At 44.9% G+C, this 72,089-nt stretch overlaps 1 protein-coding gene across 1 annotated transcript; it reads right to left on the minus strand.

Annotated features, from left to right (window-relative positions):
- Nucleotides 1-19,544: 19,544 nt before the first annotated feature.
- On the minus strand, nt 19,545-33,420 carry LOC137331161 (alpha-1,4-N-acetylglucosaminyltransferase-like). Its single transcript, XM_067994763.1, has 2 exons — nt 33,001-33,420; nt 19,545-20,198 (listed from the first exon to the last, which is right to left on the minus strand). Exons 1-2 carry the CDS (start codon nt 33,418-33,420, stop codon nt 19,545-19,547), a joined length of 1,074 nt encoding a protein of 357 aa, XP_067850864.1.
- Nucleotides 33,421-72,089: the final 38,669 nt, after the last annotated feature.

Here is a 72,089-nt window from a genome sequence, read left to right on the forward strand (position 1 = left end):
AAGAACGGGCTGGATGGGCTGGAGTGATGACCTTCTCTCATTGCATGCTCTTGACGATCCGGATTCTTTCCCCTCAGTCTGGTTCAGTAATAACTGAAGTCGAATACATTTTAAAGTTCAACACATCTTTAATAGCAGGGTTCTTAGTCTGCAGCATTGATTTGGACTCCTGATAGAGTCCCTCTATGCTGGCAGAGCAAGAACAAGAAACATACAGAAATCCACACGTTTTTATACAAATCAATAGGGTTGGAACATACTTAACGAGGGTCAACACCAATCATAAGCCGGGCACAGGTTGCCATGCGAGGTTACATTATTTCCGGCCAATCATAAATCGTCCATGTGCTGATCATGCTGCTGTTAGACATCAAAGGGGATAACTTCCTCACTTTCCAACTTGGAATGTTCTTCCCTGTTCCTTCTGTTCCTTATCTCCCAACCTGGAATGTCTTTCAACTTTGGCTAAGCTCGTTCCCTATATTGATCTGCCATAAACATGGAGACATTCAGACCAGTCCTTGACTCACATCAAAGACCTATCATTGATAAGACAATGCAGGCCTGCTGACTAAGCAAACATATGGCCCAGCAGGAGGGCCAGGCCACTTGTATCAATCTCAGTTACTAACTAATTAACCCTTTCTAACCATTTTGCATTCTGCTTCTTTGCCACGTAGGCATTTTAATATTTTACTAAAAACTGACCACGTAGGGATTCTCACTCTCATATAAAATCCAGTCTGTAAGTTGAACCTGTGGACAGGTACTTACAACCTGCAAACCTAGGGATACAACTCAATTACTATTGCAAAGAATCCTTCATTGCTCAATTAATGGCTAATAAATGTATTGACCTTGTTTTACTTAAACTTATTCATGATCTATTCACATTTATTCACATACTTATTCACACATAGAAAGCTCAGAGGGAAAATGAAAGAGGAAAGAAGAGGGGCAAAGAGAGGTTATGTGAATTGACTGGCAACGAACGTAAAAGGGAACCCAAAAGTCTTCTACAGGCATATAAATAATAAACGGGTAGCAAAAGGAGGGGTGGGGCCAATTAAGAACTAATGGAGGCAGAGGTATTAAATGAGTACTTTGCATCTGTCTTTACCAAGGAAGGAGATGCTGCCAAAGTCACAGTAAAAGAGGAGGTAGTTGAGATACTGGATGGGCTCAAAATTAATAAAGAGGAGGCACTAGAAAGGCTAGCTGTAGTTAACTTCGATATGTCACCAGGTCCGGCTGGGATGCATCGTAGGTTGCTGAAGGAAGTACGGGTAGAAATTGCGCAGGTACTGGCCATAATCTTCCAATCATCCTTAGATACAGGGGTGTTGCCAGAGGTGTAAGGATAAACCCAACTACAGACCAATCAGTTTAACCTCAGTGGTGGAAAAGCTTTTAGAAACAGTAATCCGGGACAAAATTAACAGTCACTTGTGGATTAATTAAGGAAAGCCAGCATGGATTTGTTAAAGGCAAATCATGTTTAACTAACCTGGTTGAGTTTTTTGATGAGGTAACAGAGACGTTTGATGAGGTCAATGCGGTTGATGTGGTGTATACGGGCTTCCAAAAGGCATTTGATCAAGTGCCACAAAATAGGCTTGTCAGAAAAATTGAAGCCCATGGAATAAAAGGGCCAATGGCAGCAAGGATACAAAATTGGCCAAGTGACAGGAAACGGAGAGTAGTGGTGAACAGTTGTTTTTCGGACTAGAGGAAGGTATAAAGTGGTGTTCCCCAAGGGTCAGTACTAGGACTTCTGCTTTTCTTGATACATATTAATGACATGGAGTTGGGCACAATTTCAAAATGTGCAGATGACGCAAAACCTGGAAGTGTAGAGAACAATGAGGAGAATAGTGATAGACTTCAAGAGGACATCTTCTTCCTTGGTAAAGACAGATGCAAAGTACACATTTAGTACCTCAGCCATGCCCTCTGCCTCCATGTGCAGATCTCCTTTTTGGCGCCTAATCGGCCCCACCCCTCCTCTTACTACCCGTTTACTATTTATATGTCTGTAAAAGACTTTTGACTTCCCTTTTATGTTAGCCGCCTGTCTATTCTCTATGCTCCTCTTATTTCCTTTTTCACTTCTCTTCTAAACTAGATAAACTAATTCGTTAATAAAACTAAAAATATTGAATGAATAAAAGCTTTAAGTAATGAAATATATAAAACAAGGTTGGATAGGGATGGCAGGGCAGGTGGTGTGTTGTAACTGCAGCATGTGGGAGTTGGTGGATGGTGAAATCGCGAGCAACCACATCTGCAGTAAGTGTCTGCAATTTAGGGAACTTCAGCTCAGATTTGTTGAGCTGGACTCGGAGCTGCAGACATTGCGATGCATCAGGTAGGGGGAGAGTTATCGGGACACTTTGATCCAGGAGGTAGTGAAACCCCTTAGATGAGGTAGTAGTTTAAATTTGGTCAGTGGTCAGGGACAGGAGGATGTGACTGCAAGTCAGGCAGGTATGAGGACCCAGGATGCAGTCATGGAAGAGCCTCTGCATTTGACCTTGTCCAACAGGTATGAGGTACTTACTGCCTTTGTCGATGAGAACAAAGACTGCAGGGTTGATGGGTAACTTGACACGGCAGCATGGTACAGGAGCCCATTCAAGTGGGGGGAATAAAAAGGAATGTGCTGGTGGTAGGGGATAGTATAGTCAGAAGGATAGATACTGTTCTCTGCAGACGCGACTGGGAGTCCCAAAGGTTGTGTTGCCTGCCCGGTGCCAGAGTTAAGGATATCTCCTCGCCACTGTAGAAGAACTTGGAGCGTGAGCGGGAGGATCCAGATGTGGTGGTCCACATAGGAACCAATGACATAGGTAGAACTAGGAATGAGGTTCTGCTGAGGGAGTTTGAGGAGCTAGGGTCCAAAATAATAAGCAGAACCTCAAAGGTAATAATCTCTGGACTACGGCCTGAGCCACGCCCAAATTGGCATAGAGACAATCAGATTAGAGAGATAAATGCATGGCTCAAAGAGTGGTGTGGGAGACAGGGGTTTTGATTCATGGGGCACTGGCACCAGTACTGGGAAAAGAGGGAGCTGTTCCGTTGGGATGGGCTCCGCTTAATCCGAGCTGGGACCAGTTTCCAGGCGAATCGAAAGACTGGGGCGGTTGATAAATCTTCAAATAAAAAGGCAGGGGGAGGGTTCAGGCAGGGAAAGGGTAAATTTATAAATCTAAACAGTAAAGTTAAGGCCAGAGAGCAGTGTAGCGATTTGGGTAAAGATAAGCAGAGTGTGTCAGGAAGGAATAGATAGTTTAATGGGAAAAGTACATCCGTGAAAAGGGTCAAATCAGGGAAAAATAGTAAAAAGTTAAAATTAAAAGTGCTTTATCTGAATGCACAAAGCATTCATAACAAGATCGATGAATTAATGGCACAAATAGCAATTACTGAGACGTGGTTGCAAGGTGACCAAGATTGGGGACTAAATATTCCAGGTTAATGACTTTTCGAAAAGACAGAAAAATGAAAAAGGAGCTGGGGTGGGGGGAGGGGTAACGCTGACAATAAAGGATGACATAAAGAGAGTAATGAGAAAGGATCTCGGCTCGGAAGATCAGAAAGTAAAATCAGTACGGGTGGAGATAAGAAATAACAAGAGGCAGAAAACACTGGTGGGAGTAGTTTCTCGGCCACCCGACAGTAGTTATACTGTTGGACAGAGTATTATTCAAGATATAAGAGGAGCTTGTGTCAAAGTTAATGCAATAATCGTGGGGGCACTTTAATCTTCATACAGACTGCGCAAATCAAAATTGGCAAAAGTAGTTTGGAGGACGAGTTCATGGAATGCATTCAAGACAGTTTCCTAGAACAATACTTTGTGGAACCAACCAGGGAACAGGCTATTTTAGATCTAGTCTTGTGTAATGAGACAGGATTAATTAGTAATCTTATCGTAAAGGATCCTCTGGGATACAGTGATCATAATATGATAGAATTTCATGTTGAGTTTGAGAGTGATGCCGCTAAGTCCAATACTCGGGTCTTAAATTTAAACAAAGCCAATTACATAGGTATGATGGGCGATTTGGCTGAGTTAGATTAGGAATTTAGATTAAAAGATATGACCGTAAATAAGCAATGGCGAACATTTAAAGAAATATTTCATAATTCTCAACGAATATACATTCCATTGTGGAACACAATCTCCACGGAAAAAGTGATCCATCTAACTAAAGGCTAACGAAAGAAGATAAGGATAGTATTCGATTAAAAGAAGAGGCTTATAATGTTGCCAAGAAGAGTAGGAAGCCTGAGGATTGGGAGAGTTTTAGAAACCAGCAAAGGATGACCAAAAAATTGATGAAGAGGAGAAAATAGAATATGAGAGTAAATGAGCAAGAAATGTAAAAACAGATTGTAAGAGCTTCTACAAGTATGTAAAAACAGATTGTAAGAGCTTCTACATGTTTGCAAAATAGAAGAGAGTAGCAAAAGTAAACAGGGGTCCCTCAGAGGCTGAGACAGGATAAATTATAATGGGGAATAAGGAAATGGCAGAGACCTTAAACAAATATTTTGGCCCCAATATTAGCGGGGAGGCGGGATGGTAGTGGGGAGGGGGGGTTTGTGATTAGGCGGGTGGGTAACCCGCCCATTAAAAATTGTCCGTTTTCCATGCGATCATGAGTCAATTGGAGCCACTTAACGTGGCTTCCGGGTTTGCCGTCCGAAAGCTGCGCAGCGGGCAAACTGCACACTCACATCACAGGCTGTCAGCTGGAGGAGCTCTATTTAAAGGGGCAGTCGTCCAATGGCTGCTCCTGGAGCACACACCCACACACCACAATGGAGCAGCCCAGGGGAAAGGCTGCACCAAGATTCAGCGATGCCTCACTCCAGGTGCTACTAGATGGGGTGAGGAGGAGGAGGGATGTGTTCTACCTGGCGAATGGGAGGAAGTGCCCTGCCTCTGCCACCAAGAAGGCCTGGCTCGAGGTGGCAGAGGAGAACACCAGCGGAAGCAACATCTCCCACACCTGGTCCAGTGCAGGAAACGCTTCAATGACCTAACTAGGTCAGCCAAAGTGAGTACACTTACTCATTCTCCTACATTCCATCTTCCACATCACCGTCCCCACCCCCCAACTCATTCTGCACTGCCAACACTACTCTATCACATCACTCCTCACACCCACTCAAAGCTCACCCTCAACTTACCTGCAGTTCCTCAGCACTTCCTCACCTCCCCATTAGTCATCCTATCTCTACCACTCAACTCAATCCTCATACAATATCATGGCTCTGTCTCATACTCACCCTCTGTTGCATCTCTTTCATGGTCAGCCACACCCAAATCAATGCATTCATCTGTTAGCCACGTCACCATCACTCATTCATATGTCTGTACTTTCTCCCCTCATAGGAGACGAGAGGCCAGAATGCATGGAAGAGGGCGAGGACCGGAGGGCAGCCGCAATAAATCGTCGTCCTTACAGACGCGGAGCAGGAGATGCAGGAGCTCAGCAGAACCATCGAGTGCCTGTCTGTCTGGGACGCCGAGACTGGCACCAGACAAACAGCTGGTGACAGAACTTTAGCATTCAACACACACAATATGAATTGATGTTAACATGCCTTACTATCTTCAGCACCTCAGTATGCTCATTGCAACATTACACGTCTGTGATGACGCTTAATAGCGACCACTGTGACGGCAGAGTTTGTTTCCTCAGAGGACCTGCCGGCCTCTCAGGGTGCACCATCACTTCTGAGCGAGCCATCCATCAGCGCAGATATACACACTCGGTGGGTCCTGGTCCTCAGTTAGTTGGGTTCACACCTGGTGAGTTACCACACACATGTGAGCACGAGCAGACACTGGTGGCAGGGGCAGCTGTGGAGAGTTTACATAGGTGGGAGCACTCCTCTCCAGGCTCTGCTCAGCTGGACACGGATGCTGAACCCTGGGGGCCATCCTTTAAAAGGAGAATGATCGAGGGGCAGTAACACATTGCAAGGTGCTGGAACAGGTGCCCCGCACACTGTCCACAATAAAGCAAAGGATGGAGGAATCCAACTCATGCATGAGCGGAATGGTGGCACAGGTACGGGAGGGAATCTCTGAGATACTGTCACAGGGACATGAGGACATCTCTGAGATAGTGTCACAGGTATGTGAGGGCATCTCTGAGATACTGTCACGGGTAAGCGTGGGATTGTCTGCGATGGAGAGAAGGCTAGCCTCCATTGAGATTCAAGCACGGCTCACAAATGAGTCCATTCAGGCCCTGACAATGGCTGTTCGGACTCACAGTGAACAGCATTCTGCCACCATAAACAGGCAGGCAGATACACTAGCAATGGCTTTACAAGGCTTCACACATGTCCTCCAAACTGTTGTCCAGCAGAGTTGTAGGAGTGGTATGGGCCTGGCAAAAGGGGACATAGAAGTGGGGATGCCATGCAAAGCATTCTCATGTCTCACCCGTTGCCTCCCTCTCAACCAGTACCCGCAATGCTGCCTCCTCTCCAGATGGCCGAGTCTGCCCCTGCACAGGTGCAGGTGGAACAGTCTTTGAAGGGGTCCTTGAGCACCAAAACCCAGAGGGTGTAGGCCCAAAGCATCTAATCATTCAGGGCATGAACAAGAGCAACCTGCCACTACCTCTGCTGCAGCCACAGGGGATGCACCACGTAGAAGTAGTCGGAAGAGAAAGGCGAAGGTTTTGTAAGCACGGAAGGTATGCACAAGGGTGTTGGACGGTTGGTCATGTTTTTCAATTATATTTGCTTTTTGTTAAACTCACATTAAATATTATTATTGTCACCACCAATGCCACATCTTGCCCATTCTTAACTGGCTTCCATAATAGTGCCCTTTCATGAGGTTCACCATGACCGGCAACATTTGATGCCACCCATTGGTCACTCAACAGTGGGTATATATGTGTTTGCAGGCCTGTTTTGTCCAGGGAGGGGTGGAGGGGGTGGGGGTGCTAGTTGGGCGCTGCTCTATCCGGTGGTGTGAGGACTGGACTCTTCACACTGTCTGATGTTCAGAGAAACATTCACATATCAGTGACTCCCTGGCCTCACGAGCAACCAGGTGAGCTGCTGCTCTACCCATGGGTTGCTGCTCCTCCTCCTCCTCCTCCGCCACCTCCTCCTCCTCAATGTGGGTGGCAGATGTGGATGGGGCCTCCTCAAGCGGCACCCCTCTCTTTTGTGCCATGTTGTGCAGGACACAACACAGGATTATAATGCATCCCACTCTGTCTGTTGTGTATTGAAGCACTTCCCCAGAAAAATCAAGGCACCTAAATTGCATCTTGAGCATGCTCGATTGTACACCTGGTGGCGATGGGGCTGTCGTTGTATTGATGCTGTTGCTCTGTGATGGGGTTCCTCAGAGGTGTCATGAACCATGTGTGCAGGGGGTATCCCTTGTCCCCAAGGAGCCAGACCTTAAGGTTGTTCGGTGCGGGGAAGAGGGGCGGGATGTTGGAGTCCCGGAGGATGAAGGAATCGTGGCAGCTGCCAGGGAAACGGGCGCACACGTAAAGGAATCTTTTGCGGTGGTCACAAACGAGATGAGTGTTGATGGAGTGATATCCCTTCCTGTTGATGAACAGTCCTGGCTCGTATGGAGGTGCTCTGATTGATATATGTGTGCAAACGATTGCACCCTGCACCCATGGGAAGCCAGCCACAGACTGGAATCCCACTGCCCTCTCCGTCTGGCTGAGGTTGTCAATGGGGAAGTTGACGTAGTGTGAGGCCCTGTGAAACAAGCTGTCAGTGACCTGTCTTATGCACTTGTGTGCAGACAACTGAGAGACCCCAGCAATGTCCCCGGTGGCACCCTGGAATGATCGAGACGCGAAGAAGTTGAGTGCAATGGTGACTTTGACAGCGACAGGTAAGGAGATGCTGTTCAGCCCAGCCGGGAGCAGCTCGGCGTGGAGGAGGCTGCAGATGTCTGCGACTACCTGGCGACTTTTTTTTATTCGTTCATGGAATGTAGGTGTCGCTGGCAAGGCCAGCATTTATTGCCCATACCTAATTGCCCTTGAGAAGGTGGTGGTGAGCCGCCTTCTTGAACCGCTGCAGTCTGTGTGGTGAAGGTTCTCCCACAGTGCTGTTAGGAAGGGAGTTCCAGGATTTTGACCCAGCGACAATAGGAACGGCGATATATTTCCAAGTCAGGATAGTGTGTGACTTGGAGGGGAACGTGCAGGTGGTGTTGTTCACATGTCCCTGATGCCCTTGTTCTTCTAGGTGGTAGAGGTCGCGGGTTTGGGAGGTACTGTCGAAGAAATCTTGGCGAGTTGCTGCAGTGCATCCTGTGGATGGTACACACTGCAGCCACGATGCGCTGGTGGTGAAGGGAATGAATGTTTAGGGTGGTGGAAGGGGTGCCAATCAAGCGGGCTGCTTTGTCCTGGATTGTTTTGAGATTCTTGAGTGTTGTTGGAGCTGCACTCATCCAAGCAAGTGGGGAGTATTCCATCACACTCCTGACTTGTGCCTTATAGATGGAGGAAAGGCTTTGGGGAGACAGGAGGTGGATCACTCGCCGCAAAATACCCAGCCTCTGACCTGCCCTCATAGCCGCGGTATTTATGTGGCTGGTCCAGTTAAGTTTCTAGTCAATGGTGACCCCCAGGATGTTGATGGTGGGGGATTCGGCGACGATAATGCCGTTGAATGTCAAGGGGAGGTGGTTCGACTCTCTCTTGTTGGAGATGGTGATTGCCTGGCACTTGTCTGGCATGAATGTTACTTGCCACTTGTCAGCCCAAGCCTGAATGTTATTCAGGTCTTGCTGCATGCGGGCACGGACTGCCTCATTATCTGAGGGGTTGCGAATGGAACTGAACACTGTGCAATCGTCAGTGAACATCCCCATTTCTGACCTTATGATGGAGGGAAGTTCATTGATGAAGCAGTTGAAGATGGTTGGGCCCAGGACACTGCCCTGAGGATCTGACTCTAAGCCTCCGTATGCACTGCTCCTCAGAGAGGTACAGAAAGCTGAGCCTCGATCTATAGACCCTGTGGCGAGTGTAGTGTCTCCTGCGACGTTGCTCTCTCTGTTGTTACGCTCTCTGCTTTTGTGCAGGTGCCTGTGGCGCAGCACTCTGTTGTGTAGCTCCAAGTGGCGCAGGTGGACGCCGTGCCTGGCAAGGCTGGTGGTGTTGCTCGTTCTCGGATGTAGTGGTGAATGCAGCCATGATGCCCCCCATCCTGACGATGTGAATTTGAGGGGGTCTGCAATGTAATTAAACATGTTTGAACATCAGAATTTTGTGTGGAAAGTAAGAATTTTCAGTGCAAGTACAAAGATCTTGCAGCCAAAACTTTGTCTGAAAGAACTGAGTGCCCTGCTGCAGTAAGTGACCTTTTCTCCCCATCTGTCAATTAAGGATTTGAATCTCCCACTGGCTGCTGGCTGAAACACGTCTGTTGCAACATGGAGTGTTTCCCACAGCACGGGAAACGCACTGGGGATGCTTCAAAATGGCACCCCTGCCAAGATCTTGAGAAAATTAAGTACCTCAAGTACTTAAACTACCTGAACAACTATGTAAAGTATCATCCCGACGGTTTTCATTGCAGGTGGGACTTCCGCATTCGGAATGCACGCACGGACCCAAACGCGTCAATGGGGAGCCTGGAAGTCGGCGGCTTGGAGCCGGGCTCTGAACCCGAATGGGATTTCTCCGATTTTTGGAGCCCCCCAGCTCCCAACACACCCGCAATTTCCCCGTAAAATTGAGCCCTTTGCATCTGTCTTCACAGTCGAAGACACAAAAAACAAACCAGAAATAATGGGGAACCTAGGGTCTAATGAGAGTGAGGAACTTAAAGTAATTAATATTAATAAAGAAAAAGTACTGGAGAAATTAATGGGACTAAAAACCGACAAATCCCCTGGACCTGATGGCCTACATCCAAAGGTTCTAAAAGAAGTGGCTGCAGAGACAGTGGATGCATTGATTGTGATCTTCCAAAATTCCCTAGAGTCTATAACGGCCCCAGTGGATTGAAAGGTAGCAAATGTAACACCGCTATTCAAGGAAGGATGGAGAGAGAAAACAGGAAACTACAGGCCAGTTAGCCTGACATGTGCAGTAGGGAAAATGCTGGAATCCATTGTTAAGGATGTGGTAATGGGTCATTTAGAAAATCATAATGTGATTAGACAGAGTCAACATGGTTTTATGAAAGAGAAATCGTGTTTGACAAATCTATTAGAGTTTATTGAGGGTGTAACTAGCAGGGAAGAAAAAGGGGAAACAGTGGATGTAGTATATTTGGATTTTCAAAAGGCATTCGATAAGGTGCCCCGTAAAAGGTTGTTACACAAGATAAGGGCTCATGGGGTTGGGGGTAATGTATTAGCATGGATAGAGAATTGGTTAACGGACCAAAAACAGAGTAGGAATAAACGGGTCATTTTCAGGTTGGCAGGCTGTAACTAGTGGGGTGCCACAAGGATCAGTGCTTGGGCCTCAGCTATTTACAATCTATATTAATGACCTAGATGAAGGGACCGAGTGTAATGTATCCAAGTTTGCTGACAATACAAAGCTAGGTGGGAAAGTAAGCTGTGAGGAGGACATAAAGAGTCTGCAAAGGGATATAGACAGGTTAAGTGAGTGGGCAAGAAGGCAGATAGAATATAATGTGGGGAAATGTGAAGTTATTCACTTTGATAGGAAGAATAGAAAAACAGAATGTTTTTTAAATGGTGAGAAACTATTAAATGTTGGTATTCAGGGGGATTTGGATGTCTTTGTGCACGAATCACAGAAAGTTAACATGCAGGTACAGCAAGCATTAGGAAGACAAATTGTATGTTGAACTTTATTGCAAGGGGGTTGGAGCACAAGAGGAAAGAAGCCTTGCTGCAATTGTACAGGGCTTTGATGAGATCACACCTGGAGTACTATGTACAGAGTTGGTCTCCTTACCTAAGGAAGGATATACTTGGCTTAGAGGCGGTGCAACACAAGTTCACTAGATTGATTCCTGGGATGAGAGGGTTGTCCTAAAAGGAGAGATTGAGTAGAATGTGCCTATACTTTCTGGAGTTTAGAAGAATGAGAGGTGATCTCATTGAAACATATAAGATTCTGAGAGGGCTTGACTGGGTAGATGCTGAGAGGCGGTTTCTTCTGGCTGGAGAGTCTAGAACTAAGGGGCATATTCTCAGGATAAGGTGTCGGACATTTAGGACTGAGATGTGCTGAAATTTCTTCACTCAAAGTGTTGTGAATCTTTGGAATTCTCTACCACAGAGGGTTGTGGATGCTCAGTCGTTGAGTATATTCAAGGCTGAGATGAATAGATTTTTGGACTCTAAGAGAATCAAGGGATATAGGGATCAAGCGGGAAAGTAGAGTTGAGGTCGAAGATCAGCTATGACCTTATTGAATGGTGAAACAGCCTCGAGGGGTCATATGGCCTACTCCTGCTCCAATTTCTTATGTTTTTGTGTCCTTATGTTCTCTGTACTTTCCATATTCAGCCTGGTTCTCACTTGTATTATCCACCTGACATCTGTCATACGCCCTCTTTTTCTGCTTCATCTTACTCTCTATCTCTTTCATCATCCGGGGAGCTCTGGCTTTTGTTGCCCTGCCTTTCCCCCTCGTGGGTATGTGCCTCGACTGTAGCCGAACCATCTCCACTTCAGAGGCTGCCCGTTGTTCGAATACAGTTTTGCCTGTCAATCTTCGATTCCAATTTACCCAGGCCAGATCCATTCTCAACATAATGAAATTGGCCATGCTCCAATTTTTTAATTTTTAAAATTCATTCATGGGATGTGAGCTTCGCAGGCAAGGCCTGCATTTATTGTCCATCCCTAATTGCCCTTGAGAAGGTGGTGGTGAGCCGCCTTCTTGAACCGCTGCAGTCCATGTGGTGAAGGTTCTCCCACAGTGCTGTTAGGTCGGGAGTTCCAGGTTTTTGACCCAGCGACGAAGAAGGAATGGCAATATATTTCCAAGTGAGGATGTTGTGGGACTTGGATGGGAACGTGCAAGTGGTGGTATTCCCATGCGCCTGCAGCCCTTGTCTTTCTAGGTGATAGAGGTCACGCGTTTGGGAGATGCTATCGACAAAGCCTTGGCGAGTTGCTGCAGTGCATCTTGTAGATGGTATACACTGCAGTCATGATGCACCGGTGGTGAAGGGAGTGAATGCTTAAGGTGGCGGATGGGGTGCCATTCAAGCAGGCTGCTTTGTCCTGGATTGTGTCGAGCGTCTTGAGTGTTGTTGGAGCCACACGCATCCAGGCAACTGGAGAGTATACCATCACACTCCTGACTTGTGCCTGATAGATGGAGGAAAGGCTTTGGGGAGTCAGGAAGTGAGTCTCTCGCTACAGAATACCCAGCCTCTGACCTGCCCTTGTAGCCACAGTATTTATGTGGCTGGTCCAGTTAAGTTTCTGGTCAGTAATGACCACCAGGATATCTTTACTCTAGATTGCTTGTGTCCTTTTCCATAACTAATCTAAACCTTATGATACTATGATCACTGTTGCCTAAATGTTCCCCCACTGACACTTGATCCACTTGATCCACTTCATTCCCCTTCATTAGATTCAGCAATGCCTTCTTTCTCGTTGGGCCGGAAACATACTGATCAAGAAAGTTCTCCTGAACACACTTCAGAAATTTCCCCCCCCCCACTTTGCCCTTTACACTATTACTATCCCAGTTTAAATTAGGATAGTTGAAGTCCCAAGTTATCACTGCCCCATAATTCTTGCATCCCTCAGCATATTTCCCAGCAAATTTGCACCTCTACATCCTTCCCACTAGTTGGTGGCCTATAGAATACACCCAGTAGTGTAATGGTGCCTCTATTGTTTCTTAACTCTAACCAAATAGATTCTGTGCTTCTGTGTTCTCTTTTTAAATAACACCAGTTGTGTTCCCTTTGTAGATAGGCCAAGTTGTGTTCCCTTTGTAGATGGGTCCAATTGTCTTCCCTTAGTAGATAGACCCAGTTCTGCTCCCTTTGTAGATAGGCCCAGTTGTGCTCCCTTTGGTGTGTTGATTGCATGCTACCCATATCCTAACTCACACCAAGTCCCATTCACCCGTCATCTCTGTGCTCACTGACCTACATTAGCTTCCAGTCTGACAACGCCTCGATTTTAAATCCTCAACCTTGTTTTCAAATCCCCCCATGGCCTCGCCCCTCCATATCTCTGAAACCTTCTCCAGCACAACAACCCTCCGAAATCTCTGTGCTCCTCCAATTCAGGCCTCTTTCGCATCCTTGATTTTAATCACTCCATCATTGGCCACCGTGCTTTAAGCTGCCTCTGCCCAAGCTCTGGAATCCCTTCCCATACCTCTCCTCCTCCTTGCTCTCTCTTCTCCTTTAATACGCTCCTTAAAACCTACCTCTTTTAACAAGCTTTTGGTCACCTGTTCTAATATCTCCTTAAGTGGCTCCGTGTCAAATATTGTTTGCTAACACTCCAATGAAGCGCCTTGGGAAGTTTTACTGCTTTAAAGGTGCTATATCAATGCAAGTTGTTGTTTTATTGTTGTTTTTGAAATAGCCCCAGTTTTGTTCTCTTTTTGAAATAGCCCCAGTTGTGATCCCTTTTTTCTCCAAAGTCCCACTTCTTCTACTTTAATCCCCCAATTGTTTTGTTCAACCTACCGTTTATCTTCTGTTCTGCTAACTTTATTTTTAAAAATACCCCTAGTTCTACTCCCCTTTTAAAAAACAATCCTCATGAACAAACATGGAGTTTGATTTGTATGTTAAAAATGTACTTAAGCCTTAAAAATAGTTCAGAAGAGAAATTTTTAACTGAATTTGTAACAGCAATTAACAGCAACCCATCATAGATAAAAAAAACTCTTTGCTCTCTCTGCTAATAATCAAAAAAGAAACTACAATCACACGAGCTTCTGTTCACATGCTCCTTTTTACAGATGTACCTGTTATTAATAAATTTAAATATATTACAATCTCATCCCAAAATAAAAGCTTTGATAATTCAATCTTCCATTTCTTTCAAACCCTTTAGGGAGGGAGGGAGGGAAGGAAGCAGGTAGGGCCAATAAAAAGTATTGAAAGAACGATTTAGCCCAGATCTTCGAGGTTCCACACTGCGTTCCTCACATGGATCTCTCAGTGTGGTTCACTTGCACCCTTCTGGAAACCAGTATGCCTCATTTCACCAAGTGTACTGGCATCCAATTTTTCACCAGCCCTCTGACAGGCTGGGTCCAAGGAAAATCCTGTCCTGGGAATCCCTGTCCCTAGTCCTGCCCCCTTGGCATCAAAGGCGTGTTAGTTGTGGGGACTCCCAGCATAGAATGGGATCTGACCTATTCAGGTCCCAACTAATTTCTGGGCCCTTTCACACAACTTCCACTGCAGTTGCAGATAGAGTGTGCAAGAAAGGCTGAGCAAATTTGGCTCCACTGTCTGTTATAAAGAGGTCAATTGAAATGCTATTCATAAGAATTAAATTCCTCGCCAACTTGGGGTGTGTAGGGGGTGGTGGTGTGTGTCAGCTTCACCTCTGACTTCTGAGTGGTTCGAATCGCTCCCTCTCCCTTGGTTCTAGACCTTGGACTTATTTGGGGGTTGTGACAATAGTGCAGCAGACAACTGGTTTTGGTGCAAGAAACTTTGATCTTTATTCAAGAGAGGAAATACAACACAACAATCTTAACACGCTAATAAAATGGGGAACACTTCGATACACATGAGGGAAATTACAGTAGAAAGATACCTCACCCCTCCCAATCCCACTTTACTAGCTAAGTTGGGCTCTCAGGACCAGGGATAATGCTCACCAAACGAATCCTTGATAGTTGAGCTGGTTCGCGATTTCGGGGTTTGCTGTATGTGTTGGTTGGTGTCTGCTATAGCCCGGACGCGATCGAGGTCTTCAACTGAGTAGCTGGTCAGTCTTCGCGAGTCCGCTGATACGGTAGGGTGCGTATTGGATCTATCGGGTGAGTACCCACTTTTCTTCGTAAAGGGATAGGATTTAGAGTCTTTTGAGTAGAAAACTTACCCAGGGGTAAGTCAGGAATAGATTGTAGAGTGGAAACTTTGTGGATCTTTGGTTTTCTCCCGAGTTGGTTTTCTTTGGTCGCGGTGGCCCAATATTACCCGGTTGGTTGCTGGTAATATTTGGTTGGTTGTTTCGTAAGGCCATTGTTGCCGCGAGGTGTCTGATGGTCACTGGGGCTGTTGCTCTGGTTTCTTCTTGTGTGTCGGCCTGCTTCTAGAGCTGCTGACCTTCACTGTTGAACTTCTTTCTGTTGCCCCCTCGCCTTGTTGAACTGTCTTCCAAGCTGTCGAACTCCTGGCTGAACTGAACTTCTTGAGAAAACGGGCCTTCAATTATACTAATTGAAGCCTCCTTATCTGCGCCCCAAATCTGACCCAGTTTATTGTAAGATTTTGGCAGGCTAATTAGGAGTAACTTGTTTATGAATGTGTGAAGTGGTTTCAGGATGGTTTCATGAGTTGTTAAGCTCTTGCTTGATTGTAGTCGTTGTGCTCAGGTTTCGAGTTTCCTGACTGGGCCTGAGATTTCTATGGAGTGCGGTGATTGGATTTGTTTTATACATGTTTTGGATGGGTCCTGTAATTTGGGTGGGGACTGCTCTTCAGTGGGTCTATTGTCTGAATGTAGAGTGAGGTCACACAGTTCCCCAGACAGTTTGATTAACACCAATACTCTAGCCGTCTATTACAGACATCGATCCCAACTCCTGTTGCAGCCTTTTCCTTTACAAGCCTAAACATGCCTTTTTTTTAAAAACCAAATCTTGGTTTTTGACCTTGAATCACCCTCTGTTAGGCCCAATACATTTCATCACCCTGAAATGGTTAGAAAAGAGTCCAAAGTCCTTTACTTCAGGGTTTTTCTCTGAGTTTTGGGGGATCTGTGAATTTTGAGAATCTTACAGGTGACGTCATGAGTAACAAATCTAATGGAGTTTTTTTTTGAAGATTCACCATCATTGGTGGCTGTTGTATGTTATGTTTTAATTTTCAGTGGACATTTGATAAAATACAGAACAAAAGATTTGCAGCTAAACTGAAAGCTCTCCAGATCAAATAGAAAGTGGGATAATCACTTGGATAAATAATGGAATTGTAATTCTAATTAAGGATTCCATTTTAGAAGCTGAGATCAGTGGATAAATCTGGGATTATTCCGAGGAATTCTGCAACTATTAATAGTTACACTGGATCTGGGTAAAGGTAGTAAACAACAACATTTAAATTTGCAAATTATGCATCAAACGCAGAATGATCAGAATGAAAGGGATAACATTCAAGGAGATCGATAAAGATTCAACAAATGGCAGATAAATTATAAATATTATTTAATAGACATGTGGAAAATATTATCTGAAATATCCTACATTAAGACAACAATTTTGTCAGAAATATATATCAGGATTTACTGTTTTATGCAGATACGTTATTTACCATGGTTCAAATTGCTCAATATGAACAAATTTAATTTACGTTAATTAAGACACCATTCTTCATGACTAAAGTGCAGCATTTGTGTAGCACCATTTAACGCTTGGCTAATAAGAGATATTAAGAAATGATGACGACTGACAAATTTATCAATAAAGATTATTTTATTTGTTACTTCTGCACAGTTCAAGAAGGAATGGAGTAGACTTTAAACTTTTTGACTTCATTGGGAGGGAAAGTCGGGCTGGGTGTATAATGGTCGGCTCATCCACTCCTGGTCGTATTCTGCCCAGCGATGAAAGTTAAAATCTACCCCAATATTTCTTAAAGTAATCATCACAAACTTGTTCCTTCAAAAGTTACAAAAAAGCAACAAATCAATGGCTGAGCCCATTTCAAAATTTCTTCAAAATCATAAAGTAACACCCATTTCCCATTGTGCCATAACATCATTGATATAATTTACTATAGGCTTCACTAATTTTTTGAGAATTTGCCTTATCTGCTGACATCTCCTATCATGATACCAGTCATAGCTCAGTGGTAGCACTGTTGTCTCTGAGTCATCACACCGTTGGCTCAAGCCCCACTCCAGAGACTTGAGCACAAGATCTAGGCTGACACTTCAGTGCAGTACTGAGGGAGTGCTGTACTGTCGGAGGTGCTGTCTTTTGGATGAGAAGTTAAAACGAGACACCGTCTGCCTCTCAGGTCAACATTAAAGATCCCACGGCACTATTTCGAAGAAGAGCAGGGGAGATCACCCTGGTATCCTACCCAATATTTATCCTCAACTACCATTGCTTAAACAGCTTACCCGGTGATTATTTCATTGCTGTTTGTGGGAGTTTGCTGTGCGCAAATTGGCTGCCTCGTTTCCAACGTTACAACAGTGATTACACTTCAAAATTACTTAATTGGTTGTAAAGCATTTTGGGACATCCTGAGAAGTCTTTCTTTCTATTCGATCAGTTGCTCCCTTGTCAGGGTTTCTAATTTCCCCAGAATGAATCAAGGTTTTGTTCATCACATCCTTTAAACATTCACGCTTTATTATGGTTTTATCTATGCCTGGGAAGCTCATAAATAGCACTTGTTCACTCTTTCAAGGGTATTGTACATCTTTCCGATCTTCAGAATTGCATCAGTTTGATTTGTTTTTCAGTTTTAATTATCAATTACTCATTATAGGGTCGAAGGTCCTGCCTGTGTGTAATTCTGTCGGGAATGCTGAGTTGGTGATTTCCTTTTCTCCAATAAGTTGACTGTGGAGCAAGTTGCCAGCTGCTACACTAATCAACCCACTGTCAAGATACACTCCACTCACCAGCAATACTCGGTATTGGACAACAAGTGAAGTGGTGTTTATCCTGATTGTAAGAGCAGTTGTTTATGAGACCAGGTATTGTAGTGAATGGCTTATAGATTACCATTGTGCTTAATTGCCTTGTACTCAAATAAGGTTGTATTTATTTCCTATGTAATATTGTTTATAATTTTATTTGTTTTCAAGAAATTTTTCGTTAATATAAGGAAATTGGTGTCTGTGATTAAAACATGTTTCCACTTTTGGTTCTCAGAATTAGATCAGCATCAAGCATTCCCAGATAAGATAGATAATGTACAAACTAACACTACCATAAGAGAACCCCAATAACATGCCTTAAAAACCCAACTCCAGAAGATAATGTACATTGTGAGGAGGACAGTAGCAGACTTCAGGAGGACATAGTTAGGCTGGTAAAATGGGCAGACAGATGGCAGATGCAATTTAATACAGATAAGTGCAAAGTGATGCACTTTGGGAGGAACAACATGGAGAGGCAGTCTAATCTAAATGGTACTATTTTGAAGGTGGTGCCAGAGCAGAGGGACCTTGGGTATGTATTCACAAATCTTTGAAGATGGCAGAGCAAGTAGGTAAGGAGGTTAAGAAAGCATATGCGATGCTTGGCTTTGAAGATAGGGGCATTGAATACAATAACAAGGAAGTCATGATAAACCTTCACAAATCACTGCTTAGGTCTCAGCTGGCATATGGTATACAATTCTGGGCACCACACTTTAGGAAGGCGTGGCGAGGCCTTGTAGAGGGAACAGAGGAGGTTTACCAGGATGATACCAGGGATTCAGTTATGTGGTGAGGTTGAAGATGCTGGGATTGCTCTCCTTAGAGCAGAGAAGGTGGAGGGGAGACCGAATAGAAGTATTCAAAATTATGAGGGGTTTTCATAGAACAAGTAGGGAGAAATTGTTTCCTCTGGCAAGTGGGCCAGTAACCAGAGATCGTAGATTTAAAATAATTGGCAAACGAACTAAAGGGGAAAAGGGGAGAATTTTTTTCAATTGAACATGTACTGAAGAGGACTAATTTGCAAGGTTATGGGGAATAAGCTGGGGGATGGGATTAAATTTGGAGAGCTCTTTCAAAGAGCCGGCACAGGCACAATGGACCGAATGACCTCCTTCTCTGCTATAAGATTCTATGATAAGGAACAGAACCCCAACAACATGCCTTAAAAGCCCAGTTCCAGAATAATGGTTGCTCCAAACTGCAGTAAAGTAACAATTTTATTCCCACACCAGAGTTTCTTGGTTTTCATTTCAAACCAAGGTGACTTGGTGCCAAATTACTATTTATAGTTTAATTTGGAGTAATTCCATCAATTTTCTTTTTATTTGAGACACAATTTCAAGTCCTGAGAGAAAATATTCTGATCAGAGCCTGAAATTCCTGGTGTCCATTTCGAGTAATGGAAGTGGGGGCAGATTGGGCCTGGCATCCTCCTGTGACTAATGACTCAGGCACAGACCCAAATCATTGTGTCACACTCATTGCAATAATTGGCACAGGTGACCCACATCTGTACAGATATGTTAGAGGTGCCAGTCCAGACAGCTGGAAGGAAAATCAAATATCCCGTCCCGCTTTGATGGCAGGGACAGAGGCCCAGCAAGGGCAGAAGAGAAAATGTTGTAGAGATTTTGAAAAACTCCTCAGGGAGCAATTGGCCATTTTAGTTCTGTCTTGGAGCCTTTATTAGGTTCACACTGGAACTCAGTTAAGCTCCATTTAATGCCCTCCCCAATCCCCAAAATTTCAGGCCCAAGTCAAGTGACTCTGGATTATTCCTAGATTGAATTAAATTTCTGTATGTAGTTGGACAATACGCCTGAAAAAGATATTCCATTAATGATCCACTTCCAGGAATTACTTTCCTTTTCTTATTAGAATTCTTATAGTTCCAGACATGTGCTCCGTATGTATCTGAGAAGAAGCTCTCTATATGCTCCTTCTTCCAGGGAACATAGTAATTTTCCCAGCTTGGATATGGGATTGGATAGAACCGCCTTGTGATCCATAAAGAGATGCCATTGCATTCTTTTCCAGTGAAGTCGGCCAGGTTATTAGACAGGCACCATCGCTTCAGAACACGGGTTATCAGTGCAGGACCTTGTTGACCCCAAATGTGTCCAATATAATGGGCCACAAAATCTTCCATGCAGTTCCAAATAAAAGGATGGCTTTCATGAAATCCCATTGCTCCATTACTGGTATAGTCTACTTGTTCTCCACAGGTAAAATTGGCAAATGGCAAAGGCTTCATTGATATAATGTCGGTATCCAGGTAGATGCCACCGTATTTCCATAGCAGTGCTAACCTGCAGCCATCAGCAAGCACATGGATCCAAAATCTTTCCAAATCTGGATTTACCTGTGATAAAATAAACACAGTAAAATGTAATCTATAATGTTCATTTTCACCACATTTAAATTTATTTCTTCTCTAGATTTTGTTGCTCCTTCTTAAGATAAAGACATTCCTCAGCCAAGAAACACAGTTTGCTGGGGCTCCAGGTAGCTCCCAAGGCCACTCTATAACCAGGGTTATAAGAGTGTGTGAATTGATTTGTTTACCAGTGGTCTCCCCCTGCAGAATTATGGGTATGAATCTGTACCTTTCCTGTACATGGCACAACAGGTGATAACTAAAGTGTTTAGAAGGAATGACAAACCAATGAAGAAAACCAGAAACATTCAAAGCATAAGGTTTTTTTATTCTTCAAAGATAGTGCAATTTCTGCAATATGGAAAAGATAGCACTGGGATTTGTTCTGATCAATTGGCCTCTTCCCAATTCTTTAAACTGGTTTCGCACCAAAAGGGAGATTTGAGCAAATCAAGTCTCATGTAAAGCGAAACTTTGTGCATGCCATAAATGGAATAGCAAGCTACAAGACTAACAACTTCTCTTTCATTACAATATAAAACACTCAGAGGCCACATCGGACACCCACTGTGCTCATCTGTTTATTGTGAAAGGTGGTAAATCACACAATGTCACATCATTACTTTCAGGCTAAAGTTATTAAAGTTTGCTGGCTGTGCCTTTTCAGATCTCCTATCCCTTCACCTTCCCAGTACTCCATCTCCTTCTTATCAGCCCCTCATTCCCATCAGTACAAATACTTCATCCCCTACGAACTACCTAGTCCGCCCCTGTATCCTCACCTCCCACTTGATTTGATGTTATTCACTTCACCCTTAATCCTCCATTCACTCCCACCCCATTGCTACTCACCCCCACCAAGGGTAGGTGTGAGAGGGTCCCTCATCCTCAACCTGTTTACTTTCTCTCTTTCACTCCTTGTAACCTACTTTTCCATCTGTTTCAAGCACTAAGCAGCTGGGATGGCCTTTCCACTAGGCATATTCCTGTTCTGAATAATAATTGTAAACAATTTTACAACACCAAGTTATAGTCCAACAAATTTATTTTAAATTCCACAAGCTTTCGGAGGCTTCCTCCTTCCTCAGGTGAACGGTGTGGAAATGAAATTTTCAAATCCTTCGCATTTGAAAATCACAGAACAATGCCTGGTGATTACTGCCCGTTGCCAAGGCAATCACAGTGAGCAGACAGAAAGGTGTCACCTAAAAGGCCACCGAATATACAAACCCCCCAAAAAAAAGAGAGAGAGAGAGAAGGAAGACAGTCAGTGACCTGTTATATTAAAAACAGATAACATTTGTTCGCTGGTGGGGTTACGTGTAGTGTGACATGAACCCAAGATCCCGGTTGAGGCCGTCCTCATGGGTGCGGAACTTGGCTATCAATTTCTGCTCGACGATTTTGCGTTGTCGTGTGTCTCGAAGGCCGCCTTGGAGTATGCTTACCCGAAGGTCGGTGGCTGAATGTCCATGACTGCTGAAGTGTTCCCCGACAGGGAGAGAACCCTCCTGTTTGGCGATTGTTGCGCGGTGTCCGTTCATCCGTTGTCGCAGCGTCTGCATGGTCTCGCCAATGTACCATGCTCTGGGGCATCCTTTCCTGCAACGTATGAGGTAGACAACGTTGGCCGAGTCACAGGAGTATGATCCGTGCACCTGGTGGGTGGTGTCTTCTCGTGTGATGGTGGTATCTGTGTCGATGATCTGGCATGTCTTGCAGAGGTTACCGTGGCAGGGTTGTGTGGTGTCGTGGACGCTGTTCTCATGAAAGCTGCTAATTTGCTGCAAACGATGGTTTGTTTGAGGTTGGGTGGCTGTTTAAAGGCGAGTAGTGGAGGTGTGGGGATGGCCATAGTGAGGTGTTCGTCATCATTGATGACATGTTGAAGGCTGCGGAGAACATGGCGTAGTTTCTCCGCTCCGGGGAAGTACTGGACGACGAAGGGTACTCTGTTGGTTGCGTCCCGTGTTAGTCTTCTGAGGAGGTCTACGCGATTTTTCGCTGTGGCCCGTCGGAACTGTCGATCGATGAGTCGAGCATCATATCCCGTTCTTACTAGGGCGTCTTTCAGCGTCTGTAGGTGTCCATCGCGTTCCTTCTCGTCTGAGCAGACCCTGTGTATTCGCAGGGCCTGTCCATAGGGGATGGCCTCTTTGATGTGGTTAGGGTGGAAGCTGGAAAAGTGGAGCATCGTGAGGTTGTCCGTGGGCTTGCGGTAGAGTGAAGTGCTGAGGTGCCCGTCTTTGATGGAGATTCGTGTGTCCAAGAAAGAAACTGATTCTGAGGAGTAGTCCATGGTGAGCTTGATGGTGGGATGGAACTTGTTGATGTTATCGTGTAGTCTCTTTAGTGATTCCTCACCGTGGGTCCATAGAAAGAAAATGTCGTCGATGTATCTGGTGTACAATGTTGTTTGGAGGTCTTGTGCAGTGAAGAAGTCCTGCTCGAACTTGTGCATGAAAATGTTGGCGTATTGGGGTGCGAATTTGGTCCCCATGGCTGTTCCGTGTGTTTGGGTAAAGAACTGGTTATTGAAGGTGAAGACATTGTGATCCAGGATGAAGCGGATGAGTTGTAGGATGGCGTCTGGAGATTGGCTGTTGTTGGTGTTGAGTATTGATGCTGTCGCAGCGATGCCGTCATCGTGGGGGATACTGGTGTAGAGTGCCGAGACGTCCATCGTGGTGAGAAGTGTTCCTGGTTCAACAGGTCCGTGGGTACTGAGTTTTTGTAGAAAGTCTGTAGTGTCGCGACAGAAGCTGGGGGTTCCCTGCACGATGGGTTTCAGGATGCCCTCGATGTATCCAGAGAGGTTCTCACACAGGGTTCCGTTGCCTGATACGATAGGACGTCCGGGTGTGTTGGCTTTGTGTATCTTTGGGAGGCAGTAGAAGTCTCCCACGTCGGGAGTACGTGGGATGAGAGTGCGTAGGATGTTTTGAAGGTCTGGATCGAAGGTCTTCATCAGTTTGTTGAGCTGATGGGTGTGTTCTTTGGTCGGGTCTGTGGGTAACCGTCTGTAGTGTTCCTGGTTGTCCAGTTGTCGGTATGCTTCTTTGCAATAGTCCGTTCTGTTCTGTATGACGATGGCTCCTCCTTTGTCCGCTGGTTTGATGACGATGTTGCGGTTGGTCTTGAGAGCTTTGATGGCGTTGCGTTGTGCTCGGGTGACATTCTCGACTGTCTTCCGAGTGCAGCTGATGAATCTGGCATAGACGCATTTCCTGACAGCTTGAGCATACATGTCAAGCTGAGGACAGCGACCCTCTGGAGGAGTCCAGTGAGACTCTTTCCTCTTTGGTTGCTGTACCGCGGATCCCTCTGTCTGCTGTTCCGGATCGTCGATTGTCTCATTGGGTTCGCTGCTGAAATCTTGGGGTTTGTGGTAGAATTCCCAGAGCCTCATTCTCCTGATGAATTCCTCTGTGTCCGCCGCGAGACTAGTGGGGTCCATTTTGGTAGTGGGGCAGAAATTGAGCCCTCGGCTGAGAACTTCGATTTCGTCTGGTTGAAGGGTGTGGTCGGACAGATTGACGATAGACTTCCCTGTGGTTGCAACCGTGGTACCAGGGGAAGCTTGGTCGATGCTGGTGGTGATGCCGAGTTTCTCAAGCTTCCTGCTCTTGGTTTTCATGTAGGCAGCGTAGTTCCATTGCCTCGCCTGTTTGGCGGTGTCTCGTAGCTGGTCTGCTGTGTCCTGAGTACAGGTTGAGAGTATGGACTCTATCTTAGTTTCGAGGTTGCGGCGTCTGCTATAGAGTTGGTGTACGAGATGGTTGCGGAGTGTGCGAGAGGTACGACGGCAGAGTCTCTCAGCGTAATCCGAGTTGTATGTGGACTTGAGTGGGTACGTGATCTGTAGTCCTTTCGGGATCTTGTCTGCTTTCTTGCAGCTCTGTAAAAACTTGATGTCTGTGTCTAAATGCGCAATCTTCTTGGATATCCTTTCCACTGTGAGCCGGCAGTTTGTGGTGTCGATGGTAGCCATGATGTGGAGATGCCGGTGATGGACTGGGGTTGACAATTGTAAACAATTTTACAACACCAGTGTGATTTGCTCACTGTGATTGCCTTGGCAACGGGCAGTAATCACCAGGCATTGTTCTGTGATTTCCACACCGTTCACCTGAGGAAGGAGGAAGCCTCCGAAAGCTTGTGGAATTTAAAATAAATTTGTTGGACTATAACTTGGTGTTGTAAAATTGTTTACAATTGTCAACCCCAGTCCATCACCGGCATCTCCACATCCTGAATAATAATGGTAGAGGAAGAGGAGAAGCAGAGGCAAGAAGGTCCGAGACTGAGGCGCCACGTCAGAAGACAGCAGGCCACTCACTATTACCGCTATTGGTGGCAATGCATTTGCACTTGTTTTACACATTTTTGGGTTCTGTGGCAGGAAATTTCGGCATAAGATCCTGTCAACAAGATCAGCGTTAATTTCTGCTCAAGTGCAGTCCAGAAAATTCCAGGACTGTGTTTCTGCCTCTCTCTTTATCTTTCTCTATCCTTCACTCCAGGTATTAATAGTTGGAATCTCTGTCTCACAGGTGTAAGCCATTAGCAATTACCTTTTCTGTCAACAAAACATAGGTGAGATAATTGGTTGGCTTCAAAATTCAGCTTTTCTTATTGAAAATGATCTATGAACATAAAGACACGTCGTAGAAATTTAATTACACTGCACAGGTAAAGAATGAACAATCTGAATTCAGCTCACAGCATCGCAGTATTGTTTAAAACCTTATTTTGTCGAGTAAAGCTTTTAAAAAATTTATTGTCGGGATGTGGGCATCGCTGGTAAGGCCGGAATTTGTTGCCTATCCCTAGTTGCCCTTGAGGAGGTGATGTTGGGCCTTCTCCTAGAACCACAGCAGTCTGTGTGGTGAGGCCGATCCCACAATGCTATCATTGAAGAAGTTCCAGGATTTTGATCCAGCGACAATGAAGGAACAGCGAAACATGTCCATCAAGAGACTATTCGCAAAAATGAGAATGCATGGAAATGGAGGCAATCTATTGACATGGGTAGCGAATTGGTTAGGAGGTAGACAGAGAGTATGGATAATGGATATGTTCTCCAATTGACAGGATGTGACTAGTGGTGTCCCCCAGGGATCTGTAATGCGGCCTCAGTTTTTCACTATATTTATCAATGACCCAGATGAAGAAATAAAATATCCAAGTACCCCGTATATCCAAGTTTGCTGATGACACCATGTTCGCTGGCACACTAAGTAGTGTAAATGGGAGAAGAACATTGCATAGGGACATTGATAGATTAAGTGAGTGCGCAAAACTGTGGCAGATGGAGTTCAATGTGGGGAAGTGTGAGGTCATCCAGTTTGGACCTAAGAAAGATTGATCAAATTATCTTATAAATGATAAGAAGCAAGGATCTGTGGAGGAGCAGAGAGATGTTGGAATCCATGTACAGAAATTACTAAAATCTAGTGGACAAGTACAAAAAATAATCAGAAAGGCTAATGGAATATTAGCCTTTATCTCAAGGGGGCTGGAATAGAAACAGGTGGAAGTTATACTACAGTTGTCTCGAGCTCTGGTTAGACCACATATGGAGTACTGTGTTCAGTCCTGGGCACTGCGGCTCAGGAAGGATATATTGGCCTTGGAGAGGGTGCAGCGCAGATTCATCAGAATGATACTGGGGCTAAAAGGGTTAAAGTATAAGGACACGTTGCATAGACTAGGCTTGTATTCCCTTGAGTATAAAAGATTAAGGGGTGATCTAATTGAGTTGTTTAAGACGATTAAAGGATTTGATAGGGAAGATAGAGAATCTATTTATGCTGGTGGGAGACTCCAGAAGGAGGGGGCAAAACCTTAAAATTAGAGCTAGGCCATTCAGGGGTGAAGTCAGGAAGCACTTCTTCACAGAATGGGTAGTAGAATTCTGGAACTCTCTCCCAACAAAAGCTGTTGAGGCTCGGCCAATTGAACATGTCAAAACTGAGATTGATAGATTTTTGTTAGGTAAGAGTATCAAAGGGTATGGAACCAAAGCGGGTAAATGGAGTTAAGATACAGATCGGCCCTGATCTAACTGAATGGTGGAACAGGATTGATGGACAGAATGGTCTACTCCTGTTCCACTGTTCCTGTGTTGCTATGTCCAAGTCAGGATGGTGTGTGACTTTGAGGGGAAAGTGGAGGTGATCGTATTCCCATGCACCCGCTGCCCTTGTGCTTATAGGTGGTAAAGGTTGTGTGTTTGGGCTGCTGAAGAAGCCTTGTGTATCCAAGGTACACCAAATGTGGAGGGTTTGAATGTTTAAGCGAGTGCTTGGGGTGCCAATAAAGCAGATTGCTTTGTCCTGGATAGTGCTGAGCTTCTTGAGTGGTTTTGGAGGTGCACTTATTCAGACAAGTGGAGAGTATTGCTTCACATTCCTGAATTATGCCTTGTTGATGGTAGAGAATGACCACAAACAACTTCCTTTGTGCCAAGTATGACTCCAGCCACTGGAAAGTTTTCCCCCTGATCTCGATTGGTTTAACCTTTACCAGGGCTCATTGGTGCCACACTTGGTCAAATGCTGCCTTGATGTCAAGGACAGTCACTCTCAACTCATCTCTGGAATTCATCTCTTGTGCCCATGTTTGCAACAAGGCTGTAATGAAGTCTGGAGCCAAGTGATTCTGGACAAACCCCAACTGAGCATCAGTAAGCAGGTTATTGGTGAGTAAGTGTCACTCAATAGCACTGTTGACTACTTCGTCCATCAATTTGCTGATGATTGGGAGTTGGCTGATGTGGTGATAATTGGCCAGGTTGGATTTATCCTACATTTTGTAGACAGGACATACCTGGGCAATTTTCCACATAGTCGGGTAGATGCCAGTATTGTTGCTATACTAGAAGAGCTTAGCTATTTCTGGAGGATAGGTTTTCTGCAGCACAGCCAGGATATTGTCTGGGCCCATAGCCTTTACTGGTCTGGTGCACTCAGCCATTTCTTGATGTCAGGTGGAGTGAAACGAATTAGCTAAAGACTGGCATCCGTGAGGGTGGGAACCACAGGAGGAGATCGAGAAGGATCAGCCACTCAGCACTTCTGGCTGAAGATGGTTGTGAACACGCCCAATCTTCCAATATGGCCCCTTTCCTGGGCCTACTCTGCACAGGATTCTTCAGCGGCCACCAACATTTACATATGTAAGAGGCATAATGCCTGTTTCAGGTGGCCGTCAGGGATACCTGAAGAACAGCCTGACCCAACATTCAGTTGGACATTTTTCAGGTATCCTTGGGACAGAGAACATTCGTCCCTGAAATTGGCCCTCGCAAACATTCCTGGGAACGATGTGAGGACCAGTCTTCTCAGGGTCTATGTCAGCTGAGAGGCAAATGTCATTCTGTACCGTCTGCTGTATGGACACCTGCAGTTACTATGCAGCAGAGCACTTGCAAATCTGCCGGGTCATTAACAGGCAGCTGTTGCCAGACACTTGGCTGCACTTCCTTGCAGTCATGAGCAATATGGTGCTATGGAATGGCATGGGGCAACCTTCCACACAACATCACCTCGACTTCAGCAGGTATCAACAGGGAGATGGGAATTGGGCCACTTTGTCACTTCTCTGCAAACTCATGATGACACCGAAAGTTCCCTTCCCCTTCACTTTGATCAGTTACCTTAATTTCCTGCCCTTTCAGCCTTCCTGGGAGAGGCTGGTAGCATTATAGTCCGAGAGGAATCTCAGCCATATTCATTAACAGAAAGGGATTCCACTCCCTTAATGTGCGGCCACAATCAGTGCATCATGCAGGTCAATGCCCGCCATCCTGGCAGCAGTCATGATTCCTTCATCCTGCGGCAGTCCTCTGTGTCACCTATATTTCAACCAGCACAGCAAGTCAAAGGCTGGCTAATGGGTGACAAGGGTTATCCCTCATTAAATGGCTCATGACTCTGTTCTGGAATGCATGCACACGTGCTCAGCACGCCTAAAACAAGAGCAATGCTGCCACACGGAACATCATTGAGCAGATCATAGGCATCCTCAAGCAACACTTCCTCTGACTGGACCGCTCTGGAGGAGCCCTGCAGTACTCAGCTGAGCGGGTATCAAGATTTGTCGTTGTATGCTGCATGCTGCACAACCTCGCCATTATGAGGGAACAGCCCTTGCCACCAGTTAACCAGAGAGAACCTGAGCAAGAGGTAGAGGAAGAGGAGGTGGAGGAGGAGGAGGAAGAGGAGGAAGAGGCAGGAAGGCTACTGGTAAACAGGCCCTGTCTGCGAGGGCACTGTTTGATCAGATTATTAATGAGCAACACCAGTAACCTCAACGACACCTCCCCATTCACCAACAGTCCCACACTCCTTACCTTTCCTCTCTCACATGACCATTACATCGTCCTCCTTATGATTACACATTGCTGCACACAGTATCTTCTGGCTGAAGATATTTGCAAACACTTCAGCAAAAGACAAGGCTGAAGCGTTTGCAACCATCTTCAGCCAGAAGTGCCGAGTGGATGATCCATCTCGGCCACCCCCCGATATCCCCATCATCACAGAAGCCAGTCTTCAGCCAATTTGATTCACTCCACATGATATCAAGAAACAGCTGAATGCACTGGATACAGCAAAGGCTATGGGTCCCGACAACATCCCGGCTGTCGTGCTGAAGACTTGTGCTACAGAACTAGCTGAGCCTCTAGCCAAGCTGTTCCAGTACAGCTACAACACTGGCATCTACCCGACAATGTGGAAAATTGCCCAGGTATGTCCTGTCCACAAAAAGTAGGACAAATCCAATCCGGCCAATCACCACCCCATCAGTCTACTCTCAATCATCAGCAGAGTGATGGAAGGTGTCGTCGACAGTGCTATCAAGCGGCACTTACTCACAAATAACCTGCTCACCGATGCTCAGTTTGGGTTCTGCCAGGACCACTCGGCTCCAGACCTCATTGCAGCCTTGGTCCAAACATGGACAAAAGAGCTGAATTCCAGAGGTGAGGTGAGAGTGACTGCCCTTGACATCAAGGCAGCATTTGACCGAGTGTGGCACCAAGGAGCCCTAGTAAAATTGAAGTCAGTGGGAAACAGGGGGAAAACTCTCAGTAGCTGGAGTCATACCTAGCACAAAGGAAGATGGTAGTGGTTGTTGGAGGCCAATCATCTCAGCCCCAGGACATTGCTGCAGGAGTTCCTCAAGGCAGTGTCCTAGGCCCAACCATCTTCACCTGCTTCATCAATGAACTTCCTTCCATCATAAGGTCAGAAATGGGGATGTTCCCTGATGATTGCACAGTGTTCAGTTCCATTCACAACCCCTCAGAGAATGAAGCAGTCAGAGCCCGCATGCAGCAAGACCTGGACAACATCCAGGCTTGGGCTAAGTGGCAAGTAACATTTATGCCAGAAAAGTGCCAGGAAATGATCATCTCCGTTAAGAGAGAGTCTAACCACCTACCTTTGACATTCAACGGCATTACCATCGCCGAATCCCCCACTATCAACATCCTGGGAGTCACCATTGACCAGAAACTTAACTGGACCAGCCACATAAATACTGTGGCTACAAGAGCAGGCCAGAGGCTGGGTGTTCTGCGGCGAGTGACTCACCTCCTGACTCCCCAAAGCCTTTCCACTATCTACAAAGCACAAATCAGGAGTGCAATGGAGTACTCTCCACTTGCTTGGATGAGTGCAGCTCCAACAACACTCAAGAAGCTCGACACCATCCAGGACAAAGCAGCCCACTTGATTGGCACCCCATCCACCACCCTAAACATTCACTCCCTTCACCATCAGCGCACAGTGGCTGCAGTGTGTACCATCCACAGGATGCACTGCAGCAACTCGCCAAGGCTTCTTCGACAGCACCTCCCAAACCCGTGACTTCTACCACCTAGAAGGACAAGAGCAGCAGGTACATGGGAAGAACACCACCTGCATGTTCCCCTCCAAGTCACACACCATCCTGACTTGGAAATATATCGCCGTTCCTTCATCGTCGCTGGGTCAAAATCCTGGAACTCCCTTCCTAACAGCACTGTGGGAGAACCTTCACCACACGGACTGCAGCAGTTCAAGAAGGCGGCTCACCCTCACCTTCTCGAGGGCAAATAGGGATGGGAAATAAATGCCGGCCTCGCCAGCGACACCCGCATCCCATGAATGAATTAAAAAAAAGCTCATCGCAGAAATACAAACCATCACCAAATGCAAATTAAAATCCACACTTATAAATTAACACATGAAATGATTCAAATAAAATGAGACTATTCATTCATGTGCTTTCCTTTTAGCATCTGCCGCTCGTGTGCCTTTACCGTTCCTAATGTTCCTATGAAGTGCATCCCCAATGGCTGGAGCATGGGTGGTGGAAGGCTTCTGACTTTCAATTCAGGAGACTGGACTGCAGATGGCCTTGGAAGATGACCTCGAGCAGCTCTGGGCCTCGACGGTCGGGCATCACACAGTACCATCACGGCCTGGGCTACAGCGGTGTGGGCTCCCTGGCTGACAGGCAACAGCGAGGGCACTAGCGGAGTGGCCAGGGATGGGAGCAGGAATACTGTCATCCTGAGAGAGGACAGAAGGTTCATCTTCCGTGGCGCCACTGCCACTCTCCTGAGGTGGCGCCCCAGCAATCCTGGTGATTTGCTGGAGAACAGATTGCTGGACTGCTGTGACACCCTGGAAGCCCCTTTCAAACAGTGGTACCCAGAGCCACGATAGCAGCAGTCTGAGCTTGTAAGCAGCAGTCTGAGTTTCCAAGACAGCAGTCTGAGCTCCAAATGCAGCTGTCAGACCTTTGACGGCAGATGTTTGTGCTGCAATGGAAGCTGTGACATCGGTCATCAGACACTGTATCGTGGTGGGTTCCACAGGTGTGCTGATGGAGGTGACCACCCGTTCAACGTGGGAAAGGATGGGCTCCAAGCTCTGCGCAAAGCCCTGTGCCAAATTGGAGCTGGACTCCCCCATACCCCATGACATTGTGTGAAGGCTTTCTTGCAGGCTTTCCAGTGCGCCAAGCATTTGGTTGTGTATGGCCATCAGCCTTCTTCTGTAACCTGATGCATCAAAGTCATCATCTGACTCCTCGGCAGGAGAAGTAGTGTGCGACCTCACCTTCCGGCAAGCTGGCACCTGCGGTTGCCATACCTCCTGCCCCGGCTCCTGCACATTTGTGCCCGGTATCTCACCACGTGCAGATTCCTGCTCTATTCTAGCCTCTAAACTACGCACAGTGTCAGTCTCTGAGCTGTTGGCTTCAAGCGTAAGATCAAGTGACGGTGTGTCTTCATCATCACTGTCGTCTTCTTCTGCCTCCTCTGTCTGGACAGGTTTCCAGTTCTGGGGTATCTGAAATGACGAAAGGACACGGGTTGAGTTGTGGTGAAGGGAGTGGAGAAAGTAAGACGTGCGTGAATCTGCAGCACATGAGATCGAAAAGATTGTAGGATGAGGGAGAAGTCGGAAATGAGAAGGTGGATTAGTTATGCAGAGACCCTCATCATCGATACCTCCAGCACCACCAGTGGCCACGGACTCAGTGATGGCCCATCCAATGATGGCCAGCACTGCCTCCTCCGTGGTTGTTAGGACGTGTAGGCATGACTGTCCTTTTCAAGTTCTTTCTTGCTTCTGTTACGTGCCAACTTCTGCAAGAAAGAGGTAAGTGTGTCAGTCACTGTCCTGCAAGATGTTTGGGTGATGTGACTGTCATGGTTGAATAGCTGCCAGTGTGTGTGACCTGTGAGTTGTGGGTGTGCGGCTTGCAACAGTGGTAATGTGTGAGGGTGAGATGAAGCATCTGATTTGAAGAGTTGCGTACTGATTGGAAGAGTTTGTTGGTAGGTGGGTGATGGGGTGGTGTAGTGCGTGGAGCAGTGGTGCAGTTGGTAGGAGATGCCACCTGACAGTTGTATTGACTCACCTTATCCACTCATGTCAAATCATTTAACTTCTTCTTGCACTGCATCAGTGTTCATGGCGCTATGCCCCTTGTGTTGACCTCATCCGTTACTTCCTTCCACTGCCTCTTGAGCATATGTCTGGAGGGCCTCCTGCGCCCCCCCTCCGTGGATAAAGAATGCCCCTCCTTCTGTGCACCTCTTGCACCAAGGCCTCTAGTGCACCATCCGAGAACCTTGGTGCACGCTCTCTCAGAGGCGCTGTCATTCTTCATGATATTCCAGCACACAATTACTTCCCAATGGACTTCCAGCACTTCCTACAGCCTCAGTGCACCTCCCATTTAAGAGGTGCAGGTTGCCTTTAAGTAGCACTAGCCACTCCTGATATCGGGCCCCCCTGTTGATGCATGCAGGCAATTCACAGCACAGGTAGCACTGGCTGCACACAGTAATCATTTAAATCATCAGGCAGCATGAAAGTTACATGCGGCCTGCATCGCAATGAACAGGCGTAGGTTAATCGCACACCGGGATCCCAGTGCCCGTTTTCGTGGGGTTATTCAATATAACCCTTGTAGTGTCTCATGCTCCTCAGTTTTACCTTTGATTTTCAAATACTGCAAATTGGGACTTCAAAACCAACTATGAACCGCACTCCTTAAGCAAATCCAATATTCACCACCATTCATTTATTTACAAACAGAAATGTCCACTGTACAGCCCAGAAATAGTAAACAACAAAACCACTTTCACTTCTCAGAGGATATTGCTTCCATTCTCATCATTTTCACATTAATATTATATAGATACTGCTATTTCAAAAAGGAAATTACAGTCAAACAACTAATTGACTCATTAAAATTATTTCTAATAATTGGTTACCTTTTGATACCAGTCTTTCAAAGGAGTGTCTTCAAACAGTGCGGAGACATTCAAAGGTACAAGGACGACATTACTTATTGAGGAAAGCAAAGGGATACCTGCATACTCAGGGTGTGGATATTGTGCTATGTTGCCACTGAATCCCTTCATGAAGTAATAAATACGTTTGTCTGGGTTTAAACGAGCAGCAGACTCCACTGAACACACCGCCAATGGTGTCGGCTCCACTTTATCAGTCGTCTCCACAAATATAATCCCAGATTTCGTGATTGGATTTGGGTCAGCTTTATTTTTCATCTGGGATATTTTGAAGATGTAGTTTTGAATATACTGATAGGTGTCTGTCTTACAGTATATGTACAGCACACTACAAATTGCAATCGTGAGGATAAACAGACACCCCTTGTACTGGTAAAGCATGGTGTGGAGCTGAGATATTTCTTCCAGGGGTCCTGTGAAACATAAAGATGAAGGAATTTTTTTTAGTAATGAACTAAATACACTGCTATTGATGATTGTACTGAAATTAATCAGAGTTTATTTATTTTCATAAAAACCATATAACAATTATGTCATTGTTGGAGGCAAAACTGCTGGAAAGTCATACTCTTCCAAGACATATACGTTTTTCATATGCATCGAAAAAGATTAAAGTTCAGAAACAATAGAAACTGAAATGAATCCTACAAACATTCGGTGCTAAAATGTGCTGTAGATGCACTGCTTCATATGATTTATGTTATAGATGTGCACATCTGTAACTAATAATGTAGAGAAAGGAGTGTCTATGGATACTATCTGTATGGACTGCCAGAAGGCCTTCAATAAAGTTCAGCACAACAGATTATTTGCTAAAATGAGATCGCACGGGATTGAAGATAGCCTTTTGACTTTTGTTGGAAATTGGTTTTGAGGTAGGAGACAGAGAGTGGGGATAAAGGGTAGGTAGTCAGATTGGTAAGATATGAAAAGTGGTGTTCCCCAGGGATCTGTTCTCGGGCTTCAGCGCATCACTATTTTGATGAATGACTTGGATGAACGAATAGAGAGTTGTATATCCAAGTTGTTAGGTGATACTAAATTAGGAGGGACAGTTAGTAGTGCAGACGCGATCAGGAATTTGCAAAGGGACATAGACAGATTAAGTGAGTGGGCAAAATTATGGCAGATCGAGTTTAATGTGGACCAGTGCGAGGTCATCCACTTTGGACCTCAGAAAGACAAATCCCAGTATTTTCCAAATGGTGAGAAACTACGAACTGTAGAGGAGCAAAGGGATTTGTGAGTCCAAGTACACAAATAATTTAAAGCTAGTAGACGGGTTCAACAAGCAATCAGAAAGGCTAATGGAATGTTGGCCTTTATCTGAAGGGAGCTTGATTACAAAAGGGAGGAAGTTATGTTTCAATTGTATAGAGAATTGGTCAGACCCCATCTTTTGGGCACCGCACGTCATGAAGGATATGTTGGCCTTGGAGGAAGTACAGCACAGATTCACCAGAATGATACCAAGGCTTTTTATTATTCGTTCATGGGATGTGGGCGTCGCTGGGGAGGCCAGCATTTATTACCCATCCCTATTTGCCCTCGAGAAGGTGAGGGTGAACCACCTTATTGAACCGCTGCAGTCCGTGTGGTGCAGGTTCACCCACAGTGCCATTAGGAAGGGAGTTCCAGGATTTTGACCCAGCGACAATGAAGGAACGGCGATATATTTCCGAGTCGGGATGGTGTGTGACTTGGAGGGCAACGTGCAGGTGGTGTTGATCCCATGTGCCTGCTGCCGTTGTCCTTCTAGATGGTAAAGGTCGCGGGTTTGGGAGGTGCTGTCGAAGAAGCCCCGGCGAGTTGCTGCAGTGCATCCTGTGGATGGTACACACTGCAGCCACTGTGCGCCAGTGGTGAAGGGAGTGAATGTTTAGGGTGGTGGATGGGGTGCCAATCAAGCGGGCTGCTTTGTCCTGGATGGTGTTGAGCTTCTTGAGTGTTATTGGAGCTGCACTCATCCAGGCAAGTGGAGAGTACTCCATTGCACTCCTGACTTGTGCCTTGTAGATGGTGGAAAGGCTTTGGGGATTCAGGAGGTGAGTCACTCCCCACAGAATACCCAGCCTCTGACCTGCTCTGATAGGCACAGTATTTATGTGGCTGGTCCAGTTAAGTTTCTGGTCAATGGTGACCCCCAGGATGTTGATGGTTGGGGATTCGGCGATGGTAATGCCGTTGAATGTCAAGGGGAGGTGGTTAGACTCTCTCTTGTTGGAGATGGTCATTGCACTTGACTGGCGCGAACGTTACTTGCCACTCATGAGCCCAAGCCTGGATGTTGTCCAGCTCTTGCTGCATGCGGGCTCTGACTGCTTCATTATTTGAGGCCTTGCGAATGGAACTGAACACTGTGCAATCATCAGCGAACATCCCCATTTCTGTCCTTATGATGGAGGGAAGTTCATTGATGAAGCAGCTGAAAATGATTGGGCCTAGGACACTGCCCCGAGGAACTCCTGCAGCAATGTCCTGGGGCTGAGATGATTGGCCTCCAACAACCACTACCATCTTCCTTTGAGCTAGGTATGACTCCAGCCACTGGAGAGTTTCCCCCCTGATACCCATTGACCTCATTTTAGAGGGCTCAAGGCAGTGAATGGCCTACTCCTGTTCCTATGAAAAAGAGATTGGGTATGAATTTGGGTGATGGGAACTAAAAGTGCGAAAGGGAACATGATACAGGACTAATTCCTCAGGAGCTGGTGTCAGTAATGCTGTTAATAGATAAGACAATAATTACTGGCTGTTGGTGCAACCCAGATCTGTTGGGGTTGAATGCAGTTCCAGTTTCCTCTTTCCAAAACTTTTTTTGTTGACTGTCCATCTAAGCAGTCAGTTATTATAAGTGGATAAACATGGACATGTCACTCAAGATCACGAGATAGGTTTGCATCTTTAAAATTAAAACCATGAGACAATATTACAAGTATAATACTTGAGGAATGGAAGGAATTACTTATCCCTAGTGATGTGGTAATCCCACCTAGGAGATAAGAGAGCCCACGAAAATCGGTCAAAGTATCCAGGGTAGCTCCCTGGCAGAAATGACTCAACCTTCACCGCAAGAAAATTCCGAACTAACACTCCAGGACTCATGGAAGGATCGCATCGTGCATCCTGAGAATGGAGTGAAAAAAATAAAAAGACCAATAAAAGCCTCTTGGAAGGAGGTGTTCCAAATGATATAACTATTCTCAGGGGAACGAAAGTGAAGAATAGTAATAGGAAATAAGTCAAGTGTTTAATTTACTTTATAATTGAGCTAATTGCTTAATTAATTATATAATTAAGCAAAAGTGTTTAATTAATCAGATCTAAGGGGATAAAATTTAAATTAATGTAATGGCGAATACTTACATTAAAGAGTTCTGAATTTCATTAAATTAAAATCTAATATATATAAATAAATAGGAGTTAAGGAAATAATAAAAGAAAGATATTAATAAACAAAAACAAGGCTAATTAGATGCAAATTAATCTGAAATCAAGCTAAATCCATTCATTAAATATAATCTCGATTTCAAGTAATTGTTTTCTATTTAGGACAAAATTAATACTAATAAATAAATAAATAAAAACTAGAAATGGCAGTGCAGGCTATGTGTTGGGACTGTAATATCTGGGAGTTTGTGGACAGTGAGGCTGTCCCAGAGTGCCACATCTGCAGTAAATGCCACTGGCTTGAGAGACTCCGGCTCAGAGTCTTTGAACTGGAGTGCAAGTTAGAGACACAACAACACATAAGGGAAGGGGAGGAATTTTTGAATCGTTTTCACCAGATTACAGTCACACCTTAGGGGAAAGGTCAGGTACAGGAAGGTGACGCACAAGATAAACTCACAGATAAAGACAGCAAAATGGCAGAAATATTGCATAGTTACTTTGCCTCAGTATTTACCAGGGAGATTAACAAGGTGGGAATGACATTCAAAAAGAGCAGATCAAAAAAGGTACAAAGACATTTCAGATAGAAAGGGGGGGAGATAATTGATAAACTAATCAAAGTTAGAGAGGATAAAACCCCTGGATGGATTGCATCTGCACATATTAGAAGAAGTTAGGGAAGAGATAGCAGAGGCACTATTACACATATATAAAAATCAGAAAAGGGAATAGTGCCATTCGTTTCTTGTCTGTCTGACTCAGCTGATCGCTGTTTGAATCTTCAGAGCAGCCTCAGAGATAAACTAATGGTTTTGTTTTAAACGGAATCACATTGAAACATACGTGTTACTCTTCATGAAATCACATAAATTCTGAACTTTATTTTACTGTGCTTCAACATTTAATATTATTATTTTCTGATTAATGTTGACCTGTCCGACATTTTCACACTATTCATATCTAAGAAACACTGAAAGAACAAATGCGAGTAACAGGACTGAGGGTGCAGATAATTTTTTTGTTGTGCTGAACATGTCTATTTTGTATCATTCTAAATACTGCTCTCCTGGTAGAAGCATAGAATCGTTACAGCACAGAAGGAGACCATTCGGCCCTTCGGACCTGTGCCAGCTCTTTGTAAGAGCAATCCAGTTAGTCCCATTCCCCCGTAGCCGTAGAAATTTTTTTCTCTTCAAATATTTATCCAATTCCTTTTTGAAAGTCATTATTGAATCTGCATACACCATCCTTTCAGGCAGTGCAGTGCATTCCAGATCATAACTACTCGCTGCGTAAAAAAGCTTTTCCTCACATCGCCTTTGGTTCTTTTTCCAATCACCTTAAATCTGTATCCCCTGGTTCTCGACCCTTCATCCAATGGGAACAGTTTCTCTTTATTTACTTTATCAAAACCCTTCATAATTTTGAACACTTCGAACAAATCTCCTCTCAACCTTCTCTGCTCTAAGGAGAACAACCCCAGCTCCAGTAATAGTGTTTAAAGGAAACAATGGGATGTGACATAACTAAGACCATTTCTAACACGATGAGAAAATCCTAACAATGTTATAAAGGAAGCATTTTAAAAATCGTCATCACCCACCTGTTGAAATGCACTCACGATCCAGAGAACCTGTGCTGCGTGCAGTGACGGCAGGTGCAGGAATTGTCTGTTATTACATTCAGGAAGCACTGGAGCAGATTTCAATATTAGGTGGATCGACAGGAAGCTCTGCCTTAAAATGATGTGTCAGGTAAAGTAATTACCAGGTAAAAATAAAGTAATGTTGCTTTCCACTTTTGAGAGCATAGAGAGACATTTCAGACTGACAATTGCAAAAGCTAAAACATCCTTCACCACATGGACTGCAGCGTTTCAAGAAGGCGGTTCACCACCACCATCTCAAGGGCGATAAGGAATGGGCAATAAATGCTGGCCTTTCCAACGACACCCACATTCCAGGTATGAATTTAAAAAAAACGCCTGTTCTTAGCATAATAAGGCAGAATGTAAAAGCAGAATGGGGGAGTCATTTGACAAGCAATCCCATATGATATATTTGCATTACAACACTCCAACCAAGAATCTATCAAGAATAAAAAGTCACCTTTAGAGGGCTCAGCCATCCACACACTGCTGCAGCCATTCCCTACTGGTGAGAAGACAGCACAAAAAAGCTGCCAAGTGGAGCATGGGTTTAATCTCAATAATTGACATGGGGAATTGGCCTCATCACCACCGCCACAATTATGATGGAGTCCGTCCTCGGAAAGCATGTGCTCGCTACAGCTTGACCGTTACAGAAGACGGTGTGTGTGGATTAGGTTGGAGGCCACCACACAGATTTTATTATAGACACAGGTGGGTCACAAACAGGACTCGCTGAGTGAGAACACGAGGAGTCACTTTTTATAGGGGGGAATTCATTCCCAGTCGAACGGATTTACTGGAACAGCACAAACAGGTCGAATCTATCCCTGTACCCCTGAGAATAGGCCCCTTAAAGGTTGAGTGACCATTTGTCATCATGAACATCACAGGTGGAATGAGCATTTTGGGGGCAGATCTTTTGTTTGTACGGGGTCTGATGGTGGATCTTGTCAATCGAATACTTTGGCAAACATGGCCTGAGGAGGGCCAGCCCATAAATACCGTGACCCTGATGTTAATCCGGGCACGGGAAAGGAGCTGGGAGGGCCGATAGCGGGCGATGAACACACAACATCGTGGGATGTGTCGGAATGTCCAATTTCAATGGGGATACCTCATTATCATTTTACTTCTGAGTTTTGCATCTCCACTGCGGTGAGCAGGTGTGACGCAGACCCGCATGATGGGATTTCACCTCGAAAATTTAAAGGCCCAGATCACAAATGCAATGGAGGAGGAGGTTTGAAGGTTACTTTAGTTTTTATGGCACAAAAATAAGAGTCATGCATGGAAAGAGAGCGAAGACTGTGCCACCCTCTCAACCAGTACCCGACATGGTGCCTCCACTCCAGATGGCCCACACTGGTGCTGCACAAGTGAAGGAGGTGCAATCAGTGGCAGAGCCCTCACAGGCTTCAAAACCGAGGGGTTGTCAGTCACGAACACCCCATGAGACTGAGAAAGGTGCACAGCAGCCATCCACCATCTCTTCTGAAGCCCTGGACCTGATGGCTTGCATCCGAGGATCTTAAAGGAAGTGGCTGCAGAGATAGTGGATGCATTGGTTGTAATCTTCCAGAATTCACTAAATTCTGGAAAGGTCCCAGCGGATTGCAAAACCGCAAACGTAACACCCCTATTCAACAAGGGAGTGAGACAGAAAACAGGTAACGAGAGACCAGTTAGCCTACCATCTGTCGTTGGGAAAATGTTAGAATCCATTATTAAGGAAGTAGTAGCAGGACATTTGGAGACTCATAATACAATCAAGGAGAGTCAACATGGTTTTATAAAGGGGAAATCGTGTCTGACAAATTCATTAGAGTTCTTTGAGGTAGTAATGGACAGGGCGGATAAAGGGGAACCAATGGATGCAGTATATTTGGATTTCCAAAAGGCATTCGATAAAGTGCCACTTAAAAGATTACTGCACAAGATAAGAGCACATGGAGTTGGGGGTAATATACTGGCATGGATAGAGGATTGGCTAACTAACAGAAAACAAAGAGTCGGGATAAAAGGGTCATTTTCAAAATGGCAATCTGTAACTAGTGGGGTGCCGCAGGGCTCTGTGCTGGGGCCTCAACTATTTACAATATGTATCAATGACTTGGATGAAGGAACACAGTGTCTTGTGGCCAAATTTGCTGATGATACAAAGATAATGAGGAGGATACAAAGACGGAAATGAGGAGGAATTTCTTCTCCCAGAGGATCGTGAATCTTTGGAATTCTTTACCCCAAAAAGCTGTTGAGGCTGAGTCATTGAATACACTCAAGGCTGAGTTAGACAAATTTTTGATCAGCAAGGGAGCCAAAGGATATGGGGAAAAGGCATGAAAGTGGTGTTGAGGTAAAAATCAGATCAGCCATGATCTTATTGAATGGTGGAGCTGACTCGAGGGGCCGAACGGCCAACTCCTGCTCCTATCTCTTATGGTCTTATGGTCACAGTGGCAACACTACGTAGATGTGGCAGGCATAGAAAGAGACAGGTTATACAGATCACATAGGGTTAAAACAAGCGTGTCTCATTCTTGTTTTCATCCTTTAATTTGTTGAGCACATTAAACCTTAATAATTCAGACCATCCCCATGTGTCTCATGATTGAATGCAAATGACACAGTCAGGTATTCATTTAATGGTTGTGAAAGGTGGTGATGTGGTTTGAATCTCACAAGTTAGGGGATGTTGGACCAATGCACCAGGGGTCACAGAACTGCTTGTGCAAGGGGTATGGTTGGTAGGCCAATAATGGTCCAGTAGACACCGGTCTAACTGAAACTACATGCTATAAAGAAGCCCTTGTGTCACAGGTAGCAATATATCCGTGTGGCCGTGCGGTCGGGTCCCCATCGTCCCCATTATCTTTGTTCTCCTCATCTGATGAGTTATGAGTGCCTTCTTCATCCTGAACCTCCAGGCCTTTTGTCTGTGCTATGTTGTGTAGGACGCATCATGAAACAATGAACCATGACACCCTGGCAGGAAAATAATGTAGAGAACCTCCAGACCTGTCAAGGCACCTCAACCTTAACTCCAGCCTTCCTATGGCTAGCTCGATAACGCTTCACGTGGTGATGTACCTCTCCTGCGGTTGAGTGGTGGGGTTCCTCAAAGGTTTTCATGAGCCACAGTTGTAGAGGGTAATCCTTGTCCCCAAGCAGCCATCCTGTCAGCGTGATCCCAGGTAGAAACATTGTGGGGATATTCGACAGTGTCTCTGTTCATTTCCCACACGCTAATTCTTGTTGTGTCGTTCTCTCTAACTTTCTGTTTATCTTCAACTCCTCTCTCTCTCTCCCTCTCTCTCTCTCTCTCTCTCTGTCTATCAGTCTTTCTCTCTTTCTCTCCCTCTCTCTCTTTCATTGTAGAGCTCACACACACTTTTCTCACTGGGAGTCTGTATCATGTTGTTTGTATCTGAGTTGTTTTCTCACTCTTTCTTTCCTCCCTCCTGTCTCCTCTCTTCTTTTGCATAAAACTCTCTCTCACACCACCTACCCCCCGAAAGGCCGTGGATGCTGGGTCAGTTGAAATTTTCAACTCTGAGATCGATAGATTTTTGTTCGGTAAGGGTGTGCCAGGTATGTGACGTGATGTGACATTCCAAGGAGCTGTAGAATTAGAGCTGTGATTTGCCACACAGTGAGTTCCCAATCTCAATGATGCTTCCAGCATGAGTCAGGGAACAAAGGTCAGGAGATTCCTCACAGGGGGAAATCATAGAATCATAGAAGTTACAACATGGAAACAGGCCCTTCGGCCCAACATGTCCATGTCGCCCAGTTTATACCACTAAGCTAGTCCCAATTGCCTGCACTTGGCCCATATCCCTCGATACCCATCTTATCCATGTAACTGTCCAAATGCTTTTTAAAAGACAAAATTGTACCTGCCTCTACTACTGCCTCTGGCAGCTCATTCCAGACACTCACCACCCTTTGAGTGAAAAAATTGCCCCTCTGGACCCTTTTGTATCTCTCCCCTCTCACCTTAAATCTATGTCCCCTCATTATAGACTCCCCTACCTTTGGGAAAAGATTTTGGCTATCTACCTTATCTATGCCCCTCATTATTTTATAGACTTCTATAAGATCACCCCTAAACCTCCGACTCTCCAGGGAAAAAAGTCCCAGTCGATCTAACCTCTCCCTATAAGTCAAACCATCAAGTCCCGGTAGCATCCTAGTAAATCTTTTCTGCACTCTTTCTACTTTAATAATATCCTTTCTATAATAGGGTGACCAGAACTGTACACAGTATTCCAAGTGTGGCCTTACTAATGTCTTGTACAACTTCAACAAGACATCCCAACTCCTGTATTCAATGTTCTGACCAATGAAACCAAGCATGCTAAATGCCTTCTTCACCACCCTATCCACCTGTGACTCCACTTTCAAGGAGCGATGAACCTGTACTCATAGATCTCTTTGTTCTATAACTCTCCCCAACGCCCTACCATTAACGGAGTAGGTCCTGGCCCGATTCGATCTACCAAAATGCATCACCTCACATTTATCTAAATTAAACTCCATCTGCCATTCATCGGCCCACAGGCCCAATTTATCAAGATCCCGTTGCAATCCTAGATAACCTTCTTCACTGTCCACAATGCCACCAATCTTGGTGTCATCTGCAAACTTACTAACCATGCCTCCTAAATTCTCATCCAAATCATTAATATAAATAACAAATAACAGCGAACCCAGCACCGATCCCTGAGGCACACCGCTGGACACAGGCCTCCAGTCTGAAAAACAACCCTCGACAACCACCCTCTGTCTTCTGTCGTCAAGCCAATTTTGTATCCAATTGGCTACCTCACCTTGGATCCCGTGAGATTTAACCTTATGTAACAACATACCATGCGGTACCTTGTCAAAGGCTTTGCTGAAGTCCATGTAGACCACGTCTACTGCACAGCCCTCATCTATCTTCTTGGTTAGCCCTTCAAAAAACTCAATCAAATTTGTGAGACATGATTTTCCTCTCACAAAACCATGCTGACTGTTCCTAATCAGTCCCTGCCTCTCCAAATGCCTGTAGATCCTGTCTCTCAGAATACCCTCTAACAACTTACCCACTACAGATGTCAGGCTCACCGGTCTGTAGTTCCCAGGCTTTTCCCTGCCGCCCTTCTTAAACAAAGGCACAACATTTGCTACCCTCCAATCTTCAGGCACCTCACCTGTAGCTGTCGATGATTCAAATATCTCTGCTAGGGGACCCGCAATTTCCTCCCTAACCTCCCATAACGTCCTGGGATACATTTCATCAGGTCCCGGAGATTTATCTACCTTGATGCGCGTTAAGACTTCCAGCACCTCCCTCTCTGTAATATGTACACTCCTCAAGACATCACTATTTATTTCCCCAAGTTCCCTAACATCCATGCCTTTCTCAACCGTAAATACCGATGTGAAATATTCATTCAGGATCTCACCCATCTCTTGTGGTTCCGCACATAAATGATCTTGTTGATCTTTAAGAGGCCCTACTCTCTCCCTAGTTACTCTTTTGCCCTTTATGTATTTGTAGAAGCTCTTTGGATTCTCCTTTGCCTGATCTGCCAAAGCAATCTCATGTCCCCTTTTTGCCCTCCTGATTTCTCTCTTAACTCTGCTCCGGCAATCTCTATACTCTTCAAGGGATCCACTTGATCCCAGCTGCCTATGCATGTCATATGCCTCCTTCTTCTTTTTGACTAGGGCCTCAATAACCTGAGTCATCCAAGGTTCCCTACTTCTACCAGCCTTGCCCTTCACTTTTGAAGGACATTTGAAAGTAAAAGCAGGGTTGTTCTCAAGTTGTGAGCCATCCTAGTGACCTGATAGAAGTGGTGTTCCCAAGGTCCTTGGATCAGACAACTTAACTGCCTTCTCATAAGAGGGGGCAGAAAGACTTAAACATTAACTACAGCGTATCCTCTCCCATCCCTTCAATCTCCAATTTATTGCATTCTACTGCCACAAACAGACTAATATGAAACCATCAGAGATGACAACACACTTCCCTTTTGTGGGGTGTTTTGGAGACTGGACTGTGGCTATCACACTGCGGTCAATGGAACCGAAATCCCACCCCTCTCCCATCTTTCCCTTTGGCCCAGCTACCTGGTGTCTGCTCGTTTGTCCTCCTTAATGCAAGGTGCTTTCAAATGGCTTTCTGTGTGTGCGGAGTGCTGTATAAACACAAGTTCCTCTTGACGATACTGAAATTGAAGTTGGATCGACCCCCATCCCATCCCCAGCATCCTGTTCCTGTGAATATTTCATCACATGGAGCTTTACGCAACCTGAAAAAAAACCCTAAATGATGCAATTGGTTGCACTTTTGATTTAAATACTGGTGCATCAAAAGCAAGTGGGATGGAGGGCCTGTGGGACCTGGCTCCAAATCCAGTCCAGAGTGATGGGATGGAAGTCTCCCTCTCTTCGCTGTCTATTGGGGACCTTCAAGAAATACATTTGGCATTGCTCTTGGCGTCCCTCTGAGAGGCCCTGGTGAGGGAAGCAATGGTCGAGCCCAATGGAGCAGGTGTTGCAGACAGACGTTGGATGTCTTCCATGGTGGGGGTGGGAGATGGATGCCCACTTTAATGCCCAGAACTGTCTCCTTGCCGTTCTTCCCGCCCCCTCATGTTCCGCACAGAACATGACAGTTAAATGAACATGTACATATTCACAAATTTCCAATTCATGGATCATTTAAAGTAAAGTTTTGGCACAATAGCGCTGAGCTGGAAGTATGTAGTTCCACATGTTCACTGCCATCTTCACATGCACATGATGTTCAGATATTTCTGCGATGCTCCTCAGAAGGTTGCAAAATGGATGGGCCCCAGATCGAGCAGAACAAAAGAGGCCCAGTGTGAAGAAATCCAGAACTGAAGGTGAACAAGGAGCCAGAGACAAGCAATGTCTGGAGGGAAAAGGGGATAAGACAGTGAGAAAGTTGTTTGCAGGGCTACGCTCATAGTCTTGAAAAATGCAGATGACAGTCACCGCCTATGCTCAAATGTGATAGAATGGTCACTTGGAGAAGGCAACGGCCTGTGTTCCCGGCATGAGTCAATAGAGGGGAAGAGGAAATCGTGGAACAGTATATTTAAAAATGAAGAATTTATTGACATTGAAATACAAAGAAATCTTTGGCAGGTATAAAAGCAAACAAAGGTTAATCATTTTCTCGGTTTAACAATGTTTCGATTACAAAGTACAATAAGAACCTTGTGATCACCATCACAGCAGGCTGCAAAGCATGGCCTGTAAAAAAATATGCCCTTTTATGCTGGAATGGGGATCAGCGGGCAAAATAAAATATGTTACATCAGTTGGCAAATCTGATATGGAAATGAACCGTACAGATGACGGTGATCCCGGGTGCCATCTCTGTTCCATGCTGAGGCAGTTCACATCTGGGGCAGAGGTGCTGTGATTGTCCTCAGCGTCCCTAGGCAAGGGAGAAAGGCTCGGAGCGGAGAGAGGAATCATGCAGGGTTCCCATACCTGATTGCTATCTAGTGGCCCATTGATGGAAAGAGCAGGTGTATGGGGGCTGATTGGATTGGGTTTCTGCTGTGATGCCCATCACAGTTGAATAGCCTGCTGACACACAAATGCAGATTTTGTGATCAGCACTATGGTAAGACCAGTCAGAAATTCTGGGCTTTTCTCTCCAAGCTTGTAGATGAAGATTGGTGCTGTCTCCCAGCATGAGTTAGCAGCACTGGAAGGAGCAAGGAGACGATGGAAAGGTGGATGTTAGCAATAGGCTTCATCTACCTTCTTCAGCTCGGTATGAAGTAATTGCAGAGTTGAAGGCCAGGCAGACTTTTAAGTGCATATAAGCAAGGTCAGTAAATGGCACCTACAATAAATTAAATCCCCTCATCCATCGCCATTAATGAAGTCTTTGGATACACTTCAGGTCCAGTCAGTCTAGCTCAGCAATATATTTAAATGTTACTAAAGCATGTGTCAGGAGCAAACTCAATGCATCAAGGGGGTATCCTCAAGGTTATGGACAGGAAGGCAATGTAAGTGGATTTTCAATTGATTTTGATGAAATAAATCCATTTCAAAATCTCAGAATTCACTTGTAATAAGGAGCAAGAATCAACATCATTACCAGAAGTGACTTTTAAACAATGTTTCTTAAGGTGTGCGCGACACGTGCAAAGCAGTGTTTATTGCCCACCCCAAGTTGCCCTGAAAGGTATTAAGAGTCAACCATGTAGTGTGGGACTGGAGTCACATGTAGGGATGGTAGTTTCCCTTCCCTGAAAAACAATAATGAACCAGTTGGGTTTTGACAACAATCTGGCAACTTAAAGCAAGCAAAACTCCATGTCTCCACAGATGATTCTTCCATGTGCAACTCCTCAGAGTCAATGTAAACTTGGAAGGAGGAAGATGAAGATGGCTGTCCAGCATGAAGACACTGGTATGACTGAGGAAGGTATGCAAACCAAAGAGGTGTAATGAAGCCTAGGTGGGGAACAGAGCTTACAATGTACGGTCAGACAGTAGCAGATATCCTTCCCGAAGCCAACACAGGTAAGAGGAGCACATCAACCAGAGTCTACAGGTGCTAAGGACACCACAGTCCCAGTGGTCTGATGTTGAACAAACTTGGTTACAGTATGTTGCATGGGCTCAAACATGTGCACTATAAAAGCATAAGTACATTACACTACAGAATGTTTTACAATATTGTGAGGCTCAACTGTCACATCATGTAGTCTCTCGCCAATCTGATTCACACTATTGTGAGCTTTTTTGAGAACCGCTCTTTTTCTCACTATGACATCACTCAGACCCCATAGAATTAGGTGAGTGCAATCGTGAGTGAATGATTCGGCTACAACATTCAGCCCCTTCCCACCGACTCCCCCCTCCCCACCCCCTGACTCAGTGGCAAGGTCCACTCTTGATATTGCTGGTCTCCTCGGGGTCGGCGCAGGAAGCACTGTACATGGCACGGGTGCATACCCCTTTTATGCTGATAACCTTATCCCTGGGATTTGGAACAGGTCAACACTGGCGGCCAGAAGTCCCACTCTGCTGCATTCCTGGTGACTAAGGGAGGCTCAAGGAATTTCATCCCTGGAATCATAGAAAGTACAGGACAGGAGGAGGCCATTCAGCCCATTGCGCCTGTGCTGGTGCTAGCTTTTCAACTGGAGCTGTCCACTCTACTCCCATTTCCCTACACTTTCATGTATACTTTTATATTCTTTCTTTTCGTATACTTATCCAATTCTTTATTATATTTTGTTATAGCCTCTGTCTCATTAGCTTCTTGTGTTGAATTGAAGCAATTCCCATGTTTTTAATAAATTCCTGTGTGAAATTAATTCTTCTTACTTCCCCCATCATTCTTCCAGTGATAACTTTCTGTCCACGGCCTCCTTATTACTGAGTCCCCAAATCAATGTAAACAATGGCATCAATTTTGACTTTCTGTGAGGGTGTAAAATGGGTGAGCGCTAATCGGCAGCCTGTTTTACAGCCCTCCTCTGCTAACACCATCATGGATCCAAAAGGTGGAAAGTGCTGGTCATTGGCCATTGGTCGTTAGTCGTTGGTCATTTGTCGTTGGTCTTTGTCCTTTGGTTGTTGGTCTTTGGTCATTGGTCATTGGTCGTTGGTCATTGGTCATTGGTCTTTGGTCATTGGTCTTTGATCGTTTGTCGTTTGTCTTTGTCCTTTGGTCGTTGGTCTTTGGTCGTTGGTCTTTGGTCATTGGTCTTTGGCCTTTAATCGTTGATCTCTGGTCATTGGTCATTGGCTATTGGTCTTTGTCCTTTGGTTGTTTGGTCGCTGGTCTTCGGTCATTGGTCTTTGGCCTTTGGTTGTTGGTCACTGGTCATTGGTTGTTGGTCTTTGGTCTTTGGTTGTTGATCATTGGTCATTAGTCACACGTCATTGTTCACTGATCATTCGCCTTTGGTCTTTGGTCATTGGTCGTTGGTTGTTGGTCTTTTGTCATTGGTCGTTGCCCATTGGTCGTTGGTCATTGATCATTGGTCCTTGGTTGTTGCTCTTTGGTCATTGATCATTGGTCGTTGGTTGTTGATCTTTGGTCATTGGTCTTTGGTCATTGGTCATTGGTCGCTGGTCTTTGCTTATTGGTCTTTGGTTATTTATCATTGGTTATAGGTCATTGGTCATTGATCATTGGTCATTGGTCTTTGTGATTTGATCATTGGTTGTTGGTCGTTGGTCTCTGGTCATTGGTCATTGGTCATTGGTCTTTGATTGTTCGTCATTGTTCATTGGTCATTGATCATTGGTCGTTGGGGTTTGGTCATTGATCGTTAGTCTTTGGTCATGGTCGTTGGTCTTGGGTCATTGGTCATTGATCATCAGTTGTTGGTCATTGATAGTTGTTCATTGGTCATTGGTCACTGGTCATTGGTCGTTGGTCATTTGTCTTTGGTCATTGGCCATTGGTCATTGGATATTGGTCTTGGGTCATTGGTCATTGTTCGTTGAGCTTTGGTCATTGGCGATTGGTCATTGTTCATTGGTCTTTGGTCATTGGGCTTTGGTCATTGGTCGTTGGTCGCTGGTTTTTGGTCATTGGTCAATGGTCGTTGATCATTGGTTGTTGGTCATTGATAATTGGTCAATGGTCGTTGCTCATTGGTCATTGGTTTTTGGTCATTGGCCTTTGGTTGTTGGTTGTTTTTCGTTGGTCTTTGTTCATTGTGATTTGGCCTTTGGTCATTCATCAATGGTCATTGGTCTTTGGCTTTTGGTCGTTGGTCACTGATCATTGGTTGTTGGTCTTTGGTCTTTGGTTGTTGATCATTGGTCATTTGTCACTGGTCGTTGTTCACTGGTTATTGGTCTTTGGTCTTTGGTCATTGGTCATTTGTTGTGGGTCATTGAACATTGGTCATTTGTTCTTAATCATTGGTCATTGATCATTGGCCATTGGTTGTTGGTCTTTGGTCGTTGATCATTGGTCATTGATTGTTGGTCTTTGGTTGTTTGTCTTTGGTCATTGGCCATTGGTCTTTGCTCATTGGTCGTTGCTCGTTGGTCATTGATCATTGGTCGTTGGTTTTTGGTTGTTGGTCATTGGTCTTTGGTCATTGGCTATTGGTCATTGGCTATTGGTCTTTGGTCGTTGGTTGTTGTTCACTGGGCTTTGGTCATTGGTGATTGGTCATTGGTCACTGGTCATTGGTCATTGGTCTTTGGTTGTTGGTCGTTTTTCATTGGTCATTGGTTGTTGGTCATTGATCATTGGTTCGATTCACTCCACGTGATATCAAGAAACGGCTGAGTGCACTGGATACAGCAAAGGCTATGGGCCCCGACAACATCCCAGCTGTAGTGCTGAAGACTTGTGCTCCAGAACTAGCTGCGCCTCTAGCCAAGCTGTTCCAGTACAGCTACAACACTGGCATCCACCCGACAATGTGGAAAATTGCCCAGGTATGTCCTGTCCACAAAAAGTAGGACAAATCCAATCCGGCCAATTACCGCCCCATCAGTCTACTCTCAATCATCAGCAAAGTGATGGAAGGTGTCGTCGACAGTGCTATCAAGCGGCACTTACTCACCAATAACCTGCTCACCGATGCTCAGTTTGGGTTCCGCCAGGACCACTCGGCTCCAGACCTCATTACAGCCTTGGTCCAAACATGGACAAAAGAGCAGAATTGCAGAAGTGAGGTGAGAATGACTGCCCTTGACAGCAGCATTTGACTGAGTGTGGCACCAAGGAGCCCTCGTAAAATTGAAGTCAATGGGAATCAGGGGGAAAACTCTCCAGTGGCTGGAGTCATACCTAGCACAAAGGAAGATGGTAGTGGTTGTTGGAGGCCAAGCATCTCAGCCCCAGGGCATTGCTGCAGGAGTTCCTCAGGGCAGTGTCCTAGGCCCAACCATCTTCAGCTGCTTCATCAATGACCTTCCCTCCATCATAAGGTCAGAAATGGGGATGTTCGCTGATGACTGCACAGTGTTCAGTTCCATTCGCAACCCCTCAGATAATGAAGCAGTCCGAGCCCGCATGCAGCAAGACCTGGACAACATCCAGGCTTGGGCTGATAAGTGGCAAGTAACATTCGCGCCAGATAAGTGCCAGGCAATGACCATCTCCAACAAGAGAGAGTCTAACCACCTCCCCTTGACATTCAACGGCATTACCATCGCCGAATCCCCCACCATCAACATCCTGCGGGTCACCATTGACCAGAAACTTAACTGGACCAGCCATATAAATACTGTGGCTACGAGAGCATTTGTGTAGCACCATTTAACTCTTGGCTAATGAGAGATATTAAGAAATGATGACGACTGACAAAGATATCAATAGAGATTATTTTATTTATTATTTCTGCACAGTTCAAGAAGGAATGGAGTAGACTTTAAACTTTTTGACTTCACTGGGAGGGAAAGTCGGGCTGGGTGTATAATGGGCAGCTCATCCACTCCTGGTCGTATTCTGCCCGGCGATGAAAGTTAAAATCTACCCCAATATTTCTTAAAGTAATCATCACAAACTTGTTCCTTCAAAAGTTACAAAAAAGCAACAAATCAATGGCTGAGCCCATTACAAAATTTCTTCAAAATCATAAAGTAACACCCAATTCCCAGTGTGCCCATAACATCATTGATATCCATGATGTGGAGATGCCGGTGATGGACTGGGGTCGACAAATGTAAGGAATCTTACAACACCAGGTTATACTCCAACAATTTTATTTTAAAATCACAAGCTTTCAGAGATTATCTCCTTCGTCAGGTGAATACTCACCTGACGAAGGAGATAATCTCTGAAAGCTTGTGATTTTAAAATAAAATTGTTGGACTATAACCTGGTGTTGTAAGATTCCTTACATCATTGATATCATTTACTATAGGCTTCACTCTTGTCTCTGAGTCAGAACATTGTCAACTCAAGCCCCACTCCAGAGACTTGAGCACAAAATCTAGGCTGACACTTCAGTGCAGTACTGAGGGAGTGCTGCACTGTGGTGGTGCTGTCTTTTGGATGAGAAGTTAAAATGAGACACCATTTGCCCTCTCATAAAAGATCCCACAACACTATTTCGAAGAAGAGCAGGGGAGTTCTCCCTGCTAGCCTAGCCAATATTTATCCCTCAACCACCATCACTAAAACAGATTACCCAGTGATTATTTCATTGCTGTTTGTGGAAGCTTGTTGTGCGCAAATTGGCTGCCTCGTTTCCTACGTTACAACAGTACTTAATTGGTTGTAAAGCATTTTGGGACCTCTTGAGAAGTCTTTCTTTCTTTTCAATCAGTTGCTCCCTTGTCAGGGTTTCTAATTTCTCCAGAATGAATCAAGGTTTTATTGGTCACATCCTTTAAACAGTTACATTCATGCTTTATTATGGTTTCACAACTGTGCCTGAGAAGTTTCTAAATAGCACTTGTTCACTCTTTCAAGGGTATTGTACATCTTTCCGAACTTCAGAATTGCATCAGTTTGACTTGTTTTTCAGTTTTAATTATCAATTACTCATTATAGGGTAGAAGGTCCTGCCTGTGTGTAATTCTGTCGGGAATGCTGAGTTGGTGATTTCCTTTTCTCCAATAAGTTGACTGTGGAGCAAGTTGCCAGCTGCTACACTAATCAACCCACTGTCAAGATACACTCCACTCACCAGCAATACTCGGTATTAGACAATGAAGTTGCATGCCAGCAAGTGAAGTGTGGCGCTAAATTGGGACGTGTAGCACCCAATTTAGCACCCCACTTTTTAAAATTTTTTTTTATTCGTTCACGGGATGTGGGCGTCACTGGCAAGGCTGGCATTTATTGCCCATCCCTAATTGCCCTCGAGAAGGTGGTGGTGAGCCGCCTTCTTGAACCGCTGCAGTCCGTGTGGTGACGGTTCTCCCACAGTGCTGTTAGGAAGGGAGTACCAGGATTTTGACCCAGCGACAATGAAGGAACGGCGATATATTTCCAAGTCGGGATGGTGTGTGACTTGGAGGGGAACGTGCAGGTGGTGTCCAGGATTTTGACCCAGCGACAATGAAGGAACGGCGATATATTTCCAAGTCGGGATGGTGTGTGACTTGGAGGGGAACGTGCAGGTTGTGTTGTTCCCATGCGCCTGCTGCCCTTGTCCTTCTAGGTGGTAGAGGTCGCGGGTTTGGGAGGTGCTGTCGAAGAAGCCTTGGCGAGTTGCTGCAGTGCATCCTGTGGATGGTACACACTGCAGCCACAGTGCGCCGGTGGTGAAGGGAGTGAATGTTTAGGGTGGTGGATGGGGTGCCAATCAAGCGGGCTGCTTTATCTTGGATGGTGTCGAGCTTCTTGAGAGTTGTTGGAGCTGCACTCATCCAGGCAAGTGGAGAGTATTCCATCACACTCCTGACTTGTGCCTTGTAGATGGTGGAAAGGCTTTCGGCGCTACACGGCTTCACCGACATCCAGCGGGACGTGCGCCAAATGCCATCTCGGTATAGGAGTTAGTGCAGGCGCAGATGACGAAAGCTGGAATTGTGTAAAGTAGGCAGAAAAAAGCTTCAATCAGTGTGCAACGCTGATTTAAAGTGATAGGCACCATTTTGGGACTTAACGCTCAACTCAATGCACAGTCTTAACCCCGACCATCTGAATGTGTCTCAGAGTGCCTGGAGGACTCCCCACCAGTGCTATTTCAAGGGACCATGCAGGATTTACAGGTTGGTGGCTGAATTATTGCTTCTGGCTTCCAAGATATTTGTAACTGTTTTTGGAGGTCTCCTACACTTGAATACTAGGAGGCGGGGACATAGCCTAACATTTAGAACCAGTATTTGCAAGAGTGAAGTTAGGAAATGCTTCTACACGCAAAGGGTGGGACGCTTTTCTGCAGACGGCAGTTGATGCTGGCTCATTTGTGAATGTTAAATCTGAGATTGATAGATTTCTGTGATCCAAGGGTAAAAAGGGATATGGGGCTAAGGTGGATATATGGAGTTAGGTCACAGGTCCTCCATGATCTCATTGAATGGTGGAACAGGCTTGACAGGCTAAATGCCACTGCCACTTGTCGCCTCTTGCTATGCGCCACCTTCTCCTGCAAGAAAGTGGGACATTTGTCTGGGTGATGTGCCTGTCATGGTTGAATAGCTGCCAGTGTGTGTGGCCTATGAGTTGTGGGTGGGCAGCTTGAAACAGTGCTAATGTGTAAGGGTGAGAGGAAGCATTTTATGGGAAGAGTTGAGTACTGATGGAAAGAGTTTGTTGGTATGTGGGGGATGGGGGGTGTAGTGCATGGTGCAGTTGGTAGGAGACGCCACTTGACAGTTGACCTCACTCACCTTGACCACTCATGTCAAAGCATTGAAATTCTTCCTGCACTGCATCTATATTCATGATGCTGTGCACCTGGCATTGACTTTGTCCCCCGCTGCCTCTCACTGCCTTTTGGATACAAGTCTGGAGGGCCTCTTGCTCCCCCTGCTGCAGATATAGGATGTCCCTCATTCTGTTCACCTCTTGCACCAAGGTCTCTAGTGCATCAGCAGAGAACCTTGGTGCATGCACTCTCGCAGGCCTGGTGCCAACTCAGATCGGCAGATTGGTGAGGTCTGGCGTGCATATTGTAGGATGTGGGATTTAGTAGTGTGCAATCTTTATTCAATGTTTTAACATAATTCATCAGTGTGTAAACAGGGATGGGACTTGCATCTGCGTTTTACGTGTGCGATGTCTGATATCTCTGTTCCGACTCCGTGCAGACAGTAAACTGTTATTTCAGCAAATAACAGGTACCAGCTATCTTTAAGAGATTTCTAAGAAACATCCTCTCCTTAAGAGATTGAGCTCCCTCTGGTGGTGAAATGTGCGAATTGCATTGATTCCATGTGCAAGGCCTGGAATGGAACGCTGATTGCAGGTGAGTCCTCGGGTGGGCCGAAACTTGCGTCCTGCCTGCACAGGGGCCTTTGGGTGCGGGGTAATAGCACATCATGCTACCTACGCCCAAAAATAGCACTTATCCAATTTTTTTCCCTGCGGTGTTTATCCTGATTGTAAGAGCAGTTGGCTATGAAACCAGGTATTGTAGTGAATGGCTTATAGATTACCATTGTGCTCAATTGGCTTATACTCAAATAAGTTTGTATTTATTTCCTACATTATATTGTTTATAATTTTATTTCTTTGCAAGAAATTTTTTGTAAACTTTGCACTCAAATATAAGGAAATCGGTGCCTGGGATTAAAACATGTTTCCACTTTTGGCTCTCACAATTAGCATCAAGCATTCCCAGATAAGATAGATACTGTACAAACTAACACTAGCACAAGAGAACCCCAATAACATGCCTTAAAAACACAACTCCAGAAGATAATGTACATTGTGAGGAGGACAGTAGCAGACTTCAGGAGGACATAGTTAGGCTGGTAAAATGGGCAGACAGATGGCAGATGCAATTTAATGCTGATAAGGGTGAAGTGATGCACTTTGGGAGGAACAGCATGGAGAGGCAGTCTAATCTAAATGGTACTATTTTGAAGGTGGTGCAAGAGCAGAGGGACCTGGGATACATATTCGCAACATCCTGCTACCTTCAAAGATTTAAGAAGACGTATGGGATAATGGCTTTGAAAATAGGGGCATTGAATACAAAAACAAGGAAGTTATGCTAAACATTTACAAATCACTGGTTAGGCCTCAGTTGGACTATTGTGTACAATTCTGGGCACCACACTTTAGGAAGGATATCAAGGCCTTGGAGAGGGCAGAGGAGGTTTACCAGGATGATGGACTTCAGTTATGTGGTGAGATTGGAGATGCTGGGATTGTTCTCTTAGAGCAGAGATGGTGAAGGAGAGACCTAAAAGAAGTATTCAAAATTATGAGGGGTTTTGATAGAACAAGTAGGGAGAAACTGTTTCCTCTGGCAAGTGAGTTGGTAACCAGAGGTCATAGATTTAAAATAATTGGCAAAAGAACTGGGTGGGAAAAGGGGAGAAATATTTTCACACAATTGGACTTGCACTTGAAGAGGACTAATTTGCAAGGATATGGGGAAAAAGCTGGGATGTGGGACTAAATTTGGAGAGCTCTATCCATGAGTCTGCACAGCCATGACAGGCCAAGTGGCCTCCTTCTGTGCTGTAAGATTCTATGATAATTATCAGAACCCCAACATGCCTTAAAAGCTCAATTCCAGAAGGTACTGTACAAGGTAACACCACCACAATGCCTTTAAAACCCAACTCCAGAATAATGGTTGCTACAAACTGCAGTAAAGTATCATTTTTATTCCCACACAAGAGTTTCTTGGTTTTCATTTCAAACCAAGGTGACTTGGTGCCAAATTACTATTTGTAGTTTAATTTGGGGCAATTCCATCAAGTTTTTTTTTGATTTGAGCTGAGATTTCCCAGCCCCAAGAGAAAATATTCTGATCAGAGCCTGAAATTCCTGGTGTCCATTTCAACCAACAGATAGGGGGCAGATTGGGCCTAGCACCTGCTTATGATTAGTGACCCAGACACAGACCCAAATGATGGGGACACACATTGCAATAATTGGTGCAGGTGGCCCGTGTCTGTACAGATGTGTTAGAGGTGCCATTCCAGACAGCTGGCAGGAAAATCAGATGTCCCATCCCGCTTTGATGGCAGGGACAGTGACCCAGCAAGGGCCGAAGAGAAAATGCTATAGAGATTTTGAAAAGCTCCTAAGGGAGCAAATGGCCATTTTAGTGCTGTCTTGGAGTCTTTAGGAGGTCTACAATAGAATTCGGCTAGTGAGAGCTTTGTTGAGCCTAATGAAGGTGTAATGGGTGGAATTTCCAGGTTCTGACCCAAACTGTGCCCCCCATTTTGGGCAAAATGTCCACTTAACGCCCTCCCTGATCCCCAAAATTTCAGGCCCTAAGTGACTCTGGACTATTCCTAGATTGAATTAAATTTCTGTATGTAGTTGGACAATACGTCTGAAAAAGATATTCCATTAATGATCTGCTTCCAGGAATTACTTTCCTTTTCTTATTAGAATTCATATACTTCCAGACATGTGCTCCATATGTACCTCAGATGAGGCTCTCTATGCTCTTTTTAAAAAATTCGTTCATGGGATGTGGGCGTCGCTGGTGAGGCCAGCATTTATTGCCCATCCCTAATTGCCCTTGAGAAGGTGGTGGTGAGCCGCCTTCTTGAACCTCTGCAGTCCATGTGGTGAGGGTTCTCCCACAGTGCTGTTAGGTAGGGAGTTCCAGGATTTTGATCCAGCGACAATGAAGGAACAGTGATATATTGCCAAGTCGGGATGGTGTGTGACTTAGAGGGGAACATGCAGGCGTTGTTGTTCCCATGTGCCTTGTATATGGGATTGGATAGAACCGCCTTGTGATCCATAAAGAGATGGCATTGCATTCTTTTCCAGTGAAGTGGGCCAGGTTATTAGACAGGAACCATCACTTCAGAACACAGGTTATCAGTCGAGAGCCATGTTGACCCCAAATGCGTCGAATATAACGGGCCACAAAATCTTCCATGCAGTCCCACATGAAAGGATGGCTTTCATAAAATCCCATTGCTCCATTACTGGTACTGTCTACATGTTCTCCACAGGTAAAATTGACAAATGGCAAAGGCTTCATTGATATAATGTCATTATCCAGGTAGATGCCACCATATTTCCATAGCAGTGCTAACCTGCAGCCATCAGCAAGCACATGGATCCAAAATCTTTCCAAATCTGGATTTACCTGTGATAATGAACAGAATAAAATGTAATCTAATGTTTATTTTCACCATATTTAAAGTTATTTCTTCTCTAGATTTGGTTGCTCCTCCTTAATCTAAAGACATTCCTCAACCAAGAAACCCAGTTTGCAGGGGCTCCAGGTATCTCCCAAAGCTGTTCTATAACCAGGGTTGTAAGAGGGTTTGAATTGATTTGTTTCACAATGGTCTCCCACTGCAGAATTATGGGTATGAATCTGTACCCTTCCTGTACATGGCACAACAGGTGATAACTAAAGTGTTTAGAAGGAATAACAAACCAATGAAGAAAAACAGAAATCGTTAAAGCGTAAGATTTTTTTATTCTTCAAAGAGTGCAATTTCTGCAAAATGGAAAAGGTAACACTGGGTTTTGCTCTTATCAATTGGCCCCTTGCCAATTCTTTAAACTTGTTTCAAACCAAAAAAGGAGATTTGAGCAAACCAAATCTCAGTGAAACTTTGTGCATATCATGAATAGAATAGCAAGCAACAAGGCTAACAACTTCCCTTTATTACAATATAAAACACCAGAGGCCACATAGGATACCCACTGTGCTCATCTGTTTATTGTGAAAGGTGGTAAATCACACAATGTCACATCATTACTTTCAGGCTAAAATTATTAGAGGTGCTGGCTATGCCTTTTCAGATCTCCTATCCCTTCACCTTCCCAGTACACCATCTACTTCTTACCAGCCCCTCATTCCCATCAGTACAACTACTTCGTCCCCTATGAACTACCCACTCAACCTCTTTATCCTCCCCTCCCATTTGATTTGATATTATTCACTTCACCCTTAATCCTCCATTCACTCCCACCCCACTGTTCTCGCACCTGCCCTTGGTGGGGGTGAGTAGATTCCCTCATCCTCAACCTGTTTACTTCCTCTCTTCCACTCCTTGTAACCTACTTTTCTCTGTTTCCCTCAAAGAAGATTTGTTTGCTTTCAAAATTAAAATTTAAAAAGAATATATGTGTATCAAATTAACATGAGGAAAGTTGCTGTGGCCCACAGTTTCCATGAACTTTTTGGCATAACTGCAATGTAAGAGCAGCATCGTGTACCAGATTTACTCTTTTTTGCACCAAATTGCCTCAATCGATTGCATCACTTCCAAAACACATCTGTCGAAACCCTCCTTCATTTACATAACCCCTTCCCCATGCAACAGAGCAGCTAATGCGAATTTCCTGTATTGATGCCTGTAATGTGCTGGCATAGATTTATACTCCAAAACTCAGGCTCAGCACAGACTGATACTGGCAGAAGAGAGATTCCTGGAGATTGATAGCAATTTTCTTACTAAGACTTGTGCTAAAGTGCTGTCAGTCTCGGTGTACTGAAATTCTTGGACACCCCCACCCTCGACCCTGCCCCCCCCCCTCCAATGCGTTCATAAGGACTAAGCAGCTGGGATGGCCTTTCAACTGGGAATACCCGTTCTGAATAATAATGGTGAGGGAAGAGGAGCAGCAGAGGTCCCATGGCAGAAGACAGCAGGCCACTCACTATTACCCCTATTGGTGGCAATGCATTTGCACTTGTTTTACACATTTTTGGGTTCTGTGGCAGGACATTTCAGCATAAGATCCTGTCAACAAGATCAGTGTTAATTTCTACTTAAGTGCAGTGCAGAAAATTCCAGGACTGTGTTTCTGGCTCTTTATCTTTCTCCATCCTTCACTCCGCCTCTGTCTTATAGGTTTTAATAGTTGCAATCTGTCTCACAGGTGTGAGCCAATAGCAATTACCTTTTCTGTCAACAAAACATAGGAGAGATAATTGGTGGCTTCAAAATTCAGCTTTTCTTATTGAAAATGATCTATGAGCATAAAGACACATCGTAGAAATTTAATTACACTGCACAGGTCCAGAATGAACAATCTTAATTCAGCTCACAGCATCGCTTAAAACCTTATTTTGTCGAGTAGAGCATTTAAAAAAAAAAATGTTCACGATGTGGGCATTGCTGGCAAGGCCGGAATTTGTTGCCTATCACTAGTTTCCCTTGAGGAGACGGTGTTGGGCCTTCTCCTAGAACCACAGCAGTCTGGGTAGTGAGGCCAATCCCACAATGTTATTATTGAAGAAGTTCCAGGATTTTGATCCAGTGACAATGAAGGAACGGCAAAACATGTCCATCAAGAGACTATTAGCAAAAATGAAAATGCATGGAAATGGAGGCAATTTGTTAGGAGGTAGACAGAGAGTATGGATAATGGATATGTACTCCTATTGACAGGATGTGATGAGTGGTGTCCCCCAGGGATCTGTCCTGGGGCCTCAGTTTTTCACTATATTCATCAATGACATAGATGTTGAAAGAGAGCCCCATATACCCAAGCTTGCTGATGACACCATGTTAGCTGGTACAGTAGGTAGTGTAGATGGGAGCCGAACATTGCAAAGGGACATTGATAGAGTAAGTGAGTGCCCAAAACTGGCAGATGGAGTTCAATGTGGGGGGGAAGTGTGAGATCATTCACTTTGGACCGAAACATAGAAAATAGGAGTAGAGTACGCCATTCAATATGATCACAGCTGATCCTCTCTCTCAATACCATAGTCCCACTCTCTCCCCAAACCCATCTATGCATCTAGAAATCTATCTAGCTCCTTCTTAAATATATTTAGGGACTTGGCCTCCACAGCCTTCTGTGCTAGAGAATTCCACAGGTTCACCACCCTCTGAGTGAAGAAATTTCTCCTCATCTCGGTTCTAAATGGCATACCCTTTATCCTGAGACTGTGACCCCTTGTTCTAGACCCCCCCCCCCAGCCAAGGGAAATATCCTCCCTGCATCCAGTCTGTCCAGCCCTGTCAGAATTTTATACATTTCAATGAGATCCCCTCTCATTCTTCTAAACTCAAGTGAATACAGGCCTAGTCGACCCAATCTCTCCTCATAAGAGAGTCCTGCCATCCCAGGAATCAGTCTGACGAACCTTCACTGCACTCCTTCTGTGGCAAGTATATCCTTTCTTAGGTAAGGAGACCAAAACTGCACACAATACTCCAGGTGTGGTCTCACCAAGGCACTGTATAACTGCAGTAAGACATCCTTGCTCCTGTACTTAAATCCTCTTGCAATGAAGGCCAACACACCATTTGCCTTCCTAACTGCTTGCTGCATCTGCATGTTTGCTTTCAGTGACTGGTGTACAAGGACACTGAGGCCCCATTGTACATCAACATTTCCCAATCTACCACCATTTAAATAATACCCTGCCTTTCCTTCCAAAGTGGATAATGTTACATTTATCCATGTTTAATGCATCTGCCATGTATTTGCCCACTCATTCAACTTATCTAAGTCACCTTGAAGCCTCTTTGCATCCTACTCACAATCCCACCTAGTTTCATGTCAGCAAACTTGGAAATATTACATTTGTTTCCCTCATCCAAATCATTGATATATATTGTGAATAGCTGGGGCCCAAGCACTGATCCCTGTGGTACCCCACTAGTCACCACCTGCCACCTGAGAAAGACCCAATTATTCCTACTCTGTTTCCTGTCTGTTAACCAATTTTCAATCCATGCCAGTATTTCACACCTAATCCCATGTGCTTTAATTTTGCACACTATCCTCTTAGGTGGGACTTTATCAAAGACCTTCTGAAAATCCAAATACACCACATCCACTGGTGCTCCCATATCTACTCAGTTACACACTCAAAACTCCAGTAGGTTTGTCAAACATGATTTCCCTTTCATATAACCATGTTGACTGTCGAATCCTGTTGATATTTTCTAAGTGTCCTGTTATCATATCATAGAATCATAGAAGTTTACAACATGGAAACAGGCCCTTCGGCCCAACATGTCCATGTCGCCCAGTTTATACCACTAAGCTAGTCCCAATTGCCTGCACTTGGCCCATATCCATCTATACCCATGTAACTGTCCAAATGATTTTTAAAAGACAAAATTGTACCCACCTCTACTACTGCCTCTGGCAGCTCATTCCAGACACTCACCACCCTTTGAGTGAAAAAATTGCCCCTCTGGACCCTTTTGTATCTCTCCCCTCTCACCTTAAATCTATGCCCCCTCGTTATAGACTCCCCTACCTTTGGGAAAAGATTTTGACTATCTACCTTATCTATACCCCTCATTATTTTATAGACTTCTATAAGAACACCCCTTAACCTCCTACTCTCCAGGGAAAAAAGTCCCAGTCTGTCTAACCTCTCCCTATAAGTCAAACCATCAAGTCCCAGTAGCATCCTAGTAAATCTTTTCTGCACTCTTTCTAGTTTAATAATATCCTTTCTATAATAGGGTGACCAGAACTGTACACAGTACTCCAAGTGCAGCCTCACCAATGCCCTGTACAACTTCAACAAGACATCCCAACTCCTGCATTCAATGTTCTGACCAATGAAACCAAGCATGCCAAATGCCTTCTTCACCACCCTATCCACCTGTGACTCCACTTTCAAGGAGCTATGAACCTGTACTCCTAGATCTCTGTTCTATAACTCTCCCCAACACCCTACCATTAACGGAGTAGGTCCTGGCCCGATTCGATCTACCAAAATGCATCACCTCACATTTATCTAAATTAAACTCCATCTGCCATTCATCGGCCCACTGGCCCAATTTATCAAGATCCCGTTGCAATCCTAGATAACCTTCTTCACTGTCCACAATGCCACCAATCTTGGTGTCATCTGCAAATTTACTAACTATGCCTCCTAAATTCTCATCCAAATCATTAATATAAATAACAAATAACAGCAGACCCAGCACCAATCCCTGAGGCACACCGCTGGACACAGGCCTCCAGTTTGAAAAACAACCCTCTACAACCACCCTCTGTCTTCTGTCATCAAGACAATTTTGTATCCATTTGGCTACCTCACCTTGGATCCCATGAGATTTAACCTTATGTAACAACCTACCATGCAGTACCTTGTCAAAGGCTTTGCTGAAGTCCATGTAGACCACATCTACAGCACAGCCCTCATCTATCTTCTTGGTTACCCCTTCAAAAAACTCAATCAAATTCATGAGACATGATTTTCCATATGATTTTCCCCTCACAAAACTATGCTGACTGTTCCTAATTAGTCCCTGCCTCTTCAAATGCCAATGTCCACAGCTCAGACTCCAGCTCTTCATGTCAGAGCCGAAGTTCCTCAAGCCACAAACACTTGAGGAAGTGTAGATGTAGTCACCCTGGACAAAAATGTCCACAAGCTCCCACATATTGCAGCAGCAACACATCTCCTGTTCTCCCATTATTTTATTTAAGTGTTAATTCATTAAATTAACAGTCAATAATTTGATTAAGTTTAATTCTTAAAATTTAATTATATGCCATGTGTTAACTTAAAAAAACTTAGCCCACAGTCACTAATAATCACTTACCTGCCTCACCTGTGACATTACACTGCAGTTTTCTCTTGCTACAGGTTTGCTGCTGCTGCTGCTGCTGCTGCTGCTGCTGCTTTTATCCCCACTCTCAGGCCTCAGTCAAACACAAACCACAAAAACACCCACACTTACCAAACTCCCAATTTTTTCACTCTGTGCCTGCTGCACTCACAGGCTCCTGTATTTATACTGTTTGTGACTCAGCTGAGTCAGCACTGCTCTGCCACTGTTTCAGAAACCAGTTCAATCTAGCTAATTAATTAACTAATGACAGCAGCTCTCCAGTAGGAGAGCTTGCTTGTTTGTCTCTGCTTAAGCCTGACAGAAACTTAATAATCTAAAGTTCAAAAGAAAGATCAAAATATCTTGTTAATGATAAGAAGCAAGGATCTGTGGAGGAGCAGAGAGATGTAGGAGTCCATGTACAGAAATTACTAAAATCTAGTGGACTCCCAGGTACAAAAAAATAATCAGAATGGCTAATGGAATATTAGCCTTTATCTCAAGGGGGCTGGAATACAAATGGGTGGAAGTTATACTACAGTTGTATCGAGCTCTGGTTAGACCACATATGGAGTACTGTGTTCAGTTCTGGGCACCGGGCCTCAGGAAGGATGTATTGGCGTTGGAGAGGGTACAACGCAGATTCACCAGAATGATACTGGGGCTAAAAGGGTTAAATTATAAGGATACTTTGCATAGATTAGGCTTGTATTCCCTTGAGTAGAAAAGATTTAGGGGTGATCTAATTGAGTTGTTTAAGATAATTAAAGGATTTGATAGGGTAGATAGAGAGAAACTATTTATGTTGTTGGAGGACTCCAGAAGAAGGGGGCATAACCTTAAAATTAGAGCTAAGCCATTCAGGGGTGAAGTCAGGAATCACTTCTTCACAGAATGGGTAGTAAAAGTCTGGAACTCTCTCCCAACAAAAGCTGTTGAGGCTCGGTCAATTGAAAGTGTCAAAATTGAGATTGATAGATTTTGTTCGGAAGAGTATAAAAGGGTATGGAACCAAAGCAAATAAATGGAGTTAAGATACAGATCAGCTATGATCTAATTGAATGACAGAACAGGCTTGATGGGCTGAATGGCCTACTGCTGTTCCACTGTTCCTGTGTTGCTATGTCCAAGTCAGGATGGTATGTGACTTTGAGGGGAAGGTGGAGGTGATCGTATTCCCATGCACCCGTTGCGCTTGTGCTTATAGGTGGTGGAGGTTGTGTGTTTGGGCTGCTGAAGAAGCCTTGTGTTCCTGTAATACACACTGTATCCACGGTACGCCAGTTGTGGAGCGAAGAAGATTGCTTTGTCCTGGATAGTGCTGAGCTTCTTGGGTGGCGTTGGAGCTGCATCCATCCAGGCAAGTGGAGAATATTGCTTCACATTCCTGAATTGTGCCTTGTAGATGATAGAGAATGACCACAAACAACTTCCTTTGTGCCAAGTATGACTCCAGCCACTAGAGAGTTTTCCTCCTGATCCCGATTGATATCACTTTTACCAGGCCTCATTGGTGCCACAATTTGTTCAATGCTGCCTTGATGTCAAGGGCAGTCACTCTCAACTCAGCTCTGGAATTCATCTCTTGTGTCCATGTTTGCAACAAGTCTGTAATGAAGTCTGGAGCCAAGTGGTTCTGGACAAACCCAAACTGAGCATCAGTGAGCAGGTCGTTGGTGAGTAAGTGTCACTCAGTAGCACTGTTGACAAATTCTTCCATCACTTTGCTGATGATTGGGAGTTGGCTGATGGGGTGGTAATTGGCCGGGTTGGATTTATCCTACATTTTGTAGACAGGACATACCTGGGCAATTTTCCACATTGTCGGGTAGATGGCAGTATTGCAGCTATGCTGGAACAGCTCAGCTAGTTCTGGAGCACAGGTTTTCAGCAGCACAGCCAGGATATGTTGGCCCCATAGCCTTTGCTGTGTCCAGTGCACTCACCAATTTCTTGACGTCATGTGGAGTGATATGAATTGGCTGAAGACTGGCATCCGTACATACATACGAACATACCAATTAAGAGCAGGAGTAAGCCATTCGGTCCCTCAAGCCTGCTCTGCCATTTGTTAAGATCATGGCTGATCTGATTGCAACCTCAAACCTACTTTACTGTCTACCTAGTATAACCTTTGACTTCCTTGTTAATCAGGAATGAATCGAACTCAGCCTTAAAAATATTCAATGAACCTGCCTCCACTGCTCTCTGAGGAAGGGAGTTCCACAGACTCATGACCCTCTCAGCGAAAAAAATTCTTCTCATCTCTGAATTAAATGGGAGACTCCTTATTTTTAAACTGTGGCCCATAGTTCTAATCTCTCCCATAAGGGGAAACATCCTCTCAGCATCTACCTCTTCTAGTCCCCTCAGGATCTTATATGTTTCAATAAGATCACGTCTAATTCTTCTAAGCTCCAGTATATACAGGTCCAACTTGTCCAACCTTTCCTCATAAGATAACCCCCTCATCCCAGGAATCAGTTAAGTGAACCTTCTGTGAACTGCCTCCAAAGCAATTATGTCCTTTCTTAAATAAGGAGACCAAAACTGCACACAGTATTCTAGATGTGGTTTCACCAATGCCCTGTACAACTGCAGCAAAACATCTCTACTTTTATATTCCATTCCCCTTGCAATAAATGAGAATATTCCATTTGCCTCCATCCGCCAATTTTTTGCCCACTATCTTAACCTATCTTTTCTTTCATTCGCTCATAAGATGCGGGCATCGCTGGCTAGGCCAGCATTTATTGCCCATCCCTAATTGCCCTTGAGAAGGTGGTGGTGAGCCGTCTTCTTGAACAGTTGTAGTCCATGTGGTGATGGTTCTCCCACAGTGCTGTTAGGGAGGGACTTCCAGGATTTTGACCCAGCGGCGACGAAGGAACGGCAATATATTTCCAAGTCAGGATGGTGTGTGACTTGGAGGGGAACGTGCAGGTGGTGTTGTTCTCATGTGCCTGCTGCCCTTGTTCTTCTAGGTGGTACAGGTCGCGGATTTGGGAGGTGCTGTTGAAGAAGCCTTGGTGAGTTTCTGCAGTGCATCCTGTGGATGGTACACACTGCAGCCACGGTGCGCCGTTGGTGAAGGGAGTGAATGTTTAGGGTGGTGGATGGGGTGCCAATCGAGGGCTATTTTGTCCTGGATGATGTCAAGCTCCTTGAGTGTTGTTGGAGCTGCACTCATCCAGGCAAGTGGAGAGTATTCCATCACACTCCTGACTTGTGCCTTGTAGATGGTGGAAAGACTTTGTGGAGTCAGGGGGTGAGTCACTCGCTGCAGAATACCCAGCCTCTGACCTGCTCTTGCAGCCACTGTATTTATGTGGCTAGTCCAGTTAAGTTTCTGGTCAATGGTGATCCCCAGGATGTTGATGGTGAGGGATTCGGCGATGGTAATGCCGTTGAATGTCAAGGGGAGGTGGTTAGACTCTCTCTTGTTGGAGATGGTCATTGCCTGGCACTTGTCTGGCGCAAATGTTACTTGCCACTTATCAGCCAAGCCTGGATGTTGTCCAGATCTTGCTGCATACGGGCACGGACTGATTCATTATTGATGCGGTTGAGGGGTTGCAAATGGAACTGAACACTGCAATCATCAGCGAACATCCCCATCTATATGCCTTTGCAGACTCCTTATATCACAACTTACTTTCCTACCTGCCTTTCTGTCATCAGCAAATTTAGCAACCATACATTCAGTCCCTTCATCCAAGTCATTGATATAGATTGTAAATAGTTGAGGCCCAAACACTGATCCCTGTGGCACTCCACTCGTTACATCTTGCCAACCTGAAAATGACCCATTTATGCCTACTCTCTGTTTCCTGTTAGTTAACCAATCCTTTATCCATGCTAATATTTTAACCTCTACACCATGAGCTCTTATTTTATGTGGTAGCCTTTGATGTGGCACCTTGTCAAAAGCCTTCTGGAAATCCAAGTACACCACATCTACAGGATCCCCTTTATCCACGTTGCTTGTTACTTCCTCAAAGAACTCAAATAAATTGGTCAAACATGATTTCCCTTTCACAAAGCCGTGTTGACTCTGCTTGATCACATTGAGATTTTCTAAGTGCACTGCTATAACCTCCTTAATATTAGATTCTAGCATTTTCCCTATAACAGATGTTAAGCTAACTGGCCTGGAGTTTCCTGTTTTCTGTCTCCCTTCTTTCTTGAATAGAAGAGTTACATTCGCTATTTTCTGATCTGTTGAGACCCTTCCAGAATCTAGGGATTTTTGGAAAATTAATACCAATGAATCCACTATCTCTGCAGCCATTTCTTTTACGACACTATGTTGAAGTCGATCAGGATCTCAGGACTTGTCAGCTTTTAGTTCTAATATTTTTTTTCAAAACCCTTTCCCTGGTGATTGTAAATGTTATAAGTTCCTCCCTCTCTTTCACCTCTTGATTCACAATTATTTCTGGCATGTTTATTTGTATCCTCTACAGTGAAGACGGACGCAAAATATCTGTTCAATTCATCCGCCATTTCCATATTCTCCATTATTAATTCCCCAGACTCACTCTCTAGAGGGCCAATGCTCACTTTACTTACTCTTTTCCTTTTTGAATACCTGTAGAAACTCTTACTATCTGTTTTTATATTTCTAGCTAGCTTTCTCTCGTACTCTAATTTCTCCCTCCTTATTATTCTTTTAGTCATTCTTTGCTGTTTTTTATATTCTGTCCAATCTTCTGACCTGCCACTAATCTTCGTGGAATTGTATGCTTTTTCTTTCTACTTGATATTATCTTTAACTTCCTTAGTTAGCCACGGATGGTACGTCCTTCCCCTAGAGTCTTTCTTTCTCACTGGAATGTATCTTTGCTGAGTGTTATGAAATACCTGATTAAATATCTGCCACTTCATCTCTACTGACATATCCCTTGACCTAAGTTCCCAGTTCACTTTAGCCATCTCTGTTTTCATGCCCTCATAATTGCCCTTATTTAAGTTCAAAACACTAGTCTTAGACTTACTCTTCTCTCCCTCAAACTGAATGCGAAATTCAATCATATTGTGATCACTGCTACCTAGAGGCTCCTTTACAATGAGGTCATTAATTAATCCTATTTCATTACACATTACCAGATCTAGAATTGCCTGCTCTCTGGTTGGCACTAGAACATGCCGAACTAAGAAACTGTCCCGAAAGCATTCTATGAACTCATCTTCCAGGCTACCTTTGCCAATCAGATTCTTCCAATCTATATGTAGATTAAAATCACCCATGATTATTGCTGTTCCTTTCTCACAAGCCCCCATTATTTCTTCCTGTATAACCTGTCCTACAGTGTGATTACTGTTCGGAGGCCTATAAACTGCTCCCACAAATGACTTCTTGCCTTTACTATTTCTTATCTCTACTCAAACTGATTCCACATCTTGGTCTTTAGAATGAAGGTCATTTCTCTCTATTATACTCGTGTCATCCTTAATTAACAGAGCTACCCCTCCACTTTTTCCTAGTTTCCTGTCCTTCCGAAATGTCAAGTACCCTTGAATATTCAGGTTCCAGCCTTTGTCATCTTGCAACCATGGGCTCGATATTGCCAGGGCTGCGGGTTCATGGCGGGGGGGCTATTGGGCACGTGGTAATGCGCCCGGCAAAATCAGTCTGCCCCGGTCTTCCGGGTTCCCCACTGCTGAGTAGCGCATCAGTCGGGCTGCGCATGCGCAGTAAGGTCTGTCAGCTGGAGGAGCTCTATTTGAAGGGGCAGTTCTCCACTGACAGATGCTGCAACAAACAGGAAAAATTACAGCATGGAGCAGCCCAGGGGGAAGGCTGCTCCCAGTTTAATGATGCCTCACTCCAGGTATCATTAGATGGGGTGAGGAGGAGGGGGAGGACAGAGATCTTCCCCTCGGCGGGCGGGAGGAAGCGGCCTGCCTCTGCCACCAGGAAGGCCTGGCTCGAGGTGGCAGATGAGATCACCTGCAGCACCAACATATCGCCCACCTGCATACAGTGCAGGAGGCGCTGCAATGACCTAAGTTGGTCAGCCAAAGTGAGTACACTTACTCATTCCCCTACACTCCGTCGGCCACATCATCGCCCCCACCCCACATCTCCTTCTGCACTGCCAACACTACTCTATCACATCACCCCTCACACCCACTCAAAGCTCATCCTCATCTTACCTGCACTTACTCACCTCAGCAGTACTCATCCCGCCACTACCACTCAACCCAATCCTCATACAATCTCATCGCTCCGTCTCATACTCACCCTCTAATGCATCTCTTTCATGGTCAGCCTCACTCAACCTGCCACTACCTGTGCTGCAGCCACAGGGCATGCATCACATATGTGCAGTAGGCAGCGTAAGGCAAACGTGTCGTGAGCATGAAGGGGATGCACAAGGGTGTTTGAGGGTTTGTCGTGGTTTTTAATGTATTTAATTTCTGAGCAACTCACATTACATATTATATTGTCACCACTACTGCCACGTCTTTGCAAATCTTGTCTGGTTTGTGCAATAATGCCCTTTCCTGAGGATCACAATGAAGACCCACACCTGATGCCACCCATTGTGTCACTACAGAGCGGGTGTAGGTGTATTTGCAGGCCTCTTTTATGCAGACGACTGAGAGATGTCGGTGATGTCCCCGGTGGCACCCTGGAAGGATGCGGAGGAGATGTTGTTGAGGGCAGTGGTGACGTTGACAGCGACAGGTAAGAAGATGGTGCTTGGGCCAGCCGGGAGCAGCTCGGCATGAAGGAGGCTGCAGATGTCCACGACTACATGTCGAGTGAATCTGAGCCTCCGTGTGCACTGCTGCTCAGAGAGGTCCAGGAAGCTGAGCCTCGGTCTGTGGACCCTGTGGCGAGGGTAGTGCCCCCTGCGACGCATCTCTCTCTGCGGTTGCCCTCCCTCCTGCTGTGCAGGTGGATGTGTCACAGAACTGTGTTGTGGAGCTCCATGTGTCAGAGTTGGACGGCTTGGCCGGCGAGGCTGGTGATGCTGTTCACCCTCCGAGGAGGTCATGACTGCAGCTACGGCGGCTCCCATCCAGAAGATGTACATCTGAGGGGGTCCGCAAGGTAGGTAATGTGTCTGGACCCCAGGGTAAGTGTGCAAGTTTGTGAATTAGATTGTCAGGAGGAGGTTGGTTGAGGCCAAACTTTGTCCAAAGTGACAGAGTGGCCTCCTACAATGAGTGAGGGTCTCCCCCCCGCCGACCTGTCAAATGGACCTTTGCAGCTGCCACAGGCTGATAGCTGCAACACGTCCATTTCAACTGGGAGTGTTTCCCCCAGTATGGGAAACAGTCCCAGTTGTTTCTAAAATCCCACCCCTCCTGACATATTCCCTTAATCAGGTCTGTTAATGACCTGAAATACCTGAATAAATACTCTCAAGTGGCACCCCGCCGGCTTTAATTGCCTGCTATGCGCATTCAGAAACAAAGCCTTCAGTGCTGTCTTTTTACTGTTTTTGCAACCTCTAATCTTATCTGCTGGCGCACTCTTAAGTTTGCATGCTTTGTCCCTTCCTGCCACTCTCTGATTATCATTTCCCTTATTGCTACCTTACTCTCTTGTCTTGTCTTCTTTCTTTGATTTATCACATCTTCCCTTATTTGATCCCTCGCCCTATTATTTAGTTTAAAGTCTTCTCTACCACCCTAGTTATACGATTCACCAGAACACTGGCCCCAGCACAGTTTAGATGAAGCCCGTCCCAACGGTACAGCTCCCACTTTCCCCAGTACTAGTGCCAGTGCCTCATGAATCAAAATCCATTTCTCCCACACCAATCTTTGAGCCACGCCTCTTCCTTCATCCTACCTTTGTCGTTGATACCTACCTAGACCATGACAACTGGCTCCTCCCCCTCCCACTGCTAGTTCCTCTCCAGCCCACAGCAGATGTCCCAAACCCTGGCTTCGGGCAGGCAACACAGCCTTCTGGACTCTCATTCTCGGCTGCAGAGAACTGTGTCTATCCCCTTAACTATACTGTCCTCGACTACCACTACATTCCTACTAACTCCCCTCACTTGAATGGCTTCCTGTACCATGGTGCCACGGTCAGTTTGCTCATCCACCCTGCAGCCCCCACTTTCGTCCATACAGGCTGCAAGCACCTCAAACCTGTTGGACAATTGCAAAGGCTGAGGCTCCTCCACTTCTACCTTCTTGATCCCCTTACCTGACTCTCTCGCAGTCAAACCTTCTGTCCCTGACAACTGACCAATTTAGACGACCTTATCCTATGAGTTGTGACCACCTCCTGGAACCGAATGTCCAGGTATTTCTCCCCCTCCCTGATGTATCAGAGTCTGCAGCTCGGCCTCCAGCTCAATGACTCTGAATCGAAGCCCCTCAAGTCACAGACACTTACCGCAGACGTGTTTGCCCTGAATCACACTGGCATCCAGAACTAGATAAACTAATTATTAACTAATTATTTTATCTAGTTTAGAAGAGAAGTGAAAAAGGAAATAAGAGGAGCATAGAGAATAGACAGGCGGTTAACATAGAAGGGAAGCCAAAAGTCTTCTACAGGCATATAAATAGTAAACGGGTAGTAAGAGGAGGGGTGGGGCCGATTTGGCACCAAAAAAGAGATCTACACATGGAGGCAGAGGGCATGGCTGAGGTACTAAATGTGTACTTTGCATCTATCTTTACCAAGGAAGAAGATGTCCTCTTGAAGTCTATCACTATCCTCCTCATTGTTCACTACATTTCCAAGTTTTGTGTCATCTGCACATTTGAAATTGTGCCCAAGTTCAAGTCATTAATATATATCAAGAAAAGCAGTGGTCCTAGTGCTGACCTCTGGGGAACACCACTTTATATCTCCCTCTCGTCCGAAAAACATCCATTCACCACTACTCTCTGTTGCCTGTCACTTAGCCAATTTCGAGTCCTTGCTGCCACTGCCCCTTTTATTCCATGGGCTTCAAATTTTCTTACAAGTCTATTATGTGGCACTTGATCAAACGCCTTTTGGAAGCCCGTATACACCACATCAAATGCATTGACCTCATCAAACCTTTCTGTTACCTCATCAAAAAACTCAACCAGGTTAGTTAAACATGATTTGCCTTTAACAAATCTATGCTGGCTTTCCTTAATAAATCCACACTTGTCCAAGTGACTGTTAATTTTGTCCTGGATTATTGTTTCTAAATGCTTCCCCAACACCGACATTAATCTGTCTGGTCTGTAGTTGGGCTTATCCTTTCACCCTTTTTTGAACAAGGGTGTAACATTTGCAACTCTCCAGTCTCTGTCAACATCTCCGTATCTAAGGATGATGGGGAGATTATGGCCAGTAGCTGTGCAATTTCCACCCTTACTTCCCTCAGCAACCTAGGATGCATCCCATCCGGACCTGGTGACATATCGACTTTAACTACAGCCAGTCCTCCTAGTACCTGCTCTTTATTAATTTTTAGCCCATCCATTATCTCAACTAACTCCTCTTTTACTGTGACTTTGGCAGCATCTTTTTCCTTGATAAAGATAGATACAAAGTACTCATTTAGTACCTCTGCCTCCATGGGTAGGTCTCCATTTTGGTCCTTAATCGGCCCCACCCCTCCTCTTACTACCTGTTTATTATTAAATGCCTGTAGAAGACTTTTGGGTTGCATTTTACATTCGTTGCCAGTCTAGTCTCATACTTTCACTTTGCCACTCTTCTTTCCTTTTTCACTTCCCCACTGAGCTTTCTATGTGTGAATAAATAGAATATATGTGAATAAATGTGAATAGATCATGAATAAGTTTTAGTAAAACAAGGTCAATAGATTTTTTAGCCGTTAATTGAGCAGTGAAGGATTCTTTGCAATAGTAATTGGGTTGTAAGTACCTGTCCACAGATTCAACACATAGACTGGATTTTATATGAGAGCAT

Source organism: Heptranchias perlo, chromosome 13 (genome assembly GCF_035084215.1).
Source record: "Heptranchias perlo isolate sHepPer1 chromosome 13, sHepPer1.hap1, whole genome shotgun sequence".
NCBI lineage: Eukaryota > Metazoa > Chordata > Chondrichthyes > Hexanchiformes > Hexanchidae > Heptranchias > Heptranchias perlo.

Excerpts from the sequence above, each read along its gene's own strand:
- LOC137331161 (XM_067994763.1), bottom strand. The coding sequence starts at position 33,420 with ATGCTTTACCAGTACAAGGGGTGTCTGTTTATCCTCACGATTGCAATT. Across the intron at positions 20,199-33,000 it reads TGAAAGACTGGTATCAAAAG|GTAAATCCAGATTTGGAAAG; the intron begins GTAACCAATTAT and ends ATTTTATCACAG.